Here is a 60948-nt window from a genome sequence, read left to right as displayed (position 1 = left end):
ATTCACTGGTGGCAAAGGGCAACTTCAGGCAAAGGCTGGTTTCCCTCACTCTGGCTGCAGGCACTGCTCGCTCGGAGCAGCCGGACAGACGGATGGGCTCTGCCTGCAGAGCACCTTCCACAGTCACAGCATCCCAGACTGGGTCAGGCTGGAAAGGACCACAGTGGCTCATCTGTCCAACCTTCTTGCTGAAGAGTCGTTCTAGAGCGCATGGCACAGGATGGCATCCAGACAGTCCTTGAGTATCTTCAGCGCAGGAAACTCCACAGCTCTCTGGGCAATCTGTTCCAGTGCTCAGTCACTGCATCCGAAAGTTGCTCTTCTTCGTGTTCAGGTGGAATGTCCTGTATCGGTTTCTGCCCGCTGTCTCTTGTTCTACTGCCCGACACGACCAAGCAGAGTCTCTTCTTGACACCTCTTTCGATATTTCTACACATGGATGAGGTCCCCTCTCAGTCGTCTCTTCTCGAGGCCGAACAGGCCCAGCTCCCTCAGCCTTCCCTCACAAGATCCGCTCCAGTCCCTTGCTCAGCTCTGTCGCCCTCCTGGAGCTCCCGCGGGGCCGCCCCGGCGCTCCCCAGGCCGGGCCCCGGCGGAGCCCCGCGGTCCCGGCCCCGCCGCCCCGGCCGTGACGCGCCCGGCCCGCGCCAATGGCGGCGGCGCTCGGTCCTTCCGCCGGGAGCGGCGCCGGGCGGGGGGAGGCAGGTAAGGGGCGAGCCCGGGGCCGGGCCGGCGCTGCCCGCGGGCCGGGCTGGGCCGGCCAGGGAAGGGTGGGTGGAGGTCGGGCCCCCGCCGCCCTTCCCGGCGGCTCCAGCGCTGTCGGGAGCAGTGGCGGAGCCGTGGGGAGGTGCCGGCACCTCCGTGCAGCCCCCGCGGGGAGGGCGTGGGGGGCGCCCGGGGGAGCCCCGCGCCCGCCTCCTGCCGGCCCGGGGGAGCGGGGCTGTGCCCGGCCCGGGAGAGCGGGGCTGTTCCCGGCCCGGGGGAGCGGGGCTGTGTTGGGCCCGGGGAGAACGGGGCTGTGCCCGGCCCGGGGGAGCGGGGCTGTGCCCGGCCCGGGGCCGCCCAAGGCCGGTGGCGCCGCAGCCCCGCACGGCTGCTAAGCCGATCCGGCCTTAATGCCCGTGCGGGGCTGCCGGGCGCGGTGTGCCCCTTGCCGCGTCCCTGGAACGCTCTGGGATCCCCGCGGGTGGCTGCACGGGGTACCGGAGGAGTCCCCGCTCGGTTCGTGTGACACCGAGGAGAAATGTGTGCGCGGTGTGCCTTGGAACGCGTCCAGTCGTGGGGTGGTTCACATCCTGCCACCGCCACGGCCTGAACTCGGGGACAGGGCCCTGCTCTCCTGAGGAGCATCACTGTTTTTATTATGTGCAAGGAGTTGGGATATTTTTCTTGAATTCTTTAGCAATCAGTGATATGCCAGACCACGGAAATTTTAATTACCAGTATGTTTTCTTCATTTAAGCATTTTAGTTCTATCCAAAATTACCTGGCTGAGCTGTGGGATGAGGAATAATTCAGCAGATCAGGTTTTTTCCAGGCCCCTGAGGATACTTGACAACTTCTGCCTTCACTGAAAAGCACATAAGCCACCAGCACTGAGCATCTTTCAAAACTGGGCAATATCTGTCTTCATCTTCTGCAGCACAGCCAGTGCAAAGGGACCTAAAGTGAAGTCTTTAAAGTTTATAATCCCAAATGCATTTGGGATTTTCCCATGATGCCCCAAGCACTGTCTGAAAAGTTCAGATGGAAGAATATGTAGAAACTCTCACTTGTCTTGGCTTCCTTGAGTATTTTAAATCAGTTGCATTATTTTGATTGTCCCATCTATGTTTTTCTTAATTTCATAATCTTTGGAATTTTCATCACCTTTTCCCTAACTGTTCCAGGTAGTTTTCTGTTTGCCTGGACTGTTGTTCCAGGTACAAGCCTTCATTTATACCTTTGTCTATCTTTAAGAGACCCAGGCATCACTTTTCTTTTTTACCTGGCTAGGTAGCTGTCGTTGTTGCATTATCTATAATGCTTCCTTCATTCCAGACTCTGGTATTCTGGTTACTTATGATGAAGTGTATAATATTTTCTTCTGTTATAGACACTGTTTTGGAGAATTTCAAGTGCTAATACTGAAGGGTTATTTTCACAGCCTTTATTTTCCCAGTGATACACACACTAATTTTCACCTCCTCTTCACTTTGTTCCATTATCCATGTTATCTTGCTGTACTCCATTATAGGAGGATATTAAGAAGGTAAACGGCTGATCCAAGAGCAGACAAAGATTCATGCCTTCAAAGTCCCAGCATCAAAGAGGGGAAAATGGTGAAAACCAGAGAATTCATCTTAGTTATGCTACAACTAATAGGAGAATTTTGCTCGTGACCTTCCCCTAGTATCACTCATTCTCTGCTGCTGTGTTTTTTTATCACTGTTACCTGTTCTTCACCTGTTGGATCCAGGTTTTTAGGTACTTAGCAGCAGCAGTTCTATGAAGCAGACTCCTGATATATTCTCCCTGGGATCCCAGGGGAATTGCCTGTGCTGTTCTCTGACACTGACCCAGCTGTGTGAGGTTCTCCACAGTTTCACCAGTGCCATGCACATACAGAGTGCAAGTCAGTCCCTGTGTGCCACCTCTTTTATCAGAAAGCAGGCAGGCAGCTCTCCTTAGGCTCTTGTCTTAAAAGCAGAGTTGCCATTTGACAGCAAAAGCAGTATTCCACACTGACTCCCAGCAAGAATTCCTCTTTCATTGTGTTGGATCAGAGTCCACTTTTCTACCTTTCCTCTCGCAGTTCCCTACTGCATAGTTAAAGGAGCTGAAGGCAAAGTTCAAAATATTCATTAGCAATTCTTATTGTCAAACATACAGAACTACCAAAATTTCTCTGTTTTGATGGCACCCAGAAGGTCAAGTGACAGAAATACCCTGGCCTTTCTTGACTTCTGAAAGGACTGATGTGCACCTGCCTCACCCCTTGAGGAGGGCAGGGCTGCAGTGCCCAGAAGATGACAGGTTATTATGTGATGGAACCAGAATGGAACTCAACCAGGTCTCTGCTGCCAAACCATGCTCTGTGTGTACTTAAATTCATCACACCTACCTATAAAGATCCTAAAGCTGGATCTGATCCAGAATGCTTTGAAAGAGGTTTCCTGGCAGAAGCAGGCAGTATGTCCGTGGTTTAAAACCAGATGTGTGCTTTTGGAGAAGCTCCTTTCACATCCTTGCCTTTGTACCAGTGTAGGTGTGTTGTAGATGGAGAGGAGGCTGAGAAGGAGGGATCAGGGGACAGCAGGGCTTTGTGGAGCTGAGATGAGCAGGGTGTGTAGCACCACCAGCATTCCCAGATCCTGAGAGTGGAGCTGCCGGCTATGAAGTGGTCTGTGCTGCTTCATCCCAGCCTGCCAGAGCTGTCCTGTTCATTTCTGAGCTCTTGTAGCATGCACAGTAGAAAGGTCTGGTAGAAAGATCTTTCTTATGGCTTTTCAGGGACATCTGAGAGGTGTTGGCTGCACAGCTCTGACAAAGAGGTCTGGCTGCCAGCTTTGCACAGGCTCTTTTTAAAAAATCATCCCTTACATCTTTATTTAGTTAGACTGATGATGGCTCAGAGCATGACTGATCTGCAGTAGATTCAAGATCCATTTTTGTACCCATCGTTTCCAGCAATAACCTTGTTTTTGCCTTTCAGATATGGCCATGCCCAGTTCCCTTTTGTGGGCTGTTGACATTTTTGGGAGGGTTTACACTCTCTCTACTGTTGGCCAGTACTGGGAGCTCTGTAAGGACACACAGCTGGAATTCAAGAGGGTCTCTGCTGTCAAACAGTGCTGCTGGGGAATAGCCTGTGACCATCAGGTGTACACTTACGTGTTCTCAGGAGATGTTCCCATCAGATACCAGGAGGAAACCTATGAGAACCAGGTATGACAGGTACAGTACCTCTCACACAGCCACTGCTTGGACTGACAGCACAGCCTGCATCAGCCGTCTCGGTGTGTTTTTCTCACAGGAGGATTGACCAGTTTTATTTGTTTTCATTTTTTTACCAGAACATTCTGAAGAGTACATATATGTGCCAAATACCAGGTTATTCTTGTAGTATTTAAATTCCCAAAGGAGTTACACTTCCCTGCTCCTAGCAAAAGCAATGCCAGTGTGAACTCCAGCCTGTTCTGTGTGAGCCATTTCCGACTGGAGCATTCACCCTTTTCACTGAGTGGTTTCCATTTCTCCTTTCCTTAGTGACAAATACACAATCCCCTCAAGAAAATATCCCATGTAACTTCCAGGCAACAAAGATCAGAAATATATTAGACATGATAATATATTCTGATAATATATTCTGAGAAATATACAATTCTTTAAACAATGCTACTTCTTAGTGTTCCAAAGACTTCTCTAATAAAGGCATAACTTTCCATTAAAATACAATGTTTCCAACTTTTTTCCTAGAAATGTTAGGGTGATCCTTTCTATCTGATGCACTTCAAAACAATGTCTTTAAAATAGTATTTTAAAGGAAATCTATCAAATTTGGTTGTAAGTTAACCAAAAGTTAATTGGGAGAGGAAAATTTTGGATTTTCTTGAGCACATTTCCTTGATTTCAAATGGGCAATGGAATGAATACAATTGGGAAGAGACATTAACTTACCTGCATAGGCAAAAGTACAACAAATTAATTTTATACATTATTTGATATTGATACAGCTTTTCAGCCATTTAAGAATGTTCCTTTTATTGTGTAAACATCTTCTTTAAAAATGCAAAATTTAAAGTTTTGTTTGTTACTTCAAAACTTTCATTTTGTTTGTTCTAGGTAATGAAAAATGGGAAACAAAATACTAGAAAGCACAAAAAGAAATACTCTACAAGAGCTAGCAATGAAGAAATTAAACTGAAGTAGTTTGCAGATAATGTGCAAGACAATTTAGCCTTTCTAAAGAAAAGGCTAAATTTCTAGTAACAGAAAATAATATTTTTTGTAAAATTATAGATAGATTTTGCACCACTCATTTTCCACATGCCCTAAAATGTAAGACAGTATTACAGGACAGATTTTGACAGTATTCTGTAGTATGTAGGAGTGTGGGGGGAAAAAATGACAGTATGGGTGAAAATCCTTGTGTTATCAGTTCTGTAACTGATTCAAGGCAGATTAGGGAAAAAAATTATAAGATCCAGGGGAGATTTGCTGATACAGTTCTCTCAACACTATTCCTGGCAGAGGCAGTGCTGTTTTTCTGTGCAGACAAGATATGAATCATCTTTCTCTGGGAGTAGATTAGAGATACCAAGGCCATCCATTACCCTAATGCTGCAGTGTCATGGTGCCATACATCACCAAAGAAAAAAGCCCAGTGCCTGGTAAAATATAGCATCAGATGGTCCTATTTATGTAGCTGAAAATGACTTGGTTGGGACAAGCTCTGCAGTCAGCCCTGCTTTGATATTTAAAAAAGCTTCCCCAAAGGCTGTGTCAGGGAGCAGCTCATGGAGTGAACACTTTTCATTCACCCCAAGAATTTATTCCTCTTCTACTGCAGAAAATAAGAAACATGTCACGACTCCCTGTAGATGTGCAATAAGATAATGTGATCTCAAACAAAATACTTTATTTATTATTTCTGGCAGCGCTGGAATCCAGTTGGTGGCTTTTGTGAGAAACTACTGCCCAGTGACCGCTGGCAGTGGAGTGATGTGAGCGGGCTAAAACACCAGCAGCTTGATAGTTTCACACTGCCTTCACCACACTGGGAGTGGGAGTCTGACTGGTATGTGGATGAAAATATTGGAGGGGAACCAACAGAGAAAGGGGTAGGTGAACAATACCAAAAAGAGATCTATTCTGGGAATCCTTGCTCTGTAAAATGGAAGGAACTTTTGTAGAAGTGTAAAAAAGTCTGTAAAAATAAAACTTGCTATAGATACTTCTTTCTGGGAAATAGCTCAACTCTAATACAACAGAAAGAAGGATCTTGTCTGAAGGCTTTTGAAGTCTATAGGAGGTTCTATAGAAACTTCTTTCTTTTGATCAGGCCACGAAATCCTGCAACTGAATGCTATTGTTATTTAAAGTCTTTGCTATGAAGAAAGTAAAATGTTTTACTGTGTTGTTTGTTCTGTGTACATCACCCAGAGGAATTTGGGCATGATTCATAAATCATTCATGGAATTAGCTGATTAATCAGGGCTCTAGAGACACACAGAGTGACTTGTGCTGTGACTCTTGTGCAGAACTGCTCTGAGTTATGACTTCAAGCTTCCCTTGATCCTGTTTTTCTTACAAGAAAACCTCTGTTTGCAGGGCTGGACCTATGCCATAGACTTCCCCAGCACCTACACAAAGGATAAGAGATGGAATTCTTGTGTCAGACGCAGGAGATGGATCAGATACAGGAGATACAAATCACGGGACGTTTGGGCAAAGGTTCTGGATCTCTTTTACATACTAAATACTGATTGTCTGAAATAATCAATTAGAAGTGCAGGGAAGTTAATTTTTTATGACTTCTGTGTTAGCTGGATTTGGATTCCTTCACTTCCAACTTGCTATTCTTGTTATTCAAGCATAAATGGAAGGCTGGGATTTTTCATGGAAACCTGTGGTAGTAAGGTGCCAGATCATATGGTGATGCAATTAGAGATGGATGCTCAGCTCCTTTGCAAATTTCAGATCAACTTTTTAACTTCCTTTGGTTGTGTGACAAAGCACGTTCATTCAGGGTGGTACCTTGCATCATTCACAATGTATGTAATTTGTGTGAATAACTGTTCTTTAATAATTGTTGCTCCATTCTAAGAATATTCAAAATTTGTAATTTGTGATCTTTCAGCTTTCCAATTCTGTGTGCACTGTTCTGTGAGTAAAAACTTCCTTTAGTTAAGGTGCAAAACCAGACTTCTCCACGCTGCCTTGGCAGCATTTCCCCTCTCTGCATATGGAGGCCTTGAATGAGAGGGAGAATCTCCCTGCTCAGCCACTCTAGGAAGTGATACATAACCAATCTGCAAGACACAAGTTATGCCACCAGCCAAGTCATCTGTTTGCAGTGTGTCCTCTCCCCAACCTTCCTTCCCTTTGCTCCAGATTGTGTCCCATGATGAACCAGACCAGCTGCCAGACCCTTTCAATGACATCTCCATCGGAGGATGGGAGATCACGGACGAGCCTCTCGGCCGCCTGTCAGTGTGGGCAGTTTCTTTGCAAGGAAGGGTATGTGTGTGTTCCCTAAGTTCTCTAATAACAACTACTGGTTAAAAGGAGTTAAATAATTGTATAGCAAGGCAGGGTTGTTTTTGTCTTATACTGGTGAGGAAATGCACTGCTTGTGCATCTGGCAGAGGATGAAAAGCTGCTTTGGGACTACATTATGTAACAACTTGTGTTCTAAATGGAAAGGCTTAGTACTTCTGGGGGTGTTGTTTTATGGAAACCTTTAACCTCTATGAACAGGTGACTCTTAAAAACCAGGGCTGAGTAGTAGTATTTTATATCTTGAAAAATGCCCAGAATGATGGCTGTGGTGCTGGGAACCACGAGAAGGAGCCTTAAAAGCTGAGAGAGGTTCTGGTGAAGCATTGTGCTGTGCCTTTGGGCTGGAGAGACAGGGATGATTCAAGAGTTACAAAATGGTTTTCAAAGACTTACTGATTGGAAGGTGATCACCTCCTGACCAGGCAATGTGGCATCCAGCTCTGAAATGTTTTCTTTTTGTTTTCTTTTTATTTTTATTTTATCTTTCTCTTCTTTTTATTATTTATCTTTTCTCTTATTTTTATTTTATCTCCTCTTTTGCTCAGTCCTGTGAAGATTTGACTCTTGCTTTTCTTCCTTCCTTCCTACAGCATGTATCTAATATTCCTTTGTGTCTAGACACTTTCTAACCTGTGGTCTCAGAATATAATACTTTTAACAGGTAGCTTGAGCTTTCAGTCATATTTGGCACTGCCTGGAGAGGCAAGCAATCCTGCTTACGTTATTTAAAATAAAACTCCCTATTCCTCATACTTTCTAGTAATACGTGACAAGCATCCCAGTCTAAAGGCTTACTTGACTGCCATTGTACAATGCTTTTATTTCCCAAGTGAAAGTCCCTGGGGAATTAAAGTATTCCTAAAAATGAAGATTTAGCACTCAGCAGTCATGCTGTGGAGCATTCATATGACTTCCACAGGATACTTTCTATGTTTGACCTTCCTATTTTGACTGTGATCTACAGAAAATTGCAGTCCAAGACTAGCAAATGTCACCAAAGGCGGCACAGAGAATGGAATTTCCCCCCCATATTGTGACAAGCTCTGTTCAGTGAAAGTGAGGCCAGGCTCTCAGCTAACAGTAACATTTTTGTGTTATGTATTTGTTCACTCTTGGTTTATATAACATGCCCTGAAATACACTGAAGTGGTTTAAATGTTGAAATATACACAGAACTTGTAGCAATAGGTTACTGTACCCAGTCCAGATGTTGTGTTCCATGATAAAAGCTGCTCTGTAGAACAGCCTCCTCCCTTAGTACATAAGGAAATAGCTTCAACTGCATAATCAACATTTAAGAAAACATACCTTTAAAGGTCAGAGTTCCATACACTACATAAAACAATCCTCTTGTTAAAGGAGAACTGTTCTTTCCAGTTTGTCTTTACTCTTGTCTCAATGGTTTCATTGTTGTAGTGATATTTTTTCCTTATTTCATTTGGTTTTGTTTTTTTAAACTTGTCTAGGTATGGTACAGAGAAAATGTCTGCCATCACAATCCAGAAGGTTCCACATGGTCCTTAGTCACCACCCCTGGTGAAGTTGTACAGATCAGCTGTGGACCCTATGACCTCCTTTGGGCAACTCTCTGGGAAGGGCAGGCTATTGTGAGAGAAGGAATTGACAGGAATAACCCTCAAGGTAAAGTTTGCTAAATCTGGCTGGAAATCCCTTTGATTTGTATAGTGTTGAATAAGAAACTAACCTACAGTGGCTTCTGGGTTCTGTCTCTGCAGGAATTTCCTGGAGTACTGTGGAGTCTCCAAGCTCTGAAAACGGGATCATGCACGTCTCTGTGGGTGTTGATGTGGTGTGGTGTGTTACAAAGGACAGAAAAGTAAGAGGGCTCACATTCTGCTTTTGCTTTTTTCTTCCCTTTCCCTGTCTGCTGCTCTCAAACAGGAGTGTAACTTGCACAGGAAGCATTGGTGATCTGAACTTTCCATCCCCATGGTTTGGGGAATTCTAGTTCCCCTTGCTGTTAGGGGAATGCTCTGTGGTTTCTGGTAGTTGAGTTGAATTTAAGGAAGACCTTTTGCTTTTTTTTTTTTTGGAAGGAATTTTCTAAACCCAAGTCAGACAGCTTTGGCAGGTGGATGGGGATGTGGGTGGGGATTGGATGAGGAGCCTCTTCTAAGAGATATTAAGTATCAAAATTGAAGTGACTCCTGTTTCCACAAGGACTGAATTTTACATCAAAAGCAGCAGGGGGAGAATTCTCATCTACACTTTCCTGCATAATGCTATTTTTTTATCTTCCTACTGCAACTGTTCCCTCTTCATCAGTCTTTTAATGTGGGGGTTTTGATATTTAATTAGGTGGGATATCTCTTATGGGGATGTGTGATTACTTTCTTACTAGAGTTTTAACTTAGAATGATGCAATGTCTGAAGTTGGAAGGGACCCATAAAGATGATGGAGTCCCACTCCCTGCTCCTTCACACTGAATTCAAAGCCAGGCCTGAGCTCTGTGCCTGTGCAGCAGTTCTGTTGAGTTTCTCTGCTGTAGTGAGTCAGTACTTGCCAGCTGAGCCATGGTAACAGGCTGTGCCCAGCCTGCTCCATCTGCCACATAAATCCACTGTAATAAATGAAGATAAACTGGTGCATTTTCCTTCAGATTTGCCACAGGGCAGTCAAGCATCCTGATGTTATGGGATTCAACCAACAGCTTCTAAGGGAGCTGCTTGCTACTATGACTGTATGGATATATGCTGCATACAGAGGGAATTCTTCCTGGTGCCCAGCCTACAGACACTTTCAGATGGGTAAAGTCAGATCTAAGGGAAGACAATTTAAAGAGCTGTACTGCTAAAGACATTCCCCTGACAGTTCCCTCTGGCAGCTCTGCTTCTAGGGTTTGAATGTAAGAACACTATTTAGAAGCCCATTCAGAGTGGTGATAGCAATAGAAGGTATTTTTCCAAGAGCATAAAAGCTAACTCTGTTACAGGAAGTCCTACAAAAAAGTCTCCTTTTTTGGCTTTTCTGGCCACAGATGGATGCACAATGTGGGTACTGTTGGGTGAATTGTTTTATCTTTACCTGATGAAGAATCAAGGAAGTAATTGATTTCTTAAGACAATGTGGCAATGTTAGAGATTAAAACTAATCCACTAAAGAAACTAAATTCCTGCTGGAGCAAAAGGAGAAAAATTTAGACTTTCTGTTGTTATTGTAGGTGTGGTTTAGAAGAGGAGTGAACTCACATAATCCTTGTGGGACAAGTTGGATTGAAATGGTTGGAGAAATGATGATGGTAACTGTAGGCTTAAACAACCAGGTAAGAGAGCTGGGGAGCAGCTGAGAGGGTATTTACATCCCCCTCTAAAGGGAATGTTACCTCTAAGGGGTGTGTTCCTTCTAGTGCAGGAGCTGTTCACATGGTGAGGGCTCTCAGCAGTGCCAGTAGGGCTGGCTGAACAAAGGGACCCTGGGCTTAAACTGCTGGGAGGGAAAGAGGCTGAATTCTGCAATTCTGCACCTGAAGGTGACAACCAGCACGTGTTTTGTATGGCACAGGGAGGTGCAGACTGGTTTTGGTACAGAATTTTGTTCTGCATCTACAGTGTCAGCATTAAGGAAGAACACAAAAGGAAAATGCTGTGTCCAGCAGTTTTCTGTGCTCAATTCTCCACCACTGCACCTTTTTTGTATCTGATACCTGCTGCATTCCAAGCCACTTCCTTCACCAAGCCCTTTCCTCCCTAGGTCTGGGGAATCGGCTGCGATGACAGAGCGATTTATTTTCGTCAAGGAGTCACACCAAGTGAGCTCAGTGGGAAGACATGGAAGGCAGTTGTGTCTGGCAGAGAGAGTGACAGATCTCAGACTGGGAGCTCAACAAGTCTGCTCAGGTACTTCATGAAATACCTGCTTGAGACTTTGTACAGCAGGGGTTTCAATGCTAGGAGATATTTCTTTACATTCAAGGGGTACAGACAAGGAGAAGTGGGGAAGACATCTCTAATCATGATGTATGCTAAAAGGCAATTGCATTTTTGCCATTAAAACTAACACTAAGCAGCAGTTGTTGCACTCAGAGAAGATCTGAAGCTCCCACATTGGAATTCACTGCATGCCTGCAGTAAAGCATGTTCCTCTGGGCTTTACTATCTCTATCTGGAACTAGTCCCTAATAAGAGAAGATGTTGTTTATGAAATACTGTGAAGGAGTGTCAACTCCACTTAGGAATTACTCTTCCTGAGTGTCACTGTATGTTTCTTTTCCTAGGGAGGTTAAATCAGTTACTCCCCCTGACTGCTGGCCTCTGGGCTGTACCACACTTGCCAGTGGATCTGACTTGTTGGAGCCAGAGTGTGTGCTGAGAAGTTCCCTTTGGCAAAGACAAATCATAAAGTTGATAATGGGCTTTAAAAAATCCTGTTCTTTATTTTGTATTCAGAAAATGGGATGTGTTTTCCTGAGAGTTGTAGGCAGCCAACACCACCAATTGTTTGAAAAGATCAATAAAATTCCTTCCTGTTTCAGATTTACTAGACCAGTTTGCCAGGTTTGTGTTGGACTTGTTCCTCTGATGATAGAATTTGACATTTAAAAGAGAAGTCTGCTGTTTCTCTCCTGCAGCGAAACACTAAGTCAGTTTCTGTGTGTCTGCAATCTAAGGCCTGTGCTGATTTACAATGCTTTGGATGATAATTAATTATCTATTTGTCCTTCAGTGCTGGCTGTTTCTTTACTGATGATATTCAGAACCAAACAAGCGCGGTCATTCAGGGTGATGCAGATCCTTCCTCTGATACAGAGCTCCCCGGCGTGCCCACGAGCCCTGCCAGCACTGCCCTGCTGGGAGCTGCAGCCGCTGGGAATGGCCCAGCCAGCCAGGATGAAACATCTGCACGGCTGCCTGTGGATCCTCTGCACTCTGAGCAAGGAGAAGCCACTGCTGCTTCAGCTAATAATGACAAAGATAACCTTGAAATGAATAAATCTCCTGGAAACCCAAATGCTTCTGCAGAACTGCAGTGGATAAACATTGACTTGAAGGAGGCTCAGAAGCATCCAGTGCTGTCTGTCAGCAGCTTTGCAGACACATCCAGCCTCTCCTCCCTGGGCGCCTTCTCGGTGGGAGCTGAAGACCAGTACGGAGCGGATGAGCACCCGCTGTGGGCCTGGGTGTCTGGGGGAGGCTGCCTGGTAGATCTGCACAGCCCACTGAAGTGGTTCACTGCTCCATCAGGTACTGGCCAGTCACCACAGCACACCCCAGTTCCAGTCACAGCTCAATATGCTCTTTAAGAAAAATGTTGTTTTTTTCTGAGCAAAGCCATGGTGCAAAACTTGTGCTAACCCACTTTCTCTTACTGCAGTTTGTTAATAGCTTCATGTCTGAGCATAGTGCTGCAGTATTTAGCTGTAGAGCACTTTGGGCTTGAGATAAATAAATGAAATTGATATTTTCTCTTGAGTTCCTGTAGCAATTCTGTAAAGTAATCTGTGCTGGATCTACATCTCATTTTTAATTGTACTGAAACTGCAGCTTCGGGCAATACATATAATATCACTGAGCTGTAACAGGAAGGAGTGAAAAGGGCTCTCTTGGGAGGTGCAGATGCTGGCAATAACTGCCTCACTCTGCCATTCCTACTGAAATGGGTAAAATAAACCATGAACTGTGGCATCCCAGTATTTAACAGTCTAACTTGTGATGCAGTATATTATCTCGTTATCTTGCAGTTTAGTGACAAAACTCATTTTTACAAGGTTATGGCTTTAAAAGCTTATATAATCTATCTAGTGATCCTATTTCTATGAATCATGTACAAAGTTTTGCTGTAATACATTGATTCCAAATTATAATCATTATAAAATTGGTGTTAGACTGTGTTGATCCAGTCGTTCAGAGGAGCACCGTGTTTTACCTTTCATAGAACTGTACTCAAAGCTCACTGGAGTTTATTGGGTTTGGTTCTGTCCCAGGTTTGTCATCATCTGTGCAGTCTCTGTCCCTGTCCATCACTCCTGCACAGACAGCAGCGTGGAGAAAGCAGATTTTTCAGCAGCTCAGTGAAAGGACAAAGCGGGAACTGGAGAATTTCAGGCACTATGAGCAGGCTATTGAGCAGGTAAGCAGTGAGGACATTTATCTTCTAAACACATCTGGGAATCAATAATATATTTCTGACATACTGATTTGAGCTTACTGTCAGCTTTATATTCTTGCCCCTATTTCTGTCTGTGACAACTTTCCTGGATTATTAATGTCTGAGCTCCCTGTGGGAAATTAACAGCTTGTCAAAGATGGAGCAGCAGTATTCATCTAGAAGCATTATCAGGTAGTTTTATTTAGGAAGAAACAAAGGATTGGTCAGCATTATTTGGGTACTGTGAGACCTCAAATCCTCAGAGAAATGGTTGCAACAGCAGAACATTGTATGAATTATTTCACCACAAGATGAGGCATCTTAATTGAAACAATGACTCAAGGAGGTGAGCTTCCCTTTCTGTGGCCATTAGGACTAATTTAACTTGCGTAAATAAATGATGCAAACGTCAACGGCAACACAGAAATAGCAGCAGCTTTGTTTGATGTTCCCTTTGCTATGACTCCTTGGCTCTTTTCAGATTCATTCATATTGTTGGTTCCTTCATTGATAATTGCCAAATGACATCTAGAATTATTTGATTAAAAACACTTGGAGTCCAGGGGTTTAATCAAGTTTAAAAAAATTATGTCGTAAGTCTTTAAATTCCAAAGAGAGGTTGTGTTATAACAAGAGCAAACTTGAGTCAGTTACTACCTGTGTGCTACTGCATTCTTGCAGGGTAAAAATGTTACTACTGTTGTACACCTGCTACCTCAGTATCTTTTTATCCACTTTTATGAGTTTCCATACTCTGGTACACTCTGTATGGGAATGTGTGATACAGGTGTATGATGAGGTGTGATACAGACTAACCTGCAGCAGACACAACCTGTGGGCACAAAACCAGTACTTGGGAGAAAGCAAAAGAGTCATGCAGTTTCTTTATTCCTTTTGTGTTTGCCTTGCAGTCAGTTTGGGTTAAAACTGGAGCCTTGCAGTGGTGGAGGAACTGGAAGCCTCATAAGTGGATGGACGTTCGAGTTGCACTGGAGCAGTTCACTGGGAGCGATGGGATGCGTGACAGCATCCTGTTCATCTACTACATGTACCACGAGGAGAAAAAGGTGTGTTCAGCTGCAGACCCCTGGGAGAGCTGCTTTTGGCAAAGGCAAGCCTCTGAAAGGGAAACAGTTTCTTTAAAGGAGGCAAATTATGGTACCTACTGTTCTGAGGTTTGGCAACCAATTCAAAGGTAACCCCAGGTACCAGCAAACTGCAGGCTTTTCTGGGCTGTGTCAATGCTGTGTCAGAAATACCCAATCACAAACCACTCACATTGCTTAAACCATCAGTTCTGCACTAATTAGGAATTCTTCTGGAAATTGAAAGTGTTCTTGATTGTGAAGAGCCCAGCTTGGCTGGACAGGTTCTTCCCAAGTAGGGTTAATGCTTGCAGGCAATAGGAATCAGAGGCAGGGCGAGGCTGGAAGTGGAGTCCCATTCCCTCTGCGCCAAGAATTGATTCTTTGCTGTCCTTGGCAGGAATGCCTTGTTTGTAGACCTGAAGTGCAAAAATGCTGGCTCTGTGGAAGGTTTGCCTTAGTCACAGGTATTTTTTTCTCCTGTCTTAGTACATCCACGTGTTCCTGAATGAAGTGACCATTATAGTGGAAGTGCTGAATGAAGCCAAGCATTCCTTTGCACTGTACACACCTGAGAGGACGAAGCAGCGATGGCCAATCCGCCTGGCAGCCGCAACAGAGCAAGAAATGCATGACTGGGTAATTCTGGGCATCTCTCATTTCAAGCTAGCAATATCTGCAATAAAACTTAGAATCCAGTCTTTGAAATGTCAGCATTATATTTAAACTCTTGGGGCTACTCATCTGTTTTTTTTTAAGTTTAGGTATTTAAACCATCTGATCAAACTTATTTAGAGGCACCTGAGGCTTGTTATCTCCTCTGAAGTCTGCTTGCTTTCTGGTGCTGCAGTTACCCACAGCAACACCAGTATTGCTTTACATTCTCTTCCTATCTCTGGATATAGATGAGGGTAGGAATGAGTTAGGAGTTGAATTAAGTTATTGTGTTCTTCTGCATTGGTAGAAGAACCATTTTCTGTTTTCATTGCTGCAGAGAGTCTTTTGTACAGGCAGACAGGCATAGATACACTGGAGCAGGGGCAACATGAGAGATGCTTCATCCTGATCAGCTCCTGCAAACCACAGGAGTGCTCCTGCAAATCACAGCAGTTCCAGTGGTTGTATAATAACTTCTGAACCACTGAATTCTAGTGCCTTTTGAGAAAAAGCTGCAAATTCACTTTGCAAGATTGCTGATTTGCAAGAACATGCAGAGGTAAAATTTTGTTTTACAGTACTGAGCATCTCTATGGGAATTTTTTTCTCACTGTAAGTGGAAGCTTTTTTTGCTTCTTGTTTTGTAGCTGTCTTTGCTGAACATGTCTTGCTGTGAAAGCAGACGGATTCAAGGCCCTCCTTCTCACCATGCCATTTGGTCAGTTACTTGTAAAGGAGACATCTTTGTTAGTGAGCCAAGTCCTGAGCTGGAGGCCGGACCCCAGTTGATGCCATGTGACCAAATGTAAGAGGCTTCTGAAGCTGTTCTTTCTGCATGGGATGCCATCCAGCAAAGAATGTCCTGTCAGTTCAGTGGCTTTGATGAGCTCTTGGAGTGTGTAGTACACTGCAGATGTCTCTCACTGACAGAGTTAATGGCTGCCTTCCTACTCATGATTGCACATGAAGAAAGTCACCAAATCAGATTTTAATTCTTAGATGCTGGAGATGTCCTTGTGATTTCAAAGGCCTTTCTCACTGAGATCCCATGTTTTTAATGTCATAAGAGATAGCCTAAACTGAAAGTAAATCTAATTGCTGTAATTGGAATATAATTTGAGCTTTCAGTTTTATCTGAGTCAAGAAATCTGAAATTCTCAGTCCTCCATAGACACTGCAGTCCAGGAGCAGTTTCTCAACACTTTTTATGACAACTGTGGCAATATGCTACTGCAAACTCCTCAAGCAGAACAATACCATCTGCTTTTTGGGAGCAGTTCAGGGGGAAATGCTTTCAACTGGCAGCTGCTTTCACTTAGAGATTGCACAGTGGTTGGACAAGTGAGCAGAGGAGGTTGCCTGTGCTGAAGATGGCTGGGTTGTTGGTGGGGAAAGCACACATCCCTGCAGGATGTGGTGTTGAGCACGGTGTCCTTTGCTGGCAGGTTCTGGCGCCAGGTGGGAGGGCACCTGCGGCTGATCGAGAGCAACAGCCGGGGCGTGGTGTGGGGCATCGGCCACGACCACACAGCCTGGGTTCACACTGGTGGATATGGAGGTGGCTTCATCCAAGGTACAGCTTGGCAGTGACAAATTGAATCATCAGTGGCTGATGGAATTTAAAATGTAATGTCTTCGAGCTTTAGCTTTACTCTAATCCACATTGTTTATTCCTCACAGGACTGGCCAGTAGTGCTGATAATATTTATACACAGTCAGATGTGAAATGTGTTTACATCTATGAGAACCAACGGTGGAACCCTGTCACTGGATACAGCAGCAGGTTATTTACTCAATTTATTGCATTGATTTACTTTAACACTACTACTGTCAAACGAAACAAGGGCTTTGTTCTAGCTTGGAAGAGTTATTATGCTTACTCTATCTTCAGTATCCTCCAACATTCATAGTTAACCTGTGATGGAAGAGCAGTGTTTCTCAATTTTCTAATTTGTAGTTATCAAAAATGTCAAAATGTCATTATGGCAAAACGTTACAGATTTGTGCTTTGTGATTGCACAAAGTGTGCTACTTGCAGTATCTTTCACTATTAAGACTAGACAGAAAAGTTATTAGGACCTGTATGTTCCTATATATATTGTGCTAAATACACTGGGTCCTTGAATAGTATATTTGAGCAAAAGTATAGAATACATGTCCAATTATATGGGATTCACATTCCAGTTTTAAATGGTAGTGAGGAGTATCACTCTACAGAGAAACATCTACATGGTCCTCAAGTTTGCTATCACTGGAAGCAATTGTACAGATTCTTTCCCACTGTGCTCATCACTCACATGATATTTCTGCACAGAGATTAATGACAGCAGTGTTTTGTGTGTGAGAGCAGGAAGTGCTACAAAAAGGCTTTTCTTCCCTCGCCTTTTAAACTCCCTGTTGTAAATGACCTTGCATTCCTTGTGCACTGTTCCACCACCACAGAGGTCTGCCCACAGACAGATACATGTGGAGTGATGCCTCTGGCCTGCAGGAATGTACAAAGACCAACACCAAGCCTCCTTCTCCGCAGTGGTCTTGGGTAAGTTTTGGCTTACAAATTTTTTTACAAAGAAGTCCAGGCTTAGCAAGTAGGATACAAGACTTGAGTTCAAGGGGCCCAGATTTTCTTCTGGGATTTGTTGTAACATTTAACCTTGTTTTCCTCATAATCTTCCATAGTCAAAAGAATGTTAAGCACTGAGTGGGGTGTTTTCTTTAATGTGACTTAGATCCTTTTATCCTCCGCTGAATTAAAAAGATTTGGGAACCTCTGTATGTATTTCAAGTGTTAGAAGGTTTCTAGCAAGTCATTGCTCTCCAAAAGGTGGAGGTAAATAGAAGAGGTGTTCATGATAGATTAGGTGTTGATTGTTATTCCCAGTGTCCCGTTTGCCCACAGGTCTCGGATTGGTACATCGACTTCAGCCCGGCGGGCGGCACGGACCGGGAGGGCTGGCAGTATGCAGCTGACTTCCCAGCGTAAGGAAACTCCTCTTCTGCCAAATCCCAGACTCCAGTCCTCACTCCTCCTCGTTTCTGGTTTGCACATTAACTGCCCTTTAGCAGGGACACAACACTGCCTCATTTCCCCTCTTTTTGTGGGCACGCTGATACTTGCAGGGAGGGAGGGCAGCAAGGTGAACCTGGCAAACTGTCACTTGAAGAATTTGAAAATCAGCAGTTGTGCCTGGTGGGCAGATGGAGGCAGTGCTCTCAGGCCGGCATTGACACTGGAGATGCTCCTAAATCCTCATGAACATTGTTTAAATCTGTTTTGGTAGGTCCTACCACGGGCACAAGACAATGAAAGACTTTGTCCGACGGAGGCGCTGGGCAAGGTGAGGAACCTCAATATAAATAAGTTTTGAAGTTGAGTCCTAATTGCTCACTAAGTCTACTTTAGTTATGAGGTAAAGAGTCTTGTCAACAAAACCCAATCAACAAAATAAAAAGGGAAGAAACCTGAAATAAATAACCCAGCAAAGAAACTGATGACCTTTAGCGTTATGTCTCTAATTTTAAGTCTCTATGAGTAGTTACCCCCTTGGATTTTGTGGGATCTATGGATAAAAGTCAGACAGTTCTTCTCTGTATCTGATTTTCCTTATGGTAAATGATTAAGGAATAGTAGACACTGGGTATATCAGTACATAGCAGGTCACTTGTAACTGCTGGTAACAGGCCTTTTATATTAATAGTTTCAACTTATGAATTCCACATACTGAATGCTGGGCCACAGGTAGTCCAACCCCATTTCAGTCAGAGGAAGTGTCCAGGTGGAACCCAGAAAACAGCAAACTGCCACTACATTCTATAAGCTGGGGAAGTCTGTGCATTCCCTGTTTTTCCAACGTTTCTGTGCTTTCTATACTAGAGCATCTAATAGCTGTGCTAATTAATTTCTGTGAAATTACACACTGCTGGGTTTAGTATTGATGCTACAAAGTATTTTGCCCCTTTTACAAAAAGCTCTGAACTGAGGTTCTGAAGCATCAAAAGTGTTATTTCACAATATGCAGCAAAACAAACCCAGTAAATCAAAATGGTGACTTGAAATAAAATAAGCTACTTGAGAAATACCCTCTAGTCTAAATACTTCCTCTTGTTTTAACTACCAATTTAAAATTGAAAACAAATAGGCTTAGGGTTGGATCTGTTTTTTCAGAACTGGAAAACAGAGGAATGTCCTGATGTTTTTAGGACATTATTCATACATGAAATTATTGTGGTGATGATAGTCTAACATAATTTCCCTAACTGACAGCACTACTTTGGTGCAATTTCCACAGAAAAAGTACACAAAGTCCCAGCATGACTTACCAAGCCTGTCATTTAGAGCTGCTTTACCTCTGCCTACCTAACCTCTGCTACATAACCTTTTTAACAAACCAACCAAAAAAGAATTATAAAGTTATTCTTTTAACCAAGACAGAGGAAGGAATGAGCTGGGTGTGGAGTTCTCTCTGCACTTCATTATTCTGCTGCTGCCCAGTGAGTCTGAAAGAGCTATGGAGCAGTGTAGCACCAGTTGCAAACTTCTTGGGTGGTCTTGGTTTTATAAAGTAACTTTAAAAAAACCCAAACAAACAACAGAAGCTTTGACAAATCAATACTAGTTCAAACTTCAAATCCCGATTGTTAAAAACCTCTTTCAAATTAAAAATACTAATATCTAATGAAAAGCACTACCTAATTAAAAGACTTTAGGACTGGAAGTCAGCAATAGACTGGGAAACCAGTGATAGAAAGTATGTACTTCTGACAGGTTTGGGTGTTTTTCTGCTTCAGAAAATGTAAGATAGTCACCAACGGGCCATGGCTGGAAGTGCCTCCTGTTACCCTGTGGGACATCTCCATAATTCCCAGTTCAGATGCAGATGATGAAGAAGCAGTAGCACTGTGGGCAATCAGTGACAAAGGAGACGTGCTCTGCAGGCTTGGAGTGACACAGCAGAATCCAGCTGTAAGGCTCCCTGTTTGTTTTTACTGCTTATTGATGTATTTAATGTAATATGCAATACATACAATCACACAGGGCCCTCTCTCAAAGCACCTTGTTATTTTTCATCCCTTTGTGTCCCAGATTTGCAAGTCCCTGTCCATCAGCTGTAGCAGAATTTGCTGCCCACGTTCCTTATAATAGTGCTTCTCTTGCATAATCTACCTGAGCTTGTGCCTCATCACCTGCAGGAGCCTCTCTCAGCCCCTGGCCATCTTCTCATGAAGCATTTTACTTCCACTTTCTGCCCTGGCAGCTTAGGTCTTCTTTTTTTGTTTGTTTTTTGAAATGGTTGATAACAGGTGTATCCCACTTAAAGGAACTGCTGAGGAATGGGCTCTGTGAAGCATGGTCCCACTCTAGTGCCTCGATACCAGCAGGATAAAAACCAGGAAAAACATCTAAGAAAATGCTTTAGTAGAATTTGGAGAAAAACTACAAGAAATTAAAAAATACTTAAGAATTTTTTTCCCTTCCTGATCTGTAAGGCAGTGCAGCAGTGAGAACTAGAATACTGTGTCTGGAATCTAAAATCCTGTATCAGCTGATTTTTGTGAGGAATTAAAGAAAAAAAAGAAGGCTCTACTGCAACTGTTCAGAGACATGTAGATGCCTAAAATGCAGTGATTTTAATAGAAAAGTCCCTTCATTGTCTAACTTAGTTATTTTCAAAGAATTGTATATCCAAATATCTTTGAGGATCAGCAACCTCATTTCTGCTCAGTCATAAAGTTATGTAAGATTCATTCTCCAGAACATTTTTCACTATGTTGGTTTTTTCTCATTTGGTAATAATCAACAATATTTTGTCATGGAGGTTTTAAGCACTGCTTCACAATTCATCTCCCATGATTTGTTAGGGAACATCCTGGCTGCATGTGGGAACAGACCAGCCCTTCATTTCCATCTCCATTGGAGCATTTTACCAAGTGTGGGCTATTGCTAGAGATGGTTCTGCCTTCTACCGGGGATCAGTGTCTCCAAACAAACCTGCAGGTAAGAACTTGTACTTTATCTTTTGCTCTACTCCACTGCCATGTCTGAAAAAGTCCAATCTGTTTTGTAGAGGCCTTTCCCATGGCTGTGCAAAACAGTGCATACAAATAATACAATAATTAGAGCAGTTAATTTGCTATCACTTGTGTAATTTCAAGTGTTCATTTGTAAAAAACTATCTGTTAAAAATATACAAAGTGTGATGTCTTTCATAGCTTTCCTGCACAGCAATGTATTTCAACTGCAGACATTTCCATGCCTTATTCTATTTTTGCAATGCTTAACTCAAGATTTGTGACTTTTAGGTGACTGTTGGTACCATATCCCTTCACCTCAAAAACAGAAGTTAAAGCAAGTCTCAGTAGGACGAACATCTGTGTTTGTCTTGGATAAAAATGGTAAGGATTTAAAAACCTATTAGTCAGTGCTACAAAAAGTACAGCAGTCTGTACCAGACTGATTTAAAAAGAAGAGGTTAAGTTAGAACTGGACAGATGAATTCTGGTCTCCAAAGGGAGTAGCAGTGCACTTAGGTACTGCTTCTGAAGGCTTGGTTGTTGTATCTGATAGTGCCCTGGGTAACAACAGTCCAGCACCTGCGCTCTGTGGGGGAAGACACAGATGAATGTCAGAGAATTGCGTGGCTGGGTTTTGCCTGGAACCCTGCTCCAAAACAGATAAAACATGAAGCACCTTTTGTTCAAGAAACAAGCCTTTAACAACAGATTCAGAGACCTTAATCTCATTTGCTTTTGTTTTCTAGTGCCTAGTTCCTTATATGAACATTTTTCCCCAAGTAATTTTACAAAACAGAGTATTTGCTATTTTTATAAGCAATAACTATAGAAATACAAATTCCAAAGTGGAAGCTTCATTGTGTACATCTCTGTAACACCTTAGCAAAAACTGCATTTCCCCAGAACACAGAAAGAATGAATTCCTGCTTTATGTTGTTTACCAGCACTCTGTTTCACAGGCAATCTCTGGTACCGGCAGGGAATCACACCCAGCTACCCTCAAGGATCTGCCTGGGATCATGTTTCCAATAATATCCGTAAAATGTCTGTAGGGCCCCTGGACCAGGTGTGTATTAAGCTTTTTTGTATCTCATGAGTTTATTAAAAATTATGCAGAACATACGTTAATAATTAAATGTTCTTCAGCCTTAGTTTTGTTTAACTTCACTGCTCAAAATGTTAGTCTAAATGCTGGAATCTGATAGCAAGAGAAAAAAATCATACCAATGGAATAGTGATACAGCCAAGCCCTCTGCTGCAAAAAGCCTCATTAATTTTTCCATTTTTTTAACAAGGCTATATATTTTAACAAGGCTTTTTATATATTTAATCTCTTTCCTGCCAAGTCTTATCTGGCAATATTTTAATTATAACACTGCTCTATAGTTTGTTTGGGTGTCTCTCTGCCTAAATTAGAGCATTTTCAGCCTATTGAAGAACAAGCCTGATTTTTTAAAGGGGTCAGACAGAGATTTCACATCTGGGAAGAGCAGCACATTTTAAGACCTCTCTCTGTTTCCTTGAGGTGTGGGTGATAGCTGACAAAGTGCAGGGCAGCCACAGCCTGAGCTGTGGGACCGTCTGCCACCGGACTGGAGTCCAGCCCCTGGAACCCAAAGGCCTCTCCTGGGATTATGGTATTGGGGTAAGTGCTGGGGGCACAGAGCTGCCTGAAGTTGTAGATCCCACTGTCTGTGGGCTCACAGAGAAAGGGAAGTGCCATCCTGCCCAGCTGGCCAGCATTGGAAAGCTTGGATATACCTCTAGGAAATGGACATTTTCCTTCAGGTTTAGGTTCTTTTCTGAAGTAATAATAATGGGCTGTTCAGTCATAGCTGGGACATTGTTTATTTGCATTTGATAAGTATTCATTTTAAACAGGTAATTTAAAAGTTACAATGGAAAAACTAGTGGAGTAAGAGCCATTTAAAAAAAAATTGATTCCTTCCTGGTCTGTACATGATTATTCCTCATTGTTGTACCTGTAGTTCAATGTTTGAGAAAGGCTATTTCAAGTTTTGCCACCTTTTAAGTTGGTGGAACATCTGCAGTGGCTCTGTTATGAATGCCTGACCCCACTAATCTCAATTCTCCATGCAAAAAATAATCGTCAAGTTTACCACAAACTCCCTCAGGGAGGTCTGCTGTGTTTCGTTTCATTTTACAAGGAGCCTTTTTTCTGATTCATCCCAGAGCAGGATTACTTTCCTTGTGAACAAACAGAACAAACTAGCATTGCATAGAGAGCATCATAGAGCATCACATCAGGTACAGCACTGACAGGGTGATCTTTCTCCCTTTGAGTTCTGTATCCCTTTTTCACAGGGTGGGTGGGAGCACATTACAGTCAGAGGAAATGCAACAGAAGCATCTCGGGCTGCTGTGCCTGACACCGCCGAGGAAAACCCGGCAGCATCGAAGGAGGGAGAAGATGAGGAGAGTAAAGGGAAAACAGAACACTCTAAGACCCCTCTGATGGTCAGTGAAACTCAAGAGTTGGACAGAAATTCTGTTAACTGTTAAATTGTTGCCATCTACATGTTGCTAACAAGCAGTAGGCAATAGTTGAAAAAGAAAGAGATGTCTACTGCTTGGAGAGAAAAACATGACATTTTTGTGCTACTAATATGTTTGACTGAACTGGACTTTGCAATGGGGTATTTTAAGTACTGAATCCTTCTAATGCATCTTGTGTAAAATGTGACTTGATAGAGTTCATAGTTCTGTCAAAGCAGGCAAGGTTTTTAACCGTGTATTTCTGACCCTTTACCATAGCTGCTACACACCATGCAAATGTGAATATCTGCACCGATGATCACTGCATTTACTTCTATTTTTATGCTCCCTACATTTCTTTCATATTCACACATCTTGTCCTTGAGATTCATCTTTGAGCACAGATAAAGTTGTTTCAGTCTGGATGTATTGCAGGCAAACACAGCTGGTCCTGTTTGGAGAGGCCCTTACACATGCACAGAGCTCTGCTCATGGGAGAGCTCCATGTCTAAGGATGGACTTGGGTCAGGCTGTTCTTGCTCCCATCAGCAAAATCAAGTTCTGCACAACTCTGCTTAGCCTGCAGTTACCAGGAAGGGCCAATTTTTGCTGTCTTTGCTCACAGTGTGTTAATCAGGCAGCAGAACCTCTGGTTTCAGGGAGCCACTGGTGAGCCCAGTCCTGGTCAGTCAGGCTCAGCTCTGAACTGTCACTGCAAGCACTGGGAAATCGTGTTCTGTCTTCAGCTGAACTGAAACTGGGACAATTGAGCTACACAGATGCCTGCCTAAGGAGGCTGTGTTCCAGATCATTGCAAATTATGCTATCATACTGTAGAAGTCAAGGGAAGGTCTTAAACTGACTTTACAGTGGTAGGAATGCAAAACAACTTTACTGACAGCAGTGGAGATTGCCAGTGTACACTGATGGCAGTTCAGAATGAAGCTCTGCTCTTCATTTTGAGTAAGTGATTTATTCATCCCTTTTTCCAACATGATACCACTTTCTATTCTCAAAAAAAAAAGCTTTTTTTCCTGACTTATTTATCATAATTAGACAGTTTACATTCATTTCTCCTCTCTGTGTGTGACTGTACATGAAGTTATTTTTATATGATGAACAGTTTGGTGTGGTCTCAGTACTGTATTTGTAGAAGTAAAACTTATGTTTGCACGTATTTAAGGAATATATTTGGTATTAAATGCCAAGGAAAGCACTGTTTCCAAGTCCAAATGTGAATGAAGATTGAAGATGCTTTACTGTAAAAAAAAAGAACCTGTTGATCTTTCCAGTATGTGATTAGAGATTTCTGGTTTATACATACATTGTGGGAGAAGCATAAATAACGTGTTGCATTAATTACTGTAATAGGTTTTGCATAACTTGCACAGTATCTTGTCCAAATAAATAACTTTATTACATGTATTTTTAGAGAATCATTAGGATTGTATTTTTCTCTGCATTGTATCAAGGTTTTTCCTTTTAATAGTCAGTGTTTACATCTCCAACAATCAACCTGATTGCATACAATAAGCTTTATAATGTACCTTTGCATTTTTCCCTACATTGCCAAGGTTCACTTACTTTACTGTAAAAAGCTGGGTTTAAGTGAAAAAAAAGTTATAAGTTATGTTTGAGTACTAAGTATTTACCTTCTAAAATATTATTTAGAAAATTATTTAATTTAAAAATATAATGTAATTGTTGTGGCTAGTTAAAATATGGAAAAGTGACTTTAAACTGAAGCAATTTTGAAAAATAAAAGTAATTTATCAGAAAAAAATGCTTCTAACAAAATCCCTTTTGGCATGTCCAAGAACACAGCACTTTGTGGCAAAGTTCCAACGTGGAACTAGCAGCTGTAATTCCATAAAAATGCCTTTGTCCAGAGCCTGACTGTCCCTTGGGGATGGCAGTGTTCAGAGAAGGGGTGACTTTCACCTGCCTCCTTGGCTGCTGTATTTATAGCTAGATATGATGTGCCATTTTGGGCTTAATATTTGAAATGCCTCTGGTTGTAGAAAGCCAAAAATACACTGCCCAAGCATTAAACTCTGCATGTTTAAGAGCAATACCAGCATACTTGGTTCATAAAGTGCAATTCTTCATCAACAGTACTGTTAGAATACTGGATTTTAAACTTGCTGATTCCCTCCTTCCACCAGTGCAGCCAAACAGCAGTTCAAACATAACTATCCCACTAAAGCATTCCAGGGATGTTTACTAGCTGGAAACTCAGATAATGACCTTTAAAGAATCCTACAAAAAAATGACCATAATCTACAAGTGCTTGGTCATAGCTTACTGGGTGACACACAGAGCCACAGTTTGCACTGACCTGGAAGGTGAGAAATAACCAAATAACATCAACATCTCTTACCTGAGGAGGTTCTGAGTGGAATAACTGGAAGAAAAGGCCTTGGTGTTACTGACTGACCCATTGTGATCAGTGCACAAATACAGTGGGGGTTAATTTACCCACACAGGGCTGCTGTGATCTAGCACTGTCATGACAAGTTAAATCTCTGAGAGACTCTGCAATTCTCTTTGCAGAAGGGCTACATCACATTTATTTTAATGTGAAAAAAGGTCAACAACTAAGAAAATTCCAGTTGAGGCAGGATCCAAATGTTTTCTCCAGGAAGGCAACCACATGTATAAACTGTTGTGTTGTTCTACATCATAGCTATGGATTGCTGTGGTGGAGAAAGAGAATTCACATCCCTTACCAGCCTGTGTGGGAATCCTCATCTTTCACTCTGAATTACATTGTCATCCCCTCAGCTGTGCTGCAGCAAACTACAAACACATTCCAAACTGCACAGTCCTTTTGTGATGGATCTGATAAATCCTTCCTCAGCCCCCATTCCTCCTTGGACAGCCCTCCTCTCCTGGAAAAGGACCATGCCACAAACCATTATCAATCCCAGTGATGGATGAGGTGCCAGATGTTTCCTGTGCCATCAGAGCTCAGAGCAGCAGCCTCCTGTTCCATGGGGCACGTGGGGAGGGGCAGCTGGGACACGGGGGCTCCGTGGGCACCACACTTCCAACTGAGGCCACGCCAGCTTCAGATGCCCCAGGTACGAGAATACAAGATGAAATGAGAGTTCCTCAGTGACATAAAACTTTTTACCACAGAAGGGGACAGAGGGAGGGGAAAAAAAGAGCTTATTTTCCTTTTTGAAGAGTTTCTGCTTCATTTATTGTTTTACAGTATCAGAATCTAATGCTAACCCAAAAAGAACCTGATCACATCACAGGCTTCATTAGCAAGTAATTTAAACTGGCCAGAGCATTGTCTAACTTAAAGACTATACTAAAGCATTTTTATCATTGTCTTGGCAAAAGTAAGTAATTTGTCCCTTATTTATTATTGGTATTACAATGGCACCCAGACACCCACTAAAGAGAATCTCCATGAGGCCAGATACTCTGGAAACACAATTCAGAGCTGTCCTTACTCTAGAGAGCTTACAATCTAAGAAAGCTTTGCAGATGTTTGCATCAAGAGATGTTTTTATGCCTTGCAATGTTCAAGATAACCAGGGCAGATCCACCGAAGTTAAATATCAAGATAAATATTCAGATTTGGTGACCAATTTCCCATATGTGCCACTTCAGTCACCAAGTCAGTCAAATGCTGTCATAGATTTTAATCTTTTCTTTAGCACAGTAGATGAATCATTGAAAGGCTGCTGAACAGAACTACAGCCAAGATTCTCAACAAACTCCAAGGAACTCAGATGACACAGACCTTAAAGGCTCAACTCACTCTACTCCAGGTGGGATAATTTTCAGAAGTTAGTAAATCACTATTTTCAAGTCAACTCCAATGTTACAGGATAGGTTTCCAGATCCTGGCACACCTCACAAACACATTCATTATGCTCTGAAAAATTCTGAGGGTTTAAGGTAATTTTTAACGTACCATATAAACTATAGTCATGAGTGTTACCTGTTTGCCTTTTTAAGACAAAAAAAAGGGAGAGACTGGAGGCAAAAATAACCTCTTTAAACCTCTAGGTAATGACACGTATTATGATGTAAGAAGGAAAAACAATGACAGTAGTAGCTGGCAGTTTGTGTTTTGGCTGAAGTTATGAATCTATGTGGAATATTTCTGTAGATTTTCCTCATGGTCATCCTCCCCATGCTGCTGTTGATAATGCTGGTACAGTTTGGATCCCCAGGCTCCCCCCATCCCTTCTACTGCTGGAAAGTGTCCGTTGGACATATTGAGTATAATGGAGGTCAAGGATTTGATGTAGTTTTTGGCCAGTGTGAGAGTCTCTATTTTGGAAAGCTTGTTCTCGGCTCTCACGTGAGGGATCACCTCCCGCAAGGCCTGGAAGGCGTTGTTGAGCTTGTGCATTCTCTGCCTCTCGCGCTCGTTGCTCTCCAGCCTCCTCAGCAGCCTGTCCTTACTGCTCCAGGCACGCTTGGCTCTGCCTGTGGGCATCTTGCTGCTCTCCTTGTTTCCCCCATTCCTCCTTTCTCTGTGTCTCAAACATTTCACCAGTTCCTTTTTTCTCATTGCTGGCTCTTCAGAGAATGCTTCTTTGTCAACAGTTTGCCTTTGTTTCTTTCCTTTGGTTTTAGTTTTCATGTTTTGTTGGATGGACTGGTATTAATTAACTGGTCAGTGTGCTGTAAAAACATAACACCAATATTCAGCTGGGAGGAGAGCTTGCAGAGGGAACAGAGGGCAAGTGAATGGAACCAGTGAAACAAAGATGCAGTGAATCGCCCACTGGTGAAAAACAGATGCCTCAACTGTCTTAGAAACAGGTCTCAAAGCAGAGAGGTTTTTCCTTTATCATTGTACACAAGAGAAAGCGGTCTCCAAGTCGATTCAGTCTTTCTGTAGAAAAGTGAACCACAACTCAAAAAATATGCAGAATACAACAGTCAGTGAGGCGTGGTAACACATTGCATCTGTTTGATCCCTCATGCTGCTGCTGTCTCCCAGCTCCTCACTCCCCCATGTTATAATAGAGCCAAGCACCACTTCCATGTACGTGTGCTGGCTTAGAGGGATATTACACAGACCCTCAGGCTCTTACCCAAAGTAATTTCTCCTTGAACTCCTGTTAATTGGTTTTTGTGGGCACAGGTTTCCACTGTGAGAGGAGTCCACTAGAGGGAAACATGGCACACTCTCAGAGAGAAGCTCCGAGCCAGCCACGTGTTTTCAGCTGCAGCATTTGTGTTGTGGGCTAGTCCCCTCCACACACACACACACACAAAAAAAGCACTTCCCTCTTCCAACAACAATCCAATAATGGCAGGGCTTAACTGCAGTTATTGCCCCAGATCAACAGCAGCAGAGCAGGCTATTTTCCAAGTTACTCAAAAAGACACAGCAACATTCCTTCCTCTACATTAGGTAACAGCACTGATAATTTACCTTCCTCAGCCCATATTCTGTGCCCACACTACATCTGAAGACTACAGCACCACAGCAACCCTGCCTCTATCACCAATGATCAGTGTTACTAAGAGACATTCCCAAAATATGTTCTTTCCACAGTCTTCCAGTTCCTGTAGTCCTTAAAAGGTTTGGTGTAAACAAAATACATTTTTACGCCAATATTATAGTATAGGAGCAGACTGAGAGTTGGTGAGCCAATAAAAAATGAAGGAAAAAGAACAAAAAACCTAGCCCCAGATGTGAGACTGTCCCAGTACAACCTCAACCTTAGCTGGAGCAGGTGGTGGCTGTGTCCAGCAGGTCCCAGCTGTGCTGTGGTAAACACCTCCTGTCTCATTTCTCATTTCTTTAAAGCCATGTTCAGCTGCTGGGCTTGCACAGTAACTCAGTTCTCTGCCTGTGAGGACATCCTGGCCATCCCCAGGTTCCTTACTACCAAAGAAGCAACTTTACCAAACAGGACAAGAATTCACAAAACAGCTGGGTTAGGTAGCACCCAGGGGATGACAGCTGAAAGACAGCACCAAGCAGCTTGCATTGTGGGAGCCTAAAAAATGCTGGAGACACACAGGTATCTTCAGAGAGAAAACAGCACCAGGTTTGTTCTGGACCCTTTGTGTAACTCACTTGGCAGAAAAGGCACAGCTAGAGCAGAGCACAGAGTGGGAGCTTCCCTGCCCAAGCACAGGAAGCACTCCTGGGGAGCGCTGTGTTTGGAAGAAAACAGCCCACAGGACGTGGTGAAGAGGGGGCTCATGGAGACAGCCAGGAGGGAAAGTTGGAAGAAGATCCAAGAGAAAGGAAGCTTCAGCAAACAGCGAGAGCAAAGTAGTCTTTAAAACTGTAGGCTGGGCAAAAGCAAATGAGGTATAATGGGATAACAAGGTGCCTAGCTGGGAGGTTTGTTCTTGGACTGCCACTGCTGTAATCTGTAGAAGTAATCTTAGAGAGCCCCAGCTCAGCTGCTGGGAGACTCAGGAAGGTGTTATCAGAGTGTGCAAGGAGCAAACAGATTGCGGGGGGATCAGGAGCAACAGACTGGAGCGGTCAAGAGAAACCAAAGAGAGGAGGCGAATACCAACACATGTAACACCCTGTGCAGCCATCTACAAGGGCTGGCATCCCTCTTCTGTGACTTACCACTCCACCCGCTGCTGAGAAGGCGCCTGGGGCCCAAGGGGCAAGGCGGCAGAGACCCAGGGGAAGCCAGGAACAGCAGCAAGGGCTGTGGGGGCAACAGGGAGGGAGCGCTGCGTGTCCTCTGAGCGAGGCAGGGTCTGTCAGCAGGAGCGTGCGAGGGGCCCGGCCCGGCCCCGGCCCGAGGAGCCCCGGGCAGGCGCTGCCCGAGCCCCGCCGGCGGAGGCAGCCGCAGGCAGGGCCGGCGCTGCCCCGGACACGTCGCTTTAGCGGCGGGGGCGGGCCCGGCGGGCGGGAGCTCCGCTCCCTCGGCGGGCAGGCACCCGCACGGCCCCGAGGGGCCGGGCACGGCCACATCCCCCGGCTCACGGCTCCCGCCCGTGCTCGGGGTGCTCACGGCGCTGGCGGTGACACGGGGGACACGGGGAGGCAGCGGCGGGGTGTCGCTGACACCGGGGCAAGCACAGCTCTGTCGTGCACAGGAGGGGCCGGCCCGGTGCCTCCTTAGCAGGTGCAGGGTCCCCGGCTGCAGGAGGCAAGGTCTCAGCTCTGCTCTGCAAGTTGTCACAGCACCCGTGTGACACAGGCCCACAGACACAGCACTGCCATCTCTTCGAGAACTTGCTGCTCATAAAGATTGCAAGTTCTCAAATTCTTCGATAATAAGTTCTATATAAGGTGACCAATTTAGTGCCATGGGATCTTTTGCATCTGTTCTCATCAATGACTACTGCCTTGGTCAAATTTCAGCCCAGCAGTTATATTTTACCTAATGAAGTTAAGTCATCTTGCTATCAGTTTCTCATTCCCAGGTCACAACAGGTGCCAGCACTCAACAGCTGCCACGAGAGGTGGGGGCTTCCACAAGAGCCTCCATCAACACCGCCAGGGCTGCCCTGGGCCATCCCACCCTCCCGCAGAGCAGGCAGCAGCAGCCCTGTCCTCCTGCCAGCCTGGAACAGCCAGCACCTCATCAAGGGAGCTCCCAGTGCACACCAGTACTTCATTTATTTACCTGGTGATTTTGGGTCCATTCAGCACATGCACTTAGATGGAAAAAAAACCCAACTCTTCTAGGAAGAAATTCAGCGAACACTGAGAAAACATCATTAACCTGTTTTCTGAATTTATGAATTTCAAACTCCCCATTCTTCCTACAGATCTCTAATTCTATGATTGAAAGCAAAGTTCAGTATTCAGAATGACACTGTTTCTGTTTTAATTATTGCTTCTCTACCGACTGTGTACACACTTTACCTGAAATTTTCACAAGGGTGATGATACTGGAAGAATTTAAAGGTGACTATGCTATTTAGCGTGGACTCATCTGCTGGGACTGTGGCTTTGAACTTTTGGAACTTTCTCAACCTCAGGAGACTAATAAATACATCTTACAGTAGAACTACACTGCTGGCATCTGTTTAAAAATGAACAAACAGACAAAGAGATTATAAATATATAACTGTATTTTATTTTTAATATTAAATATTTTTAAATTACAAGCAGTTTCTTGAATCACACTATGCATGATAATCAATATACAGTAGAAATTACAATTTAAAAATGTACACAATTTAAAGACATTTTGACCTGAAATTTCATTAACTATGATATATTGCCATAAACCTCATACCTGTATTAAATTACAATAGGAAAACCTCATACCTATGATTTTGTTACATAGTTTCTCATTTACAAATAGAATTGAACATTATATATACACACACATCAGTACCATTTATCATTTAAGTTACACCTACATCTGTGCAAGTTCAAACAATTTCATAAACAAAACTAACTGTAAGTCATATTCAAGTTTCTGAAAAACAGGCTGCTGGTATTACAAATACTTATTTTCAATAAGTTTATATGATGTTTGACTCTCCTCTAGATTTCTTCCCATTTTGTACCAAAACCATTAAGATGTACGACTTAAAGCTGAAGTAATTTTTTGAAGTAACTCCATTCTTATTTAAGGCTATTTCTTATAAGGCTAATGTACTTGAATTCCACCTTTCATCAACTCCAACACAAATAGCCAAGTCACTGACACCTGACAATGCTGACATTTTAGGATAGTGCTTAATTGTAAAAAAAAAAAAAAAAAAGTCTTTCTACCAACCAGCCTCCTCATGAAAGATTGAGTATTACATAAAAATCTGCTAAAAATACTGATAAAAAGAATGAGGCTTAAATGGCTTTCATTAGTGCATTGACAAGGATATGAAAAAACAGTTAAATCTGCTCATTTCCATGAAAATGGCAATTTCCATCAATGCAGTTATACACAGTGTATCTGCAGCTGGGGCATGTGGGAGAGTACAGGTGTTCCCACTGAAACTGGACACACCTGTTGCTCTCTTGGCTTCTCACCACAGATCCTAATGTTCAAACAAACTTCTTTAGGTGGGAAAAATCAAATCTTTTAAATACCTTTAGTAGCCAAATTGAGACAATGCCTTCATTATTCAAACAATCCAGGGATTCTACTAGAGAAGGAATTAAGCTGTAACCAGTCCTCATAATAAACCATTGAAAATAGATACATGTACTTCTAAAATGGAGACTAGGCTTAAGTAGCTAGTGCAAGAAATTACACAGAGTGTAATGAATGATTTGGAATAAATCCCCTCAATATAATGTAACATGTTGGAATTACTGATTCATCTTCATTGTGCCACTTAACTGCCAGGCAGATATTTAAGTATTGCTAGTAGTTGATCAGATCTTTAATTATTATTTTTTACCTCAAAAGATAGTTTATATTTTGCAATCCAGCCTACTGGATTACTGAAATTAAAATTTATGTTTAAGTGATCCGAGTTAGCTTTAAATATTTCTTTCTCTTCATTGTACAGCTAAAAAGGACATTACCTTGCTTCATATTATACACATCTTGTTTTGGAAAAAATGCTCCTTTGGCAATTCATTAGCAATAAGTCCATTTGGACAAAGGAGTAAACTTTCACTTCCTGTGTAAGCTTTTCTTTAAACCCGGGTAAAGAATAAAAATCTTAGATTTCCATCAAGCAAAGGAAATTCCTGATGTGCAAGATAAACATCTGATTTTCCAGAATTACAAGAAACAAAATGCACAACCAAATTACAACATTCCGGAGCATAAGCTTTTATTTAACCCAGAATTATTTTTTAAATAAAATGATTCAAAATTAAGGCTGAACTCCAGGTCTGACAAGTTTTTCACCACATAAGGCAGACAAGCCCACATGTTCCCTGCAGACCATTATGGAGTTTCACTCTTACTATGGTGAAAATTTAAAGACAGATGAGGTACCCTAAATCTAGCTGTATCAAGGAGTTCAATGTTGCAATCACGGAGTTTCTAAGCAATAGTTTGTGCACAAGGTCTATTACCAACATTTTAAATTCTTTTCAGTAGCACACAGCTTCCTTAAACCCTCTACAGTATATACTGTAAGCCTGTGTTAAGAACTACTTGACTTTGCCTTCTAAATAATGTTTTGGGAAAGGTCCATAGGAAAATCCAGTTCCTCACTTCATACTGAAGAACAATTCTGACTAACTCTGAACCTGAGTGCCTCATCAGAAAAAGATATCTCTATTCATTGGCAACTTCAAAGAACATGATTAATTATATCATTCCCTTTTAATCAGTATGGAAGCCATTCTGGTTTAAGGGCTAAATAATGTTGGAGAAAAAAACAGTTAACATATGCCTGTCAATTTTAAAACATACTTAAAAATCAAAATTAACACAGAGGTATACAAAAAAAGAAATCACACATCTGAAAATATCTAATCCTTCCATCTCCATATGATGAATATTCTCTGGTGACTGGATCTGGACACAGAGCACTTGGACCACCATTATCTCCAGCCCTGCCAAAACAACCACTAAAATACAAAGTACTTAATATTTCAGTGCATTTGTATTTTAGTACAGGTAAACAAATACAAAGCCAGGTAAACTGCTCCTATCAGTGTTTCCTACAGATCTGAACTGCATAAGGCATTCCAAGAAGTCAGGGATTTGTTTCTCAACTGAACACACTTTGGAGTAATAATTAAGGATATATTTTTCCAAGCAGTTTAGAGGATTAAATCAGCTAAATGCATGGTAGAGCAGGAAGGTTTAGCCCCCACACTGTCTTCCCTTCCCTACAGGCTTCAGAGCAAACCCATTGTACTGCAGCCTTTGTTCAGAATGCATTTCAAGATGTACCATGGAGCTCTGCAGACATCTTAAAATGGATCTGGCCCTATAACGGGTGCAAAACTGGGCATGAACCATTAATCAAAATCTTAATTGTCATAACATCACCGAGAGGTAGATTTACCACAGGCCTCTGAATGGAGCCCAGATCTGCGGTCAGCAGAAGAGTGAGCTTCAAAAATTCACAGAATGTACAACTGAAGGGCCAAGTGCACCCAAATCCAGTCTATTGAAATTAGTCTTTTTATAAGATTCATAAAATCCAGAGTTTTGTACAACCAATTTTTCCTCTTCTTTCTCCAAGGCAGAAATTGTAGTAAAAACTGGAAGGCCCTTAACTTTGATATAGTCAGATGCTATTACAGTTTAAGCAGTCAGTAGGATCATATGTAGGAATTAAGAGACATTATCTCTTTCATCTAAAAATTCCAGAGTATATCATAGATTCTTTTCCAGTTTCCTATAAAACATGAACACTAACAACCATTCTATAACCATTATCATTTTAGAAATGGTACTGAATATAAGATTTCAGCAAGTCTAACATAATACTCAGAAGTTATGTACGTTTGACGAGTACCGTGCATAGCAAAAGGCTACAAAAAGGACAAATTAAACTGGATAACTGGGCCAATTCAACTTGTCTTATTTTCCTTGAAAGATTTAAGATTTTGATTCTGTACATCAGGAAATAAAGGAAGAATAATCCATAGTGCAATTGTAATAAGCAAAGTAATATGTAGTGATATCTTTTTGAATAAATATGGCTCACTACTGATCAACTATCATTCAAACAGTTCCATCAACACAGCCACCTGTTGCACAGGACAGGTATACACAATTCTACAACAGGTGTATGTTCAAATAGATAATGAACTACATGGAAAAATATAAAAAGAATATTATACAATCTCATACATAAACCAGACTGTAGTGTAATTGCTTTACTTGTTTAAGTTATCTGAAAAATACTTCAAGTACTTGAAAACAGCGGCAGAATAGTCTTTCAATGAAAAGCAAAATTGCACTGATTTAAAAATACATTACAAAGTTAAATACACATTCAAATTAATGTCCTGATTTAACATTGCTTTCAGTGTTTACTTCCATTTCTCAGTACTTCTTGATTACCTGTGTTACTCCAGGAGGATCCAGAGTTTAGATAAAGAAGTTTCAAACACAAAGTCAATGTGTTTTATGTATGGAGTCCGAGCATGTTTAAATTGATTTAATCTTTTTCTCCATCTTCACTGCTTCCTATTAGTAGAGGAAAGGTCATAAGATACAGTGAGATTCTTCTGCACAACCCTCACTTCTTTGTAAGACTCTTTCTAGAACTTGGCATTCTGCTGTTTTGCCCTTCCAAGTTTTGGTTAATTTTTCCCTACACTTTCAACTACTGTAAACATTTGGTTCATTTATTCATGGACATCTGCTTCAATCACACAGTTCAATGTCACTTCTTAGGACACAAGGCAATGTAGGATCTCCAAAATACTCTCTTATCTGTAAGTTACTAAGCAGCAAATATTATCTAATCAGTAAGCACAACACAAGAACAATACAATTCTATATAACACTGATTACATATTTATAGACATTGACCATAAGCAAGGCTCTGCAATCAGTAATATTTATTTTTAATAATGCAATGTGTTATCAAAATTAATAATATGCCAAACCAATTCAAGTGTGCTTATTTTTGCTTCTCTTAACCCTCAAAAATGTATCAAAGGTTAAAAAAGCTTTTGGTTACTGACAAGAAGGCTTGTTAATAAACACTGCTAGTACTCAGTATTGCTCTGAACGGATTGTTTGGCTCTCCTAACAAAAACTACCCTATTCACAGCTCTAGAAAACATGCTGCAGTTCTCAAGAGAATGTCAAGAATGCAATGTCTAAAAAGCAATATGAAAAGAAAACTAAACTGTAAAATAAGCTTACACAATAATAGCAGAAACATTATGTTCCTGGCATCCTCATCCTGTGCAATGAAAATACAATTGTGACTTAAGACAGTGCAATAACCAGAATTAATAACTGCCATAGTGTGGCAGGTGCAACAGCAGTGCTGCAGGATTGCAGAGGGTTCATTTATCCAAATACAGCACTAGGGTTTTTAACACAAAAACTGAGAGCTTATCCTGTAAATGTTCCACAGGCTGTTCAACCACAATTTTGTACCAATCTGGATGCAAATAATCTCAATCTCCATGGAAAACTATGTCTTAATTGAAACACAAGACCAGACATAAACTTTCATAGTGTTAAAAATGTACTTCTACATTTGGTATTTAAATAGAACAAGACTTGTTGTGTCTGTTCCTTTATCTTTACATCACTATTTTAACTTGTATCTTTAAAGTAATTATAACTAAATCACTTACCTCCTTGCTCTATATCTGAATCTGTAAGATGTGTAAGAGAAAAGCTTGCCATGTTTGCAGGAGAGATGGAGAATCTGGAGTAAGGGGATGAATGTGACCAGTTCTGATCAAGAGTCCGAGATGGTGGAGGTGGAGAGAAGTACTTTGATGGCTGAAGGGGTGGTTTAGAACCAATGAGACTATTAGCTGCCTTGGATATAAAGGATGGCTCTGGAGAAGAGAAGTCATCATCCCACTCAAAACCCCCACCTTGGGGAGGGGAAGAAAAAAAAAAAAGGAAAAAAGAAGAAAAAAGCAGCATTACAGTAATGTCATGTAAGGTCACCCACAGTTGTACAAGCAGACTGGAAGATTACATTAACCCCAAACAAAACCTGTATCCCTGGGCAGGGCTCTAGCCCAGGGAGTCACAAAGATTTGTCACCCAGTTTGGCTGCCTCTCAGGCAACCCTGGACACATCAATATATAAACAACCAGTATCACATCCCAGCTTTGCTCCTCAGGAACAAGGGAATGTGAGCCCAGCTGCAGCATGTGCTTAGGATGCAAAATTGAAGCCAACATGGTCCAGTGAATTTACAGATCACATATAGTTTAATGACTTCTCATAAAAGGCTCTGCATAAAACAGTCTCAGCCCCTGCTGTGTATAAATATATTCATGTACCTTCTTCATCTGTTGAGCTTTCTGAATTTGCAAATCTGTTTAAGTAACCAGGACTGGAAGATGGAACAGGAGAGCTGCCAGCACCTTCCCCGTTCACGTCTAGCCCACGGCTTCCCAGCTCCTTCGTTGGTGTTTCCTAAGGCAAACAAAGTCACTTATTTAACTCTTTTTACACACAATGTCTCCACGCCTTCAGATGCCAGCACCCACAAATACACTCCCCCATCCTGCCACCAAGTCAAATGTGGAATTAAAAGGTCTGTAAACTGTTACAACAACACAACAAGACTTTGAGTTACAGATTAGCACATGCAAGTAGTTCTAAAGAAAGCTGCATCAAATCTATGCTAAAATGCACACAGGAAACGACTATTTAAATATTATTTTCTATATAAAATGGTTTCATATTTGTAGGAACAAACACCTTCCAACTGAAAACAGTTTCCATATCAGCTTAACATGGGTAGGGTCTTTTTTTCCTCTTTAATAAAGCCTTATCCCAATATATTATTTTTTTAAAATCCTCTAATCTTGTTCAGGATAAAGAGCCAGACTTTGTACAGCCGGCATTGGAAGCAGCCAACATTTTATCAGTTATTGTAATAAAAAGTAAAGAGTTCAACCACTAAGAGCAGTTTAAACACAGCTGATTTTTTCCTTCCCCTCTGACAAAGGGATTACTATTCTACAGGCTGCCTAAACACAAATAAATCACCTATGTTTTCTATTCCAAAACACAGTTAACTCTAATATTTAGGTGCGCCATCATAAGCAACATTTCCGAAGCTTGACAATGTGACTGTTCTTTTAAACTCACTGGACTAGTTTAGTTGCCATAATGCTAAAATACAATCCCCTCTGTATCCAGTTACAGAAGTTAAAAATTGATAAAGCTGATAGGGAAACAAAAGTAACCTTGAATTTTATAAGCAGATCACTGTGTCACTGAACATGAATCCCACAGGATTAATAAAAATTACCATTACCATCTAAATACTGTTCTTTTTCATCTTTGATTATGATCTTAGATAAATTTACCTTAGTATTAACTAACATAAGATGTAGAGTCAAGCTTCAGTTTGAGTTTTGGGGTTTTTTTGTTTGTTGGTTTTTTTTTTAATTATTGGCTTTTTTGCTTTCTTCCTTTCTTTTATACAGTATCTTATAGACTTCAAACTCATTAAATAGATAAGCTGCCTCTATAAAGTTACAACAATATTCTGTCAAAATAAAATAATTAAATCTTGTCCATAGCAATACTGTCTCACATATTCAAATTAAACACATCTTATAATGAGCAGAAAAACATCACTAAAACCATGTTTCATTCAGCACATGCAGTCAAGGGTCCAACAGCAAAGGAGACTCATGGTTTAGAAACCAAAGCAAAATCCTCCTTAATTCAGATTAGTGCAGTTATTCTATCAGCAGCACAAAACTTTACCTACCCAAGTCACAAAGTTCTTTTTTCTTTATATATAAATATTATTCTTTTACATATATATATATTCTTATATAGCCTTAATATAAAAAGAAAAAATAACGCACATCATGAACAAGCTGTAACTCTGCCAAAACAAGAAAGGTACTTTTGTAACAAGGTTTTCCCAAATATTAAGCAATTTACTCAATTGCTTCTTGTTTAAAGAAAGAAAAAAAAAAAGCAAGCAACAAAAATTTTCCTTAGTAATTAAAAAGAAGGGTACCTGATCAAACAAATAGACTGTCACGTCATCAAAGAACGTTACAGCCTTTTTCTCATCTTTCCAAAGTTCAGACTGCCTTTCATGAAGGGGTTTTGGAAGTTTCAACAAGCTTCTCAAATGTTTTCCATCATCTTTTTCAGTAACTATCTCAGGTACTTGATGAACAGTTTCATCTTCACTGTCAGAACTCAGACTATGCATATGAAAAGTCCTCATGTCATCCTCAGAATCACTGTTTTCATCTTCCTCATCTGCATCATCACCGTCTTCTAAATCAAGCATTCCCGACACGCCGAGTTTGCCGAGGTATTTTCCTTCGATATCCGGCTCTTTCAGCTTTTGTCCATCCATGTGATAGAAGGACTTGTCACTGTTACTCAGATCTAAAGCCAGGTTGTGCACAGGCTTTAAGTCTCTTTGTGAAAGGAGTTCTGAAGTGTTAGTGCCAACACAAGAGACACTTTTATGGGAAGTCTCAGAGAGTTTTATTTCATCCCTCAGGTTACCTTCCATCACTATTTCCAGGGAAGTCAGAGTTGCCTCAGCCCACTCATCAGGACACCCCTGCATCCTTTCATCCATCTCTTGGATCTCTAAATTGTGGTTGAGCTCCAGTTTCGAGTTTTGATTATCATCATCCTGGTAATTGCTCACATCACACATTTGCTGTCTGTCCTCAAAACCACAAACCTCTTCAGTGCGATTCTCTCCTCTGTTGGAGGAAATATTACACACAGTCTCTCTGGACAGGTTTACAGACTCATCTGGTTTTTTATCTGGCTCAGAATCATTATCAGAGAAATAGGCTGAGTCTCTGTAAGAGTTTTGATTTCCACTCAGAAAAACCACTGGGGTTATTTCAAAATTGCTGTTCACTGCATCCAAACAAGCTGCTGCTTCTGACACAATGATGACTGGATTAGAAGGCAAAGCACTGACACTGTTCTCGCTCACACACAGAGCAGTATCCACACTGGAAGCATCCTCAACAGGGACATGGGAAGTCCATTCTGGAGATTCCAGGTTTTCTGTTTCATAGCCACTGTCAGCAGGTTTATCTGGTGGCAAAAGTTTCTGAGGACTTTGAGCCTGTAAAGATTCTAAAACCTCATTTACATCTAAAGAATCCAAAGAGTCAGGTGTCTCTAAGGCTTGTTCTACAGTTTGTATAGGAGATGGGCTGTCTTCCAAAAGACTATCCTGACTGGTACAATCTGAAGCAGCAACAGAAACTGAAGTCACCTCTCCTGGAACATCCTTACAGTTCTCAAAATTATTTGATGTTTCTTGTATTTCCTCCAATAAACATTCATTTTTTTTAAATATGGGAGAGCTATCCTGCAAGTTTCTTTTCCTATCCTCCTGATCACTACATTTGTCTTTGTTAAAAGTTGTTTCATCAGATTTGAAAAGCATTCCCTGTTTCATCTGTGCATCACACTCATCTGTTTCAACAGCAACACTGCAATATGGACTGCTTCCAACATTATTATTTTTGGCATTATAAGATAGCTCTTCTTGACAGAGAACATCAGTGTTACAGGACATGACTTCATTCACTTCTACATTTAGAAATTTCCCCTCATCATTCAAAATAGGAGGATTTGCACAGTTATCAGATGAATTATGTGCTGTGGGTGGACTAGAGGATGCCTGCATTTCTACAGGAGTCTGAGACTGGGAACCGGGATCTTTATTTATTGTCACAGGGTTAAAATTTTCATCTTTCACTGTTCTAAGACTTTCGTGTATTAAAGAAAAGACCTGTGCATTTTCAGTCAGCACAGGCTCAGGCTCTACAGAGTTTCTTTTTGAGGTTTCTAATATACTTTTTAGAACACCATCTGAGTACTGCCCAAAATCACTGCTGTTTTTTTTAGGCAATAACCCTGTTAGTAAGTTTTTCTCTTGAAGAAATAAGAAGTTATCAGAAAGTTCTTCTAAAGTTACCAGCTCTGACTGGTTAGAGATATTTTCACATAAGGAAACTGTTTCATTTTCAGAAGCATGATTAGAATGCTCCTTCTCAGAACAGCCTACTGCCTTTCTAGCTTCTGTGTTTGAGTTCAAAACAGCTGGTTTAAAGTCTTTAGGAGAATCATTTGTTTCACCAAACCCAAGTATTTTTCTATTTCTCAATTCTTCTGATCTATCAATGTCATTAAATATACTCTGGAAAGGACTTTCTGGACTATTGGTAGCAGTTAAAAATTCCTCTTTAGGATCTGTATTGTAGTGGAAGAAGTCCCCATCGGTACTAGATTCTTCAACATCAAGATCCCTGAGAACCGTGAAATGAGAACTTTTTTCTTGTACAGCTTCTTGATGATCAACTTCTGTTGTTAATACAACTGATTGGTTATCAAAATTCATGCTGCAGCCACTTCCTTTTTCCTCTAACTGGATATAGTAGTCATTTCCAACAGAAAGTTTGTGTGCATCAAACACAGGTAACACCCCAGGGACAGCAAGTGATGCCTCTTGACCACTTCCATCCTGTGCTCCTGGTCCTTGCTCTGAAAGTGACCTCTCAAAAACCTCCACTGGATAGAAAATACTTGTGTAGTTCATGGCTTCATCAGGATTCACATGTCCACATTCATCAAAGTGATCGTGTTTAGCTGCCTCCCAGATGTATTCAAAGCTCAGACCCTGGCTTGTTTCAGTTACAGTCAGAACCTCCTCCAGCTCGTGGCCAAGTCTATCTCCCGTGAAGTGATCCAAGATTGGGAATGCAGAATTACTTGCTTCTCTGTTTGAGGTGTTTGGTTTCAGAGCATTCCACTGCTGTTCAAAATCAATCTCTGAGTCCCTTTGGCTTTGCATGCGGAGGTAAGTTAAAAGTCTGTGCACTTCTTCTGCCGTGGGTCTCTTTTCTGGAGGCAGCCAACAGAACTGCAGAACTTCATACCTGTACAAATAGAAACATTTTCAATAGGTTTCACACTGAAAAGGAATTCATAGAATTCAGATACCTAACAAGCCTCAGAGTACCAGTATCACTGGCAGGAACTTCCATCTCCAGGAAGTCCCTTTATTCCCTTTATCTAGAGTTTGTTTGCTGAGTTTCCACAACATAGCAATTTCAACGTGTTTAGGAGAACTGAGACATTTCAGACACTTCTTCAGCAGCTTTATGAACAAATAGAAACACTTAAAAGTTTACCATCTATCAGAGTATGGCTGCTCCAGACGTGGCTTGAAGGGTTTAACCTGCTTCTCCTTGATGACATGGGTTAGGACTTCCCTGTCGGAGAAGTCTGAGTAAGGTCGAGCACCATTCTCAAACAGCTCCCACAACGTCACACCCAGGGACCTGCAAAAGAGCAGCACATCACTGGGCACTCTCAGAACTATTTTAGAGGGGCTTTTCTAAGAAAGGATATGCAAAGCATAACTGGCAAGAAGAAATAAATACTACTCCCCATTGTCTCTAGAATAACTTCAGAACTTAATTCATTTTGACAGAATGCTAAAAGCCTGAAGAATGAAGTTGCTTGAAGGCAGCAACAATGAAGACAACAAAATACAGAAGGTCTCAAATTATTTGACCATGGAAAACCCCCACATATAAAATATTTCATATTTTGAAAATATTCTTATTTTGTTGAAAATATCTTTTCAACAATTTAAAAATAAAAAATATTGTTGTAATTTTTACTATGGTATATAGGAATGAGATTAAAAAACCTTACAGTTAGTCCAATAGAAGAAAAAAAGCTTTCACGAGAAATTGCAGTTAGAGGTCAAAATGCTAGAAAACTCATCTTTCTTCCAGAATTCACAGAATTCTTTATTGTCAAGCTGCAGTGGTCAAAAGCTGCCTCTGCTCAGTGCTGCATCTGTACTGCATCCAACACTAATCACATTTTCACTGAGTACAGCCAATGCTAATCTTCGGGGAATCTTTCTGTGCTTAAAATGCAAAGTAACTGACTCTGCACATAGAATAATTTAGATTGGAAGGGATGTCTGGAATCATCTAGTTCAAACCTGTTCAAAGCAGCTCTGCAAAAGAGGCACTGAAATACAAGTTGGAAACCTTAAGACCCTGGCTGCTTGCAGTCCAGATGAACAGCATGAGCTGTGGAAGCCTCTTGGAGGATGGAAGCAAATTCATTTTTACATTATTTCCATACACCCCACTTGCTTTCTGCAACCCTACTTTTAGAACACCAAACAAACCCTGGTTTACTATTCAATATCCTTCAAATATAAAGCAGGAATTAACTACAACGTTTTCAGAAATGGTAGCCCAATCCACAATTTCCATTATCCCAATTTCTTGGGGCTTGAGAACTGAAGTGGAACTTGGCTATTTCAAAAATGTTCATCCTCAAGAGTTCACCAGCCATTGTCTATCAGCTCTTTGGCAGCAGAAACCATCAGTTAATTGCTGCTCTCAAATGCTGCAGCAGGAACACAGCATTTTAATTAAAATGCCACTGTTCTACCAATTTAACTTCACCAGGCTCTAGTGGGATCATCTTTTTATGGCACTCAGAGCTACTTATTCTTGGAAAAATCATTTACCGTTTCTTTCCTTATAAACATCTGAGGGTATTTTTATTAATACAAACACCTATTATTCTGCTGAACATTTTTGCTTGCTCCAACTTTCTCTCAACAGATTTCTAAGCATTTTTCCAAAGCAGGATATAGTTTCAGGTTTATAGTGATTAACCTACTGTACATCTGCTGCACCAGGCTAATTTAAATATTATTTACTCCTTCATGAATTCAAAAATATGTTCACAGATCTCTCATTGAAATTTCTTAAAGCCTTTTACATACCATATGTTACTGTATTTATTTTGCTCTGCTGATAACAGTCTGTCTTGAAAACTTGTTACTAACTCAGGTGCAGTCCATCGTAGAGGAACAAGTTTCTTCTCATCCGTCTCAATATAATCTTCCTAAATTATTGATGAAAATGAAGGAAAAAAAAAACATAAAAAGGCTGAACACACATTGGATCAACTTCCAGACAGTGACAGTGCTTTCCTTAATACACTTTTCTGTAATGCCTATGTAAAAAATTATAATTAAAAAAAATAATCCCATTTTCCCCAAGTAGCAGAGAATAATGCTATGGAGGAATGTCATTCACTGGTCACTGCATAGCAGAAAATTGAATGCCAATTTCTTGTTTAAGGTTTGGTACTTACAAAATGTTTTAAATAATGACCTTAATTTTTCACTTTCTTGATATACTTTAATATTTTGAATATTTTCATTAAGAAATTTGAACTTTTCTTTCAAATGTGTCCTTAAAACACATTAAAATTAGTTTGTTCATAATGTAGTACTACTGTAAATAGGACCAAAAAAGGGCAGATTTAGCAGAAGATTCTAGAAGCAAAAACTCTACTCATCTCTAGAAAAGTATCTCTTCTGGTTCATGAACTCACTACAGTTATTTGCCAGTAATACTTTGAAAGTACATTATTCCAATAAAGGACAATCTAGTATCAGTCCACAACTTTCAAGCATGCTTGCTGTAACCTTGGCCCCCGAATCCTTTAAAAAAGTGGTCCATGACAAGATTAACTCACCTTATACCTACTGAATCCTATACCATAATCTCCTACTTTGACATTTAAATCGGATGTAAGGAAGCAATTCCGCAAGGCCAAGTCACTGCAAACGCAAACAAACAAACAGTGAGACAAACCAGGAGGTCTCCAATGTAAATTCAGACAAATGGGTTAACAGAAGGTACAATTTTTAGAACAGTCAGGTCACAGTTTGAAGTATCAAATGAAAAACCAAGAAAACTATTATTTAGAAACTTAGAATCTAAAAGTCAAGGACTTAGGCAGTTAAAGGTTACAGGTGCAAGTAACAGGAGCAGATCAGTAACACAACACAGTGCTAAGGACTCAGCATCCTCTCTAGATACACTCCAGCAATCCTCTGTGCATGAGCTGTAGGCAGATCCCATAGAGCTAAATCCTGCTGAAGGCTGAGGCAAGCTGGGTGCAAGCAAGGTGTGCTCCTGGAGCTCCTGCAGCTCCCTTCCTGATCCTCTTCTGAGGAAATTAAACCTGTCCGTGCACTCTGAAAAACCAACTCATACACAGTGCAAACCCAAGCACAGGAACTGGGGAAAGTAACTTCTAAAATGCAACTATATCTAAACCAAACCTTAAGACAGTTTTTTTGTTGCTTACGTTTTTATTAAGTTTCAGAACCTACACATGCCAACAATTGATTCCACATCTCACTGGAATACTGTGGCCACTATAGTTCAATACAAACACTCATCACTTCCACATAAAACAAACATTGATAGGGTTTCTCCTTAGGGAGGACTTATTGGACAAGATTTATTTTATAGCCAGAAGGCTGAGATTTCCCTTGGGCACTCCCAGTGCTTCAAAGGAGAATCAGTTTAGAGCCACAGAGCCAAGCAGACTCTGCATTCTGGAATCCAGAGAAAACTAAACACAGTGACAAGGCAATCACATTTAAAGCTCTCATACAAAAACCCTGGAGTATTATGCTGTCCTGTATAAAAAAGTTCAAGCTGCAGTCACTTCTCTAGAGCAGTGGTGTAGACTCTCAAGCACTCAAACTACACACAGCATTTACATGTAGTTATTTCATTCTGCTCACAATCCTCTCCTGGAGATTACGTGGGCTGTTCACAAGCTACAGTGATGTCACCCCTCTTCACACCTATCACTGCATGGCTTGCATTTTAACTGTCATAAGCAAAATCTATCACCAATTCAGATTAAATAATAATTACAATATCACACTGAGCAACCAGTAACATCTTACATCTACAGTTAAAATCCTTAAGCAACAAACTCATACATTACACATGAACCAGAACTACAGTCTTTGAAAAAGACCAACAGAAAAAATAATGTATTTCATAGAAGTCCTCCAAATAAACAAATCACAAAGCTCTTGAATAGACACAGAATTTGCTTCCAGTTTCTGCCATAAACCAGACCACAAATACTCACAAACCAGCACTGCTGCTGTAATAATACAAAGAGGCAGTTTTAAGAAACCCATCATGCAAACTCAGAAATTTATGCAAGTTTAATGAAGCTGGAACTGCGGCTGCGACGGCAAAGAGCTCAGCAAGTAATTGCTCAAATATTTCACTTTTCAGCTTCACAGAGGGGACCAGGCAATTAAGTGCCCTGGAAGAACTCTACCTTTGCTTCTGTTGGTTTAAAGTAAGTCTCTAAAGTACAAATGGTCTGAAAGCCACAGCTTGTCTGCTACAAAGACAGATGATGATATTTTCCTTTCCAGAGTCATTAAACTACACAGGTCAGAAACACATCCATAACCTTCAAGTATGTCTCAGAGCTTGCCAAATTGTTTTATACTATTTAAATAAATATCCCGGAAGAGAAAAATTGTTGGCTGCTTGAATTTACCACTAACAACAAAATCACTGATGCTGGAGCTTTACCACTTACTCTGACAGCATCAGGATAGTGTTGCTAGAAGTAAACATTACAATGAGAATCTTGCAGATCCACAGATTAGTTATTTACCAAGTTTATCTGTATTTCACTGAAAATGTACTGTTAAATTTGATACCTACAAAGTCATGCGGCTGCAAGACAAGAAACTGATCCCTCTGTTAGACAGGTACAACTGGTACTACCTTCAAAGCATCTGAAGTTGTTAAATGGGTTAAAAGAGCTCTGTTCATCAGCCACCAGCTGACTCCAGGCTTTGGGGTTTTTTCAGGGTTTTGCTGCTCTTTTAAACCTGCACCTTCTAAGACTTTGAGAGTTCATTTCTCCCTGAACACAAGATCTCTGCCTTCCATAAGCAGCATTGATAAGCTCCAACACAAGCTCCTGACTTGTGATGTAAGTGCTGGTTCTACAGCAGAGAACAGACTGACAAAGTAACTGTCTTGTGGTACCCAAGGTTTTACCACATAAGCCACATTTGGAGAACAAGTACTCTTTGATATTTTAGTCATCTTAGAGGCTAATGACTTCCAGTTCCTTATTTAAAGCAAAAAAATTTTTTTTGTATTCTTCTGGGCAACTTGTTCCATGAATGAATTTTCTCAGCCTTTTGCAACTACTGCCATTCTTTCAGTATTCACTATATTAACTTTAATTAAAAATAATTCTATCAATTAAAAATAAATCTAGCATTTCCCCTGATGGGAACAATATTCTTCTCCTAGCATGATTACTTTGAAATCTGACTACCTCTTTTAGTGAAGATTTAAAGGTTACATGAACAACATCAGTGAGAGAATACCCCTTTCAGTCAGATTTTCCCTCTAAACTCAGCTTCCTCCTTCCTGCATTAGAAAGGGGTTTATTTTCTATTTTTAGTAACACAGGTGACATTACCAAAGAAGTTCTAAATTTCTAGAATCTAATAAAAATTCACAGCAGGTAAGATTCATTGTAACCAAATTTTAACATCCCTGCTTCCACAATAAACGAAATAATTTTGACTTGGCCAAGAATTAATCAAATAACTACATGTGGACTGTCTTGGCACCAGGTTGTGTTCCATGGGCTGCAAACCCAAAGAGCAGCTGATCAGCTTTCAGGCAGGTGGAGCTGAACACCACAGCACTGCAGCTCAATTAGCACCTTCATTAATATCACACCTTCGTGCCTCAGGCTATTCCACATGTCTGTGCAAACACAGTCTTCAATACCCCTGGATTTTAACAAAACCAGCCAGCTGTATTTCAGAGTGCATCTTGACTGACTGCCATTTCTCTGGAGCTTACCTGTGCACAAAGTTGTGTTTGTGCATTACAGCGAGGCCAGCAGCAATCTCACACGCCATCCTCTGCAGCAGCATTATCTGAGACTCTCCTCTAATGTGCTCCTGCTCATTGCAGATGTAAGTTTTCAGGTCACCCTGTAAAAGAAGTTGAAGATATTTATTAGCCTTACATGTTGGTTGAATCAAACAAATCTATTTTTAATGAAGATCCAACTGACTACATTACTTATTTACCACATTTATGCTCAATAAAATAAAGCTCCTCAAGTTTCCAGTCTCCATAAATGATCTTACAAAAGTCATCTAAGGCACTTGGTATTGTCCTTAAGGGTTTTAAATCTAATCATTTAGTAATTAACATCCTAGATCAGACTGCCACATAAAATCTGTCATGCATTAATAACTTCCATTAAAAAAATCAGAATTTGATGAGCCCCTGCTTTTAAATGAGATGAGTTTTCAAGTGCTCCAAATCAGCAAAGCTGTCTGTCTGGAAATTTGTAAGGGGCTGGAAGGGAGAGACAGGAAAAGAGAGTTTCAGCCATTGCCAGCTCACCAGAGCTTTCTACATAAAAAGCATGGTAATACAGCCCATGCCAGTCAGAGAATTCTGATGATGGCAGCAGTTTTACTGAACCCAGGCAATGCTGAGCAATAGATAAGTAATTAATGAGCCCACAGAAGTACTCCATAAATTACTAAAAAAAGAACAGCTTTGAAATAGAGGAAAATAATTGAATACTGTCCAAATATTCAGAAAAAGAAAGACTTATGGAATAAGAGAATCCAAGCAAGGGAAAAGAACAAGTTTCTCATGCCATTGTTGTTAGTTTTCTCACAGTATGACTTTCAATCCACCAGTCCTGTATTTTTGTTATTTAAAATACAGACTTCTTGAAAGGTTAGCAAAATATTTTAAAGACATTTCTGTATTGAGACTGCACAACATATGTCACAACTTGTTTCACCAGCATAACATCCTGGGCTTTGTCTATGTCCATCGTCTTCCCAAATCCTGGGCCAGGAAGCTCTTGCCAGAGCAGTTCAAATAACTAGGAGAGGAACAGTGTTTGTAACACACACAGGTTCCAAACGGCAGAGCCCAAGGAATACAGGCCCTGAGCTGAGCTGACTGTAGGCGGCAGCAAGAGCCTGAAGAAAGTCAGACTCTAAAATTGTCATTCATTAAAACAGCAACTGCTTGCTCAGGGCTTGTCCCAGGTGGATTAAGTTCCTAGGATTCCTGATGCACCCAGGAATTACTTTTTAATTTTTAAATGCATTAGTAACAGTAGTGCTATGTGACATCCCTTATTTAGTAAATTATTCATGTAAGCACATATTTTTGTAGGAAAACCAACTTTTTATTAAATCCAGCACCTTGAAACATACTGGTTCTATGTTCCCATTCTGGTCTAATTAAGGCTACAATCAAGGTTAAAAACATAAAATAGGAACTTTTGGTACTGCTCTAAAAGGACACTGCTTGTACTAAACTGGGGTGAGCCAATGGTCACACTCAGGGGCTGAACTGCCCTCAGAAGGCCCTGGACAAGCTGAAGAATGTTTCCACAGGGACCTCATGAAACTCCAGAAAGACAAATGGAAACTCTCACAGCTGGGAAGGAAAAATGCCTTGCAACAGCCCAAAGTGAGCAGGGGCCAGCTGGGCAGCAGCTCTGCAGGAAGGGACCAGGGCATCCTGGTGGGCAGTGAGCTCCAATGAGCCCTGTGTGCCCTGGCAGCAGGCTGGGAGCAGCTCCTGGGCTGCACAAACAGGGCCAGGCCCAGGAGAGGCCTCACCATCTTCTCACCACCTTCTCAGACCACACAGATCCTGTGCTCAGAACTGGCTGCCCCAGAACAAGACAAACTGGAGCAAGCTCAGGAAAGAGCCACCACAACAGTCAGGGGCCAGAGCACTTCCCCATGAGGAGAGGCTGAGGGAACCAGGCTCATTCAGCATGGAGAAAGAAAGACTTCAGCATAACGACTGCCCAATACAATTTATTAAAGACTAAGCCAGGCTCCTCCCTGTGGAGCATGGATGGAGGATGAGAGAGAACAGGCATGAGTTGAAACAGGGACAGCTCAAACTGAATGTAAGGAAAGCAGTTTTTCACACAAGGACATGAACAGAAGTGCAGGCTGCCCAGAAAGAACATGCAGTTTCCACCCCTGGATGTTTTCAGGATTCAGCTGGACAAATCCTGAGAAATCCAGTCTGACCTCAGGATGATATTGCTTTGAGGAGGAAGCTGGAGACCTCCTGAGCTCCTTGCTAGCCTGAATTATCCTATGATGCTTCCCTGCCTAAAAGTAGACAGCAGCAACACAGCAATATTATCCCTGCACTATTTTGAGAGCCACAAAATGGCCCTTTATTGACAGACTTTTTAACACAGTAAATATCAAAGGTTATATATATCTGAATAAATGCAGTTCTGCAAAATTCAGTGCAGAGACATCTAAATATAAAAAGCCCAATAATCATGCTTGAGGAAGGCTCTACTTTCTCTCCAACCTCCTCTGCCACTCTGCCTTTTCCCTCCTCTCCCGGGATTCCACGAAGAACTAAATTTTGCTTTTTTTTCTCCTTCTCTGTTCAGCCATTTTTGTAAGTTTTAACACACTTTTTCTCTGTAACAGCCAGAAGCTGGGGCACACTTATAGTCAGTACTCTTTGACAGCTTTTGGTTTGTGCAAATTCCATACTGGGTTCATGTGAACACCCAAATGGCTGACACGACTTTCTAACCAGAAGGCACTGACAGTTTTAAAAATGATGAGGTTTTAAAAATGTGAAACAGTTACCAAATTACATCTACTGAACACATTCTACCAAACTGTCATAAACTGACAAATCCCCCCTTTATTGTTAAACCACACACCACTGATAAATCTGCTCTTTAGCTCATATCCATATTGACCATGATCATTAAACAAATTCACTGAATTCTTTGATTATGTTTTCATTGCAAAGATTCTTTTTTGATTAGAACATGCTTTCAAGTGGCAGTAATTAAAAAAAGAACCAATCACTGCAAGTAGACACCTTCCCCTAACAGCAACATCCCTAAAGTAAGCTACAGAGCATTCCAGGCAAATACTGCATCCTGCTGATCTCATCTGCCCAGGGAATTGCAAGACTTGAAGAATTTCTGCAAGAATTTGATAGGCAAATCAGCCTCACAATATACATGCAACTTCCACATCTGAATAACTTTCCTTTTACTCATAAATTATGTCAATCCATTAGAGGATTTGCTGTGCTGACAAAATGCTGGCCATACACAGGGCTGAGTAGTATATTCAAGTTAATAAGACAGCTACCACTATTTTTAACCTGACATCATTCTGCAATGTTTAACAGTGAACAGTTAACTATTCATAGCAGACTGCACCAACATACAATGCAAATAATATGGGGAAAGGGGCTGTTAACCTTTCTGAGCATTTCTAAAAATAGACAAAATGTTAGCCAAAACAGTTCTTGCACATGCAACCAGCAATCTCGTGTAACAGAAATGTATCAGGAGTTTCTGTGGCCAAGAAAACAAGCAAGCCAGCCTGCCTGACATTCAGCATTGCCACCCTGACAGCTGTGGTTTCTCTGCACTACAGTTTCCAGTGCCTCTGATCAAAACCTTTCAATGCCAAGGAGCCTGGGAACTGATAATCCAACAGGGCTGCCTGAGCAGCCAAGACAAGGTCAACTGGCCTTATAAAGGCTACAAATCCAAGCAAGAGAAGTAGCAAAAGGAGGACACACTGTGATAAGCTATGAGCTTGAAGGAGTGTGAATAGAACAACCTCTGTACCCTCCAGACTGAGTTGGTCAGCAGAATAGCCACATTTTTTGTTACTTAGTATGCCAAATTTGCTAAACAAGGTCAACACCGCCATGTGAACCACAAACGAACTTATCATGTGAAGATATTGAAATTTCCTATCCAACGCAGCTCATCTTCTTGCCATGTTCTTTCAGAACTACTGAATTCTTAAACACACAAGGGATTAAAACAAGTTTACTTTGCTGGATATACACAGACACCACCATAACATAAGGGAAAGAGCTTTAGCTCAGCATTGAAGCACTGGCAGCTGAACAGGACCATGTTTCTCATCCTGCCCATTTGAACAAGTCACCACAGACACTGGAACCTGTAGTCCACCACTTCAGTTCCACCTGCCCTTATGCTTTTTCTGCTGAAGAATCACTCCTGTGTGGTTTTGAAGCACCTCCACACACCCCAATTCACCCAATTTCAGAGGAAAAAGTACAAATGAAGCTTTGAGATCAATTACTAAATCTAAAAAATCCAAATAAGTGCAATTCCAACTGCAAAGATAAAAAGCTTCCTGACACTTCCCTAAAAATCTTTTTACTAAAGAAACCTATGTAGCCACATCTTCTCTTCCATCATGCTTCCCTCACATTCCTTCCTTCCTGTCTCTTCTCTGCACTTACTCCAACATTGCCACCTCCCACTCCAGGCCCTGGACATCAAGAATTAGTGATGGACAGGGATACTGAGCTGCTCACTTGGCCCAGCTCTGCACCAAACTGCAAAGGAACATTGTCCTGTCTGCCCAGCCCCTGAGTATTTGTGTGCACAAAGGAAAAAACACCATCATGTCTAGGAGATACCAAGTAAGAAGGCTCTAAGTGAGCCAAACTTTCATATGAAAGTTATGTTTAATTGACTGTAATATATAATTTCCTAAAACCAAGTTTTAGTTCACTTGGATTACAATAATGAGCACAGACATTTATTCTCCATTCCAAAGAAATTACCTAACTACACTCAAATTTGTAAAAGTACCACTTTAACTGTCAAGGTTACTGTCCCCAGTTAAAGTGAAAATCTATTTTATCCCCTTAAATAAAATCCTTACCAGATTACTCTGCAGGATCATGACAACTTCATAAATAATGAGGACTCAAACAAGGATATTATGTTTTCCTGCATACCTAAAGTAGGGCAATCTTTAAAAGATACTCCATCTTCACATTTAAATTTGGATTAAATCACAACTATTTGAAAACATTGCAGCAATTAAATCTGATTTGGATGTATATCTGATAGACTATAAAATGCAACTCTCTTTCCAGGATCCTTTTAAAGAAACTCCAATTTTAATAGCAGGTTTAAAAACCAGTAAGTAGTATTCTATTTCTACGTTGAAAAACCTTCTCTGTTAACCTCAGGCACAGAGTTTTTAATTGTTACAAACCCAGAACATTTCACTTTGATCAGTCATTTAAAAATTTCGGGCATTTCTTCTATTTGGAAAAGAAGGATTTTATCAGCACTACTGCCTCATTAATTTACCACAGCTAATATGCTTGAGTAAAAGAGCAGCACGGAAAAATATAGTTATTTAAGGTAACAGATTAACTGATATTTCTCCAAAAACTCAAGTTCATGCTAAGTAACTTAAATTGCCTGAGGCAACTAGAAACAGATTTTTGCACCTGAGTTTAAAGCGAAATTCTGCAGTAGTGAAACTGGTAAAAAAAAATCTTATAAATGCAAACTGTCTCATTTCTGAAAGACTTAGTAACATCTGTGCACTTCTGACATCATTTCTGTCTTGACATTTCCCAAGGAACTCTGCTTTGGGTGACATCTACACAACAAACCTTAAAAGCAGCTACTGAGCCAATGTTTTGACAGCCACTTGGACTCTGGGGTTTATTTGGTTTTAGTAATGTGTTACGCCAAAATAAAACAATTCAAGTCTTTCCAGCCCATGAACCCAAATTTTTGTCTCTCATGGCTCTGCACACTGGGCACAGTTCAAAGGCTCTGCACATGCCCCCCCTTCCTCACAACATCCATGAACACTCCAAGGACTGCAGTGGCTGAGCAAGGCTTTGAGCTGTCCCTCCCATTCCAGGAACCATGTGGCACTGAAAGCAGTGGGAACACCCTTCAGTGTGTTCCTAGCTTTTCTTTTGGTGCCCAGGAAGGACAAGGCTGTTGCTTGGGGTGTAATAAGGGCATGAGAAAGGAAATAAAAGCATGTAGGGAAAAGAAGAGTACAGTAAGAGAAAGGATCAGGAAGAGAACTAAAATTGAAACTGAAAATTGCAGCTATTGGAATACACATAACTGATATCAGAAGTGAGCCCACCACTGCATTTTAGCACAAAGCAGCACAGCATGGGTAAAATTTGGGCACTCTGGAGGTAGAGGAGAAGGCAGAAGGGAAGAAATTCTTGCATTTTCCTAAAGTAACATTTTCACATAAATGGTAATAAAAGCACATTAAGATTGCAGACAGCAAATATTTTGGATGTGATGTTGGTGTGTGCATGCAATACTGGACTGTGATAAAAAGCTCCCTGCTATGACACCCTCTGCCCTCCAAGATTCTTGCTGCAGGCAGACTGAAAGAGACTGGTAATTCCATTATCAAAGAACAGGTATTTGCCTCTTCAGGACACTCCACAAGCACTTAGAACATACATGATGAACTGAAAAGAGTTCAAACAAAAAACTGTAATTGTGGTTCCTGTGAAAAAATAAACAAACAAAAGCCCTCTAAAATTCTGTTTAATCAAAAAACTTCCCAGAAAGCAAAAGAGCCATTTGAAGAGCAAAGGGCAGTAAATATACCACACACAATTTACACCAGTGGAAAAAAAGATTCAGCACCTTGTATAAGTACAGAACTCAAAAACTAGGAGATAAGGAATGGCTTCCACACATTGCCCAATACACTGGAGAACATTTGGATGCTGAAGAATGCTGAAGTGAAAAAATACAGTTAAAGGCAGGAAGATCACAGGAGAATGCAACACACTGAAATCCCTACCACAAGTTTCAACACATTACATTGGAGGGGGGTGGCAGGAACAGAAGGTGCAAGTACCAAAGCCACAGATTCCATTTGTAACTTTGTATTGCTGGAGTGTATCACTGACAGCAGCCAAAACTCACAGGATCTCAAACCCACAAAAGCCAGGATTGCCACATGAGAGTCACACTCATCCTCCCACGACCCCTCATACCAAAAATAAAAGCATGCAACTCATGAACTACACCAAGGTACAGATCTGGCTACAAGATAAACCTTTTTTTAGCTGGGTTAGTTCCCAGCCAGATCAGTTACTTTTCCAAAATTGCTCCAAAACCACTTGTGCCAATGCAGCAGAAGGCATGAAATTTCTTCTGACAAATGCCAACAACCTAAGCCTAAATGCAAATATAGCCAGGATGTTAGGAAGCACCAAGAAGAGAAAGCTCTTCACTGACCAACCTTTTACAGCACATCCAGGCAAGGTAAAGCACACTAAGTTATGTGAACACAACTTTTACTCACTTTGGGTTGAGTGTATTTCACATTTTAAAGAAAAACATTGCAGTTATATGCGAGGGCAAGTAGAGACAATAACACTGAACAAAAGCAATACCCATAATTTATGTGCAGCAAAATGAAGCTGTGAAATATTACTTACTAATATGGTTCTCCATTTCTTAAGAATTGTTCTTGCTCCTTGGGACCTGCACTTGCCTTTAACTCCTTCACTATTACCCTTGCTACACTAGTGCCTGTGTAGATCTCTCCAAGGAGAACCTGAAAGAGAGATTGTGTCTTTAATAAGAGGAAAAAAAACATTTGTAGTTTCCCTGCAAAGAAAAACAAAAGATAAAAACATGTTGCAGGAAAGATTTCCTGACTTGTTTACAAACACAAACAAAGCTTTGATAATTAAATACAAATACTTGAATCTTAACAGCTGATCTACACATCAGCTTTCAGAAAACGTTTTCTAGTGAAGACCACTTATTTACTCAATTTTTTTCCTAAACAGAATTGGTAAAACCAGGAGTGCATTAAATCAAATCCATGGAAGTGAAATGTCTAACTAGTGTCTAGTAAGAATCTACAGGTAAATTTAAAAAGCACAGATTAGTGCTGTGATTACAGCTCAAAAATACATGCATCTAATTTCAACTAAAATTTTTTATGCTTTTTTTTCTTTCTTGAGTAGCATTTTAAAGTAAATACTCAGGCCTAGTCACCTGAGAATAAGCCTCAATCTGTGCAATATGAAGAGATAACTCCTCACCTTTCCAAACCAGCCATTTCCAATTTCCTGGATGTAGTTTAGACTCTGACGTGCAACTTGAGACTTTGATCCATCTGTCACACAACGAAACAAACGTAACACATATCAAACCACTCAGTTAGCAACTGCTGAGGAAATAATGCAAGCTTCTACAAGAGTTATTCCCTGCTGGGTGCACACATTCAGCCCAAGCACCAAACCCTAGTCAGGTGGACATAAAGTAGGAAGGTCATGTTGTGATGATAGCACTCAAGTGAAACTTTTCTCAGGTCCAGCTTCTAAACTACACCAGAACACACCCCCAGCAAAACCACGGCAACTGCCCTGATGAAATGTGATCTTAAAAAGGTTTTTAACACACTCAGCAAGTAAGCAAAAAGGCTAAGTTCTGCTTCCAATATAAAAGTGTATTATAGCCTGTAGCATGTATCTGGGTAGAGAAAATAACCTACTTACAAAAGTCTCCTATGTAAATAGAATAGAAAACCCAAGACAAAACTCATTGTTTGTACATCTTAACAACTACAGTTATATAGAGTTACCATTTCAAGAGAAAAGTTTTGATTGCTTTATTCTTCAACTAACACTGCCCTATTTGTAGCTAGCATCTGGAAGGAGGACATTTTTCAACTAAAAATACTTCACATAAGAGCCCAGAGAGGAGGACAGAAGAGAAAACCCAGATCTTGGCAGAGGATGGGCAGTAACAATGGCAGACCTCATTCACCAGAAGAGATTCAGCAGTGTTGACCCCTCTGCTGCCCAACTGGTGAGGAACACCAATTGATTTAAACAAAACCTTTTCTAGTCTGAGAACTGTAGCCCACAATTTATTTCCATAAACTACATTTAGAGCAGTATTCTTGTACTGCAAGAGCCAGAGCTGTATAAATCACTGTCAGTGTGCTCCTCAGCATGGCGAAGGCCACAGCAGTGCAACCACATTTTATCCAAGTACTCAGGCACATTGCCTTCCTTCTGGCAAAACACTTATTGTGACAGCTTCATTTTAACAATTATGGCTACACAGAAGAGCTGACAAGAGTTTTCACTCATAATTTTTCCCAGCTCTTTAAAATACTGACTCATTTGTACAACTGTGTCATTTGTATTAAAGGCACACTGAGTGTTTCTTGAAATTTGTACAGGAATTTTACTAGAAGCTTCCCTGAACATCTAGATCAAGCAACCCAAGGAGTATGTAAAATTATGTGAAACAGCACAATATGAGAGTAAGTACTTCAGGCTAAACTCTGCTTATAATATGATAAGATGCTTAAGTTTCCTTTTACAAAAATTGTATTTTAAAGAATACATTCCAAAACCCCTTCCACATTTCATTTAGGATGAAACCTAATGCTCTGTCTTACCAAGATCACATTTACTGCACAGATAGTCTACAGGGACATCAAGGAAGTGATGCAGCTGAGCAGTAGCACTGCTGTCAAGTAAAGGATTCACTCTTATTTCTATTTAAGGGTGGTGGTTAAAATCCAATAACAACTTAGCCATGAAGAAAACCACTAAAGAGCAGAAGTCACTAATGCCCCAGGGTACTTCAAACCCTTTAGGAATACAGAGATATAATGACAGCAATCTAGAGAGGGGGTTTTAAGGCAGTTTTGTTCTCTTAAGCTCTCTTAAACCTGTCACAGGTTAACATCTTAGAAGTAATATTTCCCACTTTTATCCTTTATCCTACACAATATATTGGCTCAGGTTATGGAAATTTGTAACAAGTTATTTATTACAGTAAAGTCAAACAGCCACACTCCATTTTAGACACTGAAAATGTCTACTTTTGTTTTTGCAATAAAAACCAGTTATTTTACCTGTACGAGATGGAAACTGGGAGGGAGTTGGTAAAGCAATATTGGGCACTGAAAGAGTAAACACTTCTGCTGGAGACTGAACAGATGGAGTATCTTCTGCTGGAGGTGTAAAATCTATCTCATCATCAAAGTTATCTTCAAATTCCTAAACAAAAGAAGTCTCAGTAAACAAGCTGATCCTTGCCTTTAAATAAACACTAATACTTTTCTTTCAGTTTGAATGAGCACTGCTAAGGAAGATTAGCTTTTTCCAAGAATGGTGACAGATATTTAGTGTTCTATTCCTTACTTTCCATTAATTGCTGTCTTAAAGAGATTAAAGCATTGCTTTTAATAACCAAGGGGTTTTTGTGGGTTTGGTGGTTTGGGTTTTGCTGGTGTTGTTGTTTTTTTTCCTTTGTTTTGTTTTTACTTTAAATGCTAGCCCTGGCTTTGAATGAATTACCATGAACTGCTGAGGCCAAATATTCTCCATTTAGAAATGAGAGCAAAACTCAATTTTAGGAACACTGATTACAGATGTTCCAAAAGTAACAATTCTCTGATGACAATTTCTCAAGAGTTTTGCTACAGTGGATATGCATCTTCAGTATTCTTATTCTGCAGACCCCACCTGCAGACTAAGAAAAAACAAAACACAGAAAAACAACAAAAAGGTTCTTTACAGCAGATTGTCTCAAAAGTGTAACTTTTACTACTGATTCTGACAGCTAGTTATTATTTTGAAAAGGCATTAAAGAACCTTACTGCAACAGGGAGCAATTAGTTAAAATAAAGCTGCATCAAGACCCACAGCCTGCAGGAATACAGTCACTGGCTGTTTGAGAAGAGAGGATGCACAGTGACACTGCAGAGCATCAGCACAACTAATCAAGTGCTCTGGATGCCAGGATGCAGCTGAGAATATCACCTGTACACACACTGATAGCTTCAGGTCTTACCTTGAAATCTATCTCGGGGTCTTTACAGCAGGAGACACAGTTTGCCAGCAGAATGACCAGGACTACCAGAGTGCACAGAGACAGAATCACAAAAGATGAGGGAACTTCTGCTGTAGCTCCTTCTCCTAGAAATAAACATGTATGCAGTATTATATAAATACGTTTAGCACCCTAAGAAGCTCCTTCAAAACACATTATCCACCTGCATTTATTTAAAAATGAGAGTCTGAACATTTAATCCAATGGATGTGATCAAAGCTAAGAAGAAATTGAACAGAGAGGACAAACTGGCAAAATAGATCTGTGCTTCACCACCTGCCTGCACCATCCTGGACTTATTTGCTTCCAGCTAAGAGGCCTCAGCCAATGTGATTTACTGAAGTTTACAATGAACAGTGATAGCACCAAGCCTTGGGATTCTGTTTAAGTCAGTAAATTTATACAAATATCCAAACACAGAGTAGAAATCTTGTCTTTTGGAAGATATTTCCCAAGAGCTAAAACACCTGACCTACAGGAACAGGCAGCTAGAAGAAATCCTCACTTAAACTGCACAAATGTAAAACGTATCACTACAGGACAGTACTCTCAATAAATGCATTTGTGACAGTCTGCCAAACACACAAGCTGCTGTCACAAGTGCAATGGATGTAATCAGCTCCACACCATTTCTGTTCCTTGTGATTCACTAGGTGATTGTCTTCACTTCAAGAAGTTTAGATTTCTACTGTTTTATAAACACTGCAAATAATTTCCCAAAATTTTATTTATAAACATTCTACAACACATTTCCTGAGATTGAGCCAGGTTATTACTCACAGGATCAAAAGCCTCAAATGGCAGTTTAGAAAAATCTTAAGTTATTTCCAGGGTAGTATTAAACCCATTTTCATCCCTGTTTTCATCTTCAGTAGAGAACAAAGACATGTGGTTCCCTAGGAGACCAGAGCACACATCTGGAGGAGTTGGTTTTGCTGTTGCTATTTCTTTTCAAACAGGTACTGCCACAGGGATCAGAGGAGTAGTTGGACCACATCTGATTAAAATGTATTTAGCTATTACATCACTGTCAGAGTTTAACAATGTCAGGTGACCTGGACTGACTGGATTTTATGAGAGCATTTGAGTATCAATGGGAACATCTGGCAACAGGACAGGGTGTAAATGAAGCCTCAAAAATAAGAAAGGCAGAAGTTGATCGCTTGTCAAAGGACACAGAAACTTGTCCACCTACCTCTTAAACCTTAAAAAAACTGCAAAAATTGAGGGAATTGCAGAAAGAGCTTCTCATCATGTTCCACTGAACACTTACAGAATATTTATTTATTTTAATTACATGCAAAGACTAAACTGACAAAATGAAAATCTGCTTTAAAGTATGCCAGCACACTTCCAGAAGGTCACATTTTCTGCACAATTAGGAGAATTATCAATACAACAAATAAAAGTTAGCAGAAATAGAAGGTTTTCAAACAGGTGATTCTGTTTCTAGTTTCCACAATGGCTTTGGCAGTCTAACCTCATTAGGGACTGGGAATACTTCACTGCAGATATTGAGCATTGTTCAAACACAGATCAACAATGAGGTGAGGGCACTCACCAGCTTTTAGTAATAATTCTGAACAGAACAAAGTATCTCTGAAGAGGGCTCTCAATAACAATTTATATTCATTTAAATCAAGTCTCCTATGTAACACAATGGATATTCTTCCATTTCTAAGCATCAACAAGAAAAAAGGGGAAGATAACAGCTGATTTGTGTTTACTTCCTCCAGATGTTCAGTAGCCTTACTTAGGAGACTGAAAACTACCTGGACTGCAAATATAAACATTCTGTGAAGTCATTAATTAGCTAAATTACTGTAACAACACACACAAGCAATACAGCTGTAGATAAAATTTAAGGAATTCCTTTTAAACTCCTAAATGAAGCCAAATAACAAAAGGTAGCTTTACTACAAAAGAAGACCAAAAAACACCACCAACAAAAATTACATTACCAGGTATTACAAATTGGAATTATTTTTCAGACATTTTTCCAAACCCATCACACTTATTTCCAAACAACTTCCTCACCTTCACCAACAATTTCCCTGAAACAAGAAGTCAACTCACCTCAGACTATCTAGTGAACAGATACAGATTTTCCCTAACAAACACCACTGAACACATCACCACAATGACAATATATTCCTCCCAGTAGAATAC

General features: G+C 40.9%; 3 protein-coding genes across 4 annotated transcripts; 1 reads left to right on the top strand and 2 right to left on the bottom strand.

The window, feature by feature from the left end:
- The first annotated feature begins 640 nt into the window (after window positions 1-640).
- On the top strand, window positions 641-25393 carry TECPR1 (tectonin beta-propeller repeat containing 1). Its single transcript, XM_041401697.1, has 25 exons — window positions 641-705; window positions 3695-3927; window positions 5640-5822; window positions 6313-6435; window positions 7096-7221; window positions 8730-8904; window positions 9000-9100; window positions 10446-10547; window positions 10976-11121; window positions 11948-12465; window positions 13206-13351; window positions 14281-14436; window positions 14944-15093; window positions 15759-15916; window positions 16557-16684; window positions 16792-16894; window positions 17554-17650; window positions 18011-18090; window positions 18393-18449; window positions 19900-20074; window positions 20971-21106; window positions 21412-21504; window positions 22083-22189; window positions 22649-22768; window positions 23449-25393. Exons 1-25 carry the CDS (start codon window positions 651-653, stop codon window positions 23644-23646), a joined length of 3666 nt encoding a protein of 1221 aa, XP_041257631.1. The 5' UTR covers window positions 641-650; the 3' UTR covers window positions 23647-25393.
- A 1412-nt stretch (window positions 25394-26805) lies between these two features.
- Window positions 26806-31574, bottom strand: BHLHA15 (basic helix-loop-helix family member a15). The gene is made up of 2 exons (XM_041401428.1): window positions 31448-31574; window positions 26806-28269 (listed from the first exon to the last, which is right to left on the bottom strand). The coding sequence occupies exon 2, from the start codon at window positions 28226-28228 to the stop codon at window positions 27728-27730; it is 501 nt and encodes a 166-aa protein (XP_041257362.1). The 5' UTR covers window positions 28229-28269; window positions 31448-31574; the 3' UTR covers window positions 26806-27727.
- Window positions 30815-54642, bottom strand: LMTK2 (lemur tyrosine kinase 2). 2 transcript variants are annotated; one of them, XR_005952434.1, is made up of 10 exons: window positions 54557-54642; window positions 47886-48020; window positions 44701-44785; window positions 43940-44061; window positions 42312-42461; window positions 39146-42056; window positions 37440-37575; window positions 36773-37021; window positions 35517-35642; window positions 30815-31607 (listed from the first exon to the last, which is right to left on the bottom strand). XR_005952434.1 is itself a non-coding variant. In XM_041401426.1 (9 exons), the coding sequence occupies exons 2-9, from the start codon at window positions 47957-47959 to the stop codon at window positions 35614-35616; spliced, it is 3756 nt and encodes a 1251-aa protein (XP_041257360.1). In that variant the 5' UTR covers window positions 47960-48020; window positions 54557-54642; the 3' UTR covers window positions 31639-35613. The 2 variants fall into 2 exon arrangements, 1 of the variants encoding a protein (XP_041257360.1); XM_041401426.1 differs by lacking the exon at window positions 30815-31607 and having other exon boundaries at window positions 31639-35642.
- Between the last annotated feature and the right edge of the window lie 6306 nt (window positions 54643-60948).

Source organism: Onychostruthus taczanowskii, unplaced genomic scaffold, assembly GCF_017590055.1.
Source record: "Onychostruthus taczanowskii isolate IOZ18803 unplaced genomic scaffold, ASM1759005v1 scaffold19, whole genome shotgun sequence".
NCBI lineage: Eukaryota > Metazoa > Chordata > Aves > Passeriformes > Passeridae > Onychostruthus > Onychostruthus taczanowskii.
Note: the sequence above shows the minus strand (reverse complement) of the source record. Positions and strands in the feature narration are given on the sequence as shown.

Excerpts from the sequence above, each read along its gene's own strand:
- TECPR1 (XM_041401697.1), top strand. The coding sequence starts at position 651 with ATGGCGGCGGCGCTCGGTCCTTCCGCCGGGAGCGGCGCCGGGCGGGGG. Across the intron at positions 5,823-6,312 it reads GGGAACCAACAGAGAAAGGG|GGCTGGACCTATGCCATAGA; the intron begins GTAGGTGAACAA and ends CTCTGTTTGCAG. Across the intron at positions 18,091-18,392 it reads TATGCAGCTGACTTCCCAGC|GTCCTACCACGGGCACAAGA; the intron begins GTAAGGAAACTC and ends CTGTTTTGGTAG.
- BHLHA15 (XM_041401428.1), bottom strand. The coding sequence starts at position 28,228 with ATGAAAACTAAAACCAAAGGAAAGAAACAAAGGCAAACTGTTGACAAA.
- LMTK2 (XM_041401426.1), bottom strand. The coding sequence starts at position 47,959 with ATGCTGCTGCAGAGGATGGCGTGTGAGATTGCTGCTGGCCTCGCTGTA. Across the intron at positions 44,786-47,885 it reads AAACACAACTTTGTGCACAG|TGACTTGGCCTTGCGGAATT; the intron begins GTAAGCTCCAGA and ends TTGCGTTTGCAG. Across the intron at positions 42,462-43,939 it reads AATAAATACAGTAACATATG|GTCCCTGGGTGTGACGTTGT; the intron begins GTATGTAAAAGG and ends GCTCTTTTGCAG.